Genomic DNA, 72,089 nt, shown 5'->3' with positions numbered 1-72,089 from the left:
TTATACCTGTTCTAGTACTTGCATTTTTATATTTTTTACCCATTTGTGTTTATCATTTATAAATGTGATCACATGTACTGCCTTGTTACATAATCTTGCTACAGCTGACTTATGACGAATGACGTTACCTATCCTCATTTGCAGCAATAGGTCAAAAGCAAAAAGTATTATGCCTCAGCAATTAATTATCGATCCCAACGCAATGCATTGCTACCAAAAAAATGTATTACCAGTCCCACATAATGTCACTAGTTTATGATAATTCTGAATAATACTGATCAACTCTGAATAGCATGTCACTCGAGTAATGACCTCTTAATGAGACTATATTCAAAATAATGCTTTGTCACTAGCTAATAACTGCCACTGTTTATTGTAATGCCTGTGATTACTAATGATTTGACTGTAATTAACTGATTTTTAATAATGACTTTGTAATGATCTGAATAATACTGAATGATGAACTATGTTTTATTCTATTCAATACTTGATGGCCACTGAGTGCCAATAATTAATGTCAATCAACGAAATTGTTATTAATTATGCCATTAATTAACTCTTGTTTTCAATGTTCATACTTTGTAATTGGAAATAAATGTGACTGTTTCATAATGCTTTGTAATTAGGAAAAGACTAATGATTCTTAATAGATTGGAATGACACATAATTAATTAACTATGGTACTGTTTAATAATGCTTTGTAATTAATTAAGGCTACAAATGATTAATTAATTAACTGTAATTAGACAAATGATTAATTAACGACAAATGAGTAATTAACTGTAATTATACAAATGATTAATTAACTGTAATTAGACAAATGATTAATTAATGACAAATGATTAATTAACTGTAATTAGGAAAAGGTTAATGATTCTTAATTATACTCTGTAACTGAAAAGAATGCGATTATTTCATAATATTTTGTAACCAGGAAAAGAAGGCTACTGATTCTATGTAAAACAATTAATGAACATTTTTCTGTAATACTACATACTTGGTACAGAAATGTTCAATAACTGGGCTATGAATGCCACGAACTATCAATGAAGACTGTAATTGTCAATATTATGTGACTTGATGTCCTTCACCTCATAAGCTGACTACCCTGAATTACTGCAATGTCCATTTGTCCTGTTTATCCCAGTGATCATGGAGCACTATATTTGGTTTTGCACTAATTCTACGTTGGTGTGCCTTGTAAGAGTGTGGTGTTGACACGACATGCTGTCCACCACCATGAGCGATGAAGACATTATTATGGTCCCACTGTTTGGTGTACCTAATGTACTGCCAAAATGAAAACATGGAACATTACTACGACAGTTCAGTGTCTTGGCTACACTGATAAATTCTGATGGGAAAAGAACTTCAAGTTGTGTCACTTGGTGTTGTACTACTGTGGAAAGATATGGACTTTCAGAGCAGCTGTGTGCAATCTAAAGTGCTACAACCATGATGCAATCCTTCCCTTTCCTATCCTGATTCTTGTCACATAAAAAAAAAAAAAAAAATTTTTTTTTGGTAACATCATTTATGTTCATAGGTTATACATTTTTCGATTCGCTAAACTCCAGTGTGAGTACACTTATGTCACTGGTCGACATGATGTTTGCCATTATGTTTATTTGTTGTGAAAATACTAAAGACATTTTTCAGTGCATGTGCACTTTGGACATGAATTTTTTTTTTGCCATTATGTTTATTTGTTGTGAAAATGCTAAAGACATTTTTCAGTGCATGTACACTTGTCAACATAATATTTTTTGCCAGTCTGTTTATTTGTTCTGAATATGCTAAAGAATCTTTTCAGTGCCTGTGCACTTTGTTATCTGTCAAATAATTTGTATATACTTTTCTGATTTGCTACTATGTTTTGTACTCACATTTTGTCTTTGTCTGATATATTTTGTACTTAGTGCGTGTGCACAACATTTACTTTATGTACTACATCTAATTATTCTTGCCAGTCTGTTTATTTGTTCTGCATATGCTAAAGAATTTTTTCAGTGCCTGTGCACTTTATCTGTCAAAAAGTTTGTATATACTTTTCTGATTTGCTACTATGTTTTGTACTCACATTTTGTCTTTGTCTGATATATTTTGTACTTAGTGCGTGTGCACAACATTTACTTTATGTACTACATCTAATTATTCTTGCCAGTCTGTTTATTTGTTCTGCATATGCTAAAGAATTTTTTCAGTGCCTGTGCACTTTATCTGTCAAAAGTTTGTATATACTTTTTTCTGATTTGCTACTATGTTTAGTATTCACATTTTGTCCTTGTCTGATATATTTTGTACTTAGTGCGTGTGCACAACATTTAAATATTCTGTAAGTTGTAGGATTTTGTTCATTAAAGAAAAATTTTGCCGCGCTTGGCAAGTCCAAATGACTCACCATCGCTGCCAAATTTTTGCCCCCCGAGTGGAGGGTTATGAAACACGTATGTAACGCAGCAGCGATGGCGAGGCATTGTAGCATCTGTGACCAGAGAGTATGCGCTTGACCGCGCGAGTGTTGCGAGCGGTTCTCAGTCAGTAGTAGTCTTTGCGAGTTAGTTGTCGCTATGCAGAGTAGCAGTCAGTCAGTCGTTGCGAGTCTGTCAGTTCAGTCGTTGCGAGTCTGTAGCTCTGTCTAGTTGAGAGCAGTACTCAGTCTGTAGTCGTCATGCAGAGCGGTCGGTCAGTAGTAGCAGCCCAGTGCGGTTGTGTGATGTAGGCGGTCGGCAACAATGGTCAAGATGAGGAATAAGGTAGTCAGTCGTTGCGAGTCTGTCAGTTCAGTCGTTGCGAGTCTGTAGCTCTGTCTAGTTGAGTGCAGTACTCAGTCTGTAGTCGTCATGCACAGCGGTCGGTCAGTAGTAGCAGCCCAGTGCGGTTGTGTGATGTAGGCGGTCGGCAACAATGGTCAAGATGAGGAATAAGGTAGTCAGTCGTTGCGAGTCTGTCAGTTCAGTCGTTGCGAGTCTGTAGCTCTGTCTAGTTGAGTGCAGTACTCAGTCTGTAGTCGTCATGCACAGCGGTCGGTCAGTAGTAGCAGCCCAGTGCGGTTGTGTGATGTAGGCGGTCGGCAACAATGGTCAAGATGAGGAATAAGGAATAAGGTATACTGTTAATTAATATAATCATTAGATAATGAAAAATTTTATTTATTGTAATTATTCTCCAACAAGTCTCCCAATAATAATTTTTTATTTCAAAAGCATTTTCTCAAAAATTTAATTTTTTATTGAACTCAAGATTTCGTTGCACTTCCCATTTCATTCCACTTCTTTTGAAGAAAAATTCCACTAAAATCACAAAAAAAGAGAATATTATTATTTGCAATGCAGTTCCTCCAAGCGGTGCGCAACAACAAGAGCAGATATGTGACATCCATTCATTCTGAGGTAAGACTTTAATTCTGATTGTTTTACACAGGGCCAAAAACCGATATTTCGGTTTAATTGAATTTTCTTGTCACTGAATGGACTTTAATTTTTTGAAGGATTTATAATTGAGTCAGATTGCGAATTTCACATTTGTTGCCATTGTCAGTACATACGCATAGAGCCATGTCCATCAGCATTTCTAATTAGTATCGTTATTTTCTTTTAAAATTTTTGTGGGGAGGTTACGCTTGGCTCCCATTTCTATTAAGTATTGCTATATATTTTCTTATAAAAAAAAATGCGGTGGGGAGGTTACAATCTGTATGGTGACTTTTGACGTAATAATCAACCCATTTCATTCCGCTATTAGTTTGTGGATGGAGCAGCCTTGTCCTTAACTTCCAGGAACGAAATAACTGACAGAACTGTTTGACCAGGTCTGACACAGATCTTATACCCTGGTCCATAAGAAAGGTAAGTGCCATCCAAAATTTAAGGATTCAGTTGTTAACTAAAGCCAGAGCAACTGTACTAGCCTGCTGATCAGGGACTGCCACCATTGACAATAAACTTGAAACAATGATCTGTAATTGTCAGAACATATTTATTTCCAGCAGGTGCCCTATTAAATGGTCCTGAGATATCAAGCTCAATCATTTGCAAAGGAATTTTTTGATGACTAAGATCAGTTCTTTGCATACAAGGCGCACATATTGGTCGGTACCTTGTTCTTTTGTTCTTGACCAGCACCTTTCTGCTACTCAGCTGTCTCTCACTTGCCATCCTCCATGACCTTACAACACATGATTATGCATGTATCACAGCATTTCGTCCTTAAGTACTTCCAGTACCACTATGCACTTCTGCATTTCCTTGTTCTGCAGAATAAGCCCACAAGCGTCACACACTGTGGTTATGACCTGAATATCTGATGGCCTTTGTCAGCCATCTGTGCTCTCTGCCATTGTGTTACACTTTTTCCTAGCGGGTACAGCACTACAACTTTCCTATTCAAAGTATCTGGATTTGCTTTCCTCGCACTCAGTTTATGATCATCTCATAACTAAACTATTTGAGTTTCATTGCTCATCTCATTAATGTAAACAATGGGTCTTTCAGACCCAACAGCTATTTTAATGACAGATGGTCTGTAACAACCTTAAACTTCTGTCCATATAAATAACAACAAAAGTATGGTATTTTGTATATCACTGCCAACATTTCCTGTTTCTGCTGTGGAGAAATTACACTTCGCTTTGTTGAGTTGCCTTGACCCGTATGCTACTGGATGTTCCTGCCCATTGATATTATGGTTCAAAATACTATCAACTGTCCCATTTCAGTGTCACTTGATAGGATAAATTCCTTCTAAAAACCATGAAAGACTAGTACTAGGACATACACTGATGCTGCCTTCAGTGCTTCAAATCCCGTATGACATTCTACTACCCACTGGAATTTCATGCCCTTCCTGAAGAATCGATTGAAAGCTTCTACAATCTCTGCAAAATTCTATACGAGTTGGTGATTATACTTGCATAAACACAGCAACGACCTAGTTGTTTTGTGGTCTGTCGTTCTGTGAAGTTCCAGATCACCTCCGTTGGGTGAGGATTGATTTGAACACCTTTCCTGCTAATCATATGCCCAAGGCAGTTTACATGCATTTGTAGAACACGGCACTTGTACATGAAAAGCATCAGATGTGCAGATCATAGCCTGCTGAATACGTCTTTCAAGTGTTTCACATGCTCTCGCATATCCTCTAAAAATACGGCGATATTGCCCAATATACCACGCAAGTCCTTGGCTTCAAACCACGTAAGACACCCATATAATGAGCTCTGGAACATGGCTGGTCCGTTTTTCATGTATCCTCTTATACTGATAAAGTCTCCATAGTACTGTGGAAGCGGTATTTAGTCTATCGTCCAGGACTACCTCTAGCTTATGATATCCACTTTTGGTTCCATTGCTGTAAAGTACTGGCACTGTCCTAGATTGTCTAACGTTTATGCAACATCAGGGATGGCATATACAACGGTTATCCTATTCACATTCAGATAGTGGTAACTGCAACGGAAGTTGTGCTTGTTACTATCATGTAGTGACTTTTTGGCACGATGACAACATTTCTATCCAGTGGGGTATCGTTATACTCCGTTACACATTCCACTCACTGCTGATCTATAAACTCCTTCATTATGGGTTGGAGATGGCTCGTTACATGATGAGGCTTTCTATAAAGTGGCTCATTGTTGCCTGTAGTTATATGATGCTGGGTAGCCGGTGTTGCTAGTAAAGAGCCCTCCATGTTAAATAAAGCCATTGTAAATGAGCCACATGGGCAGTAATCTCGTCTGACCAATCACTCATTGCGATAATATCCTCAACATTGTCAATGAGCGCAAATACGTCCTCTGTTGACTTTCCAGAAAACACTGTTATTAACATAACTGGACATGGATCAAGGAGAGGGTGCACACACTACTATCTTGGCTTCTTCAGAGCCTGACAGCAATTGCTGCACCACATTGAAAAGCTTCTAGCCGCTAGGGCTGGGAATTCAACACTGAAGATATCTGTGTCTGTTCCATCAATGCAGCAACAGTCTCACCAATAGCAGCCAGATGTGTGCCTAGCATTTTGTACAATTTACCACTGCCATTTACAACAAGAAGAAAAGCACAGGGAAACTGCACCTCCAACATATAAACAATAATTACACACTTCCTTTTGGTGTATCATTACTCTACTGTCCTAATCCAAATGTCCAAATCGTCTATAAATACTACATGTGAGTGGTACAGTCTTGATATATGGTAATTCATGCCATGCAAGGTTACAAAACTTACACCGAACTGGTGTTAAATAAATTACCCTAACATTCCCTTTAAATAATGACCAATATGCAGGTTCTTTCAGTTTAACAAATGATACCTTGAGGGTGCTACTGATGTCTCAGACAGAAACACATATGCACTCAAAAGGCCAACAACAAAGAAAAAGTTCACTCACCGCACCACATTCTGCTGCTACTGCTTGACGATGGCTGATACTGTAATGTAGCTACATTGCCACATAAATCCTGAGGTGACGGCCAATTCTGACGTCAATGTTGCGACCTGACCACTACCTGGTACCAACATTGCGGCCTGGGTAGCTGGGATCGCCTTGTGAACAGGAAGCTGAGCATGAAGTTTTGGTGAAAGGTCCATTTTATTCCTGGAGACGTAAGTGACAGATTGATATCTGCAATAACATTTCACTATCGTGTTCAATTTACTGAGTTGTAAGTGTTTTCAGAGTGGCAGTCGGCAGCCGGGCATAAGCACACAATCTGCGAGAAATTGCTGGTGCTTTGTCAGCAAGATGTGAAGCCGCCCCACAGGCCAGTCCTACAGCTGTGCTGGCGGCAGCTTAGGGATGAAGAGTCATCACCCGCAGAACGTTTCGCCCTACAGTATGGCTCTCAAAGACAACCCATCATGTGCTGAGGTGTAGGTTGTCAACTGTAGTCCAAGATGCCTGTTGTGGTGAAGCCTAGGTCCTGGTCACTCGCAATGGAAAGACCAAGACTTCTGCAGGTGCTCACGAGTCGCCAGCAGACTGCGTGAACTTGCTAAGCTTGGTCGGTGTGGAGATGGCAGCTTGCAGCCCATCTGCAATGATCCAGTGGGCAGCTTGTCGTGGTTTCGCTGAAACTCAGTGGACTGTCATTCTCTCTGGTTCCAGTGGCATGGACAAAATGGCAGCACAACTGAATTTGTCTTTGAGCCTGCACCTATGATGCGGTGGCGCTGAGTGTATGGCTGAATTTGCCCTGTTTTATCGATCCCCTCAACGCTTCTTGCCCCGCTGTGGTAATTCAATAATTATTTTGGGTCGCCAAGCAGGGGTCTTTCGGTCTACGTTTGACTTCGCAGTGGCGCCTTGGCTTTGAAATTATGTGGTGTTACTTTACAGTTTCTTGTTATATAGCATTGGAGCTTTAGCGTCTCTGTCTTCCCGCTCCTACTTTGTGTGGCAATACTAGCGTCATGTCCTGACGTCTGTTAGATAGTTGACATTCTGATTAGCACATTGACCCAGAGCTAGCCCATTTTGCTCTTAGTTCGTACAATAAAATTATACTGCTGCACAACAGTATTACTGCGTGGCCACTAGCAGCTCTAATTAAACCCATGTACAGAATATTTTCTGTTGGGAAAAATGTGTTTGCTTTACATGGTCCTCTAGTATCAAGTGGGTAGTTTTGCACTTCCACGTAGTTATGCATTCTTTGTATAGTATACCGTAAGTTTTCTGGCTATTTCTCAAATACATCTCTTACAATTCTATAGATTAATTGGTATATACGTGATGTGTGAATTTCAGTGAATTCTTCTGTACCAAACTGCCAGTCTTTTAAGCTATAGCAATACATTATATTCTCACTATACATCCTACTTTATATCTCTATTGTTCTGGTATGCTGGGTGTATCTTGTTTGTACTTTCATTTTTACTTTTTTATCTTGTGTCTGATGTGTACTGTCATCGAGTGTACACAGTTGTCACCTTTTGCGTGTGATTGTGTATTGATATTCCGATTTTCCTTTTTGGTCTTCATGTTGGGAACATGTAGGACAGCATCTTCCTTCATATGAAGTTCATGTTGAACTCAAAACAACTGTTTCCTTATCATCTTCAAAATTTTCACTTTCTGTTGTTTCTGTATCCTTGTCTCTTGGCTGTGTGTTCTTAAGTTCTCTTTCAAGAACTGTATAGGGTCATTCCATGCCAAGTGGTCTAAACCTTCCCACCATCATGTCTCCAATTTTCTTCAAATTTTATCTGTAGCACTAGTCAAGTGCTAAATTAAGTTTCTCAAGATTTCAAGCCTCTAGCTGCAATACTTGCTGATCTACACCCCCTTGTCTGAAGGGTAGTAAGTTCGCATGCGCGCGACATCAGACAAAATGCCATTTTTGGGGTCTCATAAAATTGAAACCAATTCATAAGAATGGTTAGTAAGATGAGACCCTGTACAGTTTTTTGTGCTGATTCAAACGAAATTAATTATAAGATTACTGATGCAAAATCCGGTCAAACAAGTCGACTCAAAGTGTACCCCTAATTCTGTCGTGACTTAATGCGACAAATTTTGACCAATATTCAGACTGCAATAATTTCCTTGCAGATAAAGATATGGACTTGAACTTTTTACCAAGTCTTATCTTTGTGCTGGACATAATACAGCTGGATTTCCAACTACCCAGGCTTTATAGTCGCCTTGCAAAATCTCTTCAAATTTGGCAGTGTCAGCGCAAATGGCTTTATTTACCAAAGTTCAAAGCCCATTACTACAAAATAGTCAGCCTGGATTTAATTGTGAATAGTATCATCTGAAAGAGAAACTCTTGCTCTACGAGATGGATATATTTTTCTTTTGCAACGCTTCCATTAAGTGCTTATTTACTCAGGTCAAAGTATCTTATATTTTGTGTGCGCAGTGCCCTGCGTTGGTCCATGATGGCTGAGCCATTACTGGTTATCACAATAAAACCAGCATCCCCATCGCCATAGGGGCCACGCCCGATAGCCATGCAGTAACAGCCACGGGTGGGTATCTTTACTGCAGGTTCCCAAGCCTGATTACAGGGTGTCTTTACCACAGGATCCCAAGCCTGATTGTGGGTTTCTTTATGCAGGTTCCCAAGCCTGTCTTCCTCAGTTACTTCATCATTCTGGAAGCATCGTTGATTTGCAAGAGAATGCTTTCAGGAAAACTGTATTGCCGACCAGATGATGTCACTGATGGAGCTGGAATAACACCAATGATAAGTTGTTCTGGAATCCAGCAAGTATCACGTCTTAAGGGCCAATAAAATGAACTTGCAGGACCATGAGGATGCATAAAGCTTATGAAAGCATCTTTCTGTTCGACTGAGATTTCAACGATGTTTCCAATCCACCATTTCTTTTCATAAATGCAAGCAACATACTGCCCAGGCTGAAGATCCATGACTTGAACTACTACTTCAGCAGCACTAATTTTGGCCAAAAAAGATGTCGCATCATTAGAAACTCTACTGACCTTAATTGTCGTCATATCAATGGGCAAAAAATGGTGGTTTTCTCTTGTGCCAGCTAGAGTGTGCCCTTGCAGGAATCTTTCTTCTTGAGAAGCTTTTTCTTCTTCAACTTCCTCTTTGCTGATGAAAAAGAATTTGATTCCATTGATATTATCATTGCAGAAGTTGAAAAGATCTTTGGGTGTTAGAATCTGGTTTTCATATGGACGTTGCAAACTTGCTCTTGCTGCCAACCGTTTTGTTGTGCCTCCAATGCCATCACAAGGCGACTTTCCATGGCTTGTTCCAAAGAAATTCCATTCTGCTGTTATTTCAAAATCTTCTTTGTGATAGCATAAGTTGAGAAAATTCTTGAAATTCTTATATTGTGCAGCTGAACCATCACTGAAGTAGTGGATGTGGCTTATTTTGGAAAATTGCATCTTCAGGTAATTGATTACTTTTCCAATGTAAACATGGACAGTAATCGTATCGTGTCGAAGGCAGTCACTAATAACACAAAGATTCACACATTGCACCTCTTCGTTTTCACAGTAGTAGACTACAAATGGATGAACTGTTGCTTGACTGTTTTCCCAGTGAAAGCCTTGCACTGCATCTTGAACAATAAATGAATAGTTTTCAGCAAAATCCATTAGTATTATGAATTCGCCTTCTTTCAAATCAGTTTTGAGAGCTTTCAGGTGCTGGCTTTGATGCTTGGCAATGTAGTGATGACAAGACAGGTTCCAAATTTTTGCTGCAATATCTTCAACATACTCTTCTGTTGAAAGCTGCTTTGTTTCTAAAGTATCCCTGTCGGTATGAATCCATTGTTTGTACTCAATCAGTTCTTCAGGGTCATTATCTTCAAAATATGTTGCAATAACTGCTTCTACACCTTCTGGACCAGGGCAGTTTTCACAACGATGAAGCATACAATCCTTGTTTTCCAAGCTGCAAACAGCTTTGCTAAGAATTTCCTTGTAGTCTTCATTGATTGATGCACCAGTGAGCATAAGCTTGACATTTTGGTGTATTGTACAGACACAAACTGAGTGCATTCCAGCAGAGCCAACTGTAACACACCATTTTGGTCTAAGCTCGCAAAACTTTGAGAAGCCAATTTCTGGTCCATTTTGCTTCTGATAAGACACGTACATTTCCTTCAAATTGCAAAGCAACAACCGCTTTTGCTTGTACACCTTTGTTCCTGAAATTCTCACAGGCACACAGTCTTTCTTCCCTGGACAAAGTCTGCTGAATTCGTCATCTTGAAAAAAGTCATGTACTTTCTGAACAACTTCATCTGAAAGCTTCCTTCCTTGCCGATTTGCTGGAAAAGCTAGAACACCTTGCTCATTCTTCAGTTTTCTCGCTTGCTTTACCATTCTTTCTGATACATTAAATGCTGTTGTCGTATCTTTAATTGTCCAGCTTCTTGGAACCAAGGTCAATATTTGAACTTTTGTCCTACGATTTGACACTTTACATTTTTCTTTCAACTCTTCTATAAGATTATCAAGATCTGCACAATTATTGCATGGGCGACTTTTACTTGAACTTGGCTGTTCATCGTAATTGATTCCTACAGCAGCAGCAATTTGATTCCCAATTAAACTTTGTGCATCCAAGATCTTTCTTTTTGCATAGCTTTGCTTATCTCTTTTACTTAGTTGTCTTCTTTTCAATGGTGAAGCACCAATAAATGATAAACTTTTGTTGATGGCTGGTTCAGTTTCATCCGTTGTGAAATCTTGTTCAGATTGGGTTGATAGTGATGATGAATCTTCTAGCTTTTGGTTCAGTGCCGACATGCAGCGAGGGCAAAGCTTCTGACCAGGTTTTATATCAATCACTTCTTTTTTCTTTAACAGGCAAAGTTTGGCAGCTGTTTCATTATCAAGCAGTCTAAGTCCAGCTTTTACATTGTGATTCCTCTTCTTGAATGGATTGCAACATTTCTTTTGCATCGCTTGATATTCATGTAGGAAGAGGGCTTCATGGTGGAAGCAAATGATGGAATTTTCGTCAAGTTTGGCTTCTGAACGCGAAACAAGCAATTTCTGGTCACATTCTGTGAAATCACTAAACGCTTTGAATCCAGTCTTCTTAGCATAGAAGATAACATGGCACTTCGATGCAGCAGCATCTTTTCCAATTGAACAGGGGGCCAACGATTCTTCTTCTTCATTAACTTCTGACATCTCTCACTGGCCAATCACTGAATAAAACACGAATGAAATATCCAATTATATCAGTAATTCTAAGCGACTATTAAGATTCAAATTCCTAGAAATGAAGAAAAATTAGTGCATCGCGCATACAAAATATAACAACTTTGATGTGAGTTAATGAGTACTTAATGGTCGCGTTGCAAAAAAAACAAATGTCAGTCTTGTAGAGCAAGAGTTTCTCTTTTAGGTGATACTATTCACAAGCAGATTCAGGCCAACTATTTTTTAGTAATTGGCTTGAAACTTTGGTAAATTTTACCGTTTGTGCTGACACTGCCTAATTTGAAGAGATACTGCAGGGCGACCATATGGCCTGGATCATTGCAAATCCGGCTGCATTATGTCTAGCACAAGCATGAAGCTTGGCCAAAAGTTCAAGTCCATATCTTCAACTGCAAGGAAATCATTGCAGTCTTAATATTGGTCAAAATTTGTCGCGTTGTGTCACGACAAATTTTGAAGTATACTTTGAGTCGAGTTATTTGACCGGGGTTTGCATGAGTAATGTTATACATAATTTCGTTGGAATCAGCAAAAAAAACTGTACAGGGTCGCATCTTACTAACCATTCTTATGAATTAGTTTCGATTTTATTAGACTCCAAATATGACATTTTTTTTATGTTGCATGCACACGGACTAAGTACACTTCAGACAAGGGGGTCTAGATCAGCAGCTATTGCAGCTAGAGGCCTGAAATCTTGGGAAACTTACTTCAACACTTGACTAAAGCTACAGTTAAAATTTGACGAAAATTGGAGACCATGATGGTGGGAACTTTTTTCAGTTTTAGACCACTTGGTGTGGAATGACCCTATAGTTATGTATGCACACATGTAATATTTGCTTTCAACAGAAAATGTTAGTACACTCACTTACGTCGAATAGCAATATTTTTCCTTTTTTTAGAATGATTCATTAAGTAATGTTGAGGGAGAAGTGCTAGCGTTTGTTTGCCGAGGTCGTATGGGACAAATGTCTTCAAGATAGTTTTTGATCTGATATCAATTTCCTTTATGTATTTGTGTCGACAAGTTATGACTTACAACGCTTCTGCGATTTTCTTCGTTACAGATAAGCTATACATGGATCTCACAGTAGATTTCACGAGACATATGTTTGTGAATCGTTTAGTTGTGCTCACTAGTTTTAACGACTATGGTTTATTGGCGTTGGGTTCAATTTCATAAGGCTACAGCATATACCACATTTCAAATTTAATTGTAAATATTAGTAGCATGGCACTCAATATTTCGTATTTTTACTACTAAATGTGTTTTTTTAGTGTTAATAGTTACTTCTAGTATGTATGTTTATGCAATTAAATCCTATATATTGCCATAGTTTTGTATTGTTTCAAGCTGAATTTTCATAATTAGTTGCTGATACAATGTTTTGTTTTTATTTACTCTTACAACATTAAATAAAGTGTTTGTGATAATGAAGTGGAACAATCGCAAAGAGAACTTCAGTACACGGACTCTCATGATTTTATGCCAGATACAATATATTTATGCACTGACGTTTTCTCTATGTAGAAGGTATTCCATGAAATTTTGGGCTTACAAATAATACGTACTTCATGTCACAGAGAAGTCGTTATCATCAAACTCCATCCCTAAAACCTCATGGAATAATGATACAACGTATCTCAAAAATAAGTGCTTGCAATTTGTTTCAATGATAAAAAAATTCTCGGAAAGGTATTTCGTATTAGGTGAATCATCAAAACAAAATTCGCGCCAGGCATTTTTACCTCACCAAAGCAGTGTTAGTGAAACGTCTTCGCTAGTGAACGAGTTATCATTAGTAGCTTATTGTTTGCATCAGGTGTGTGACATCATAGCCAAGTCGCAAGATCTTGGTGGCATTTACTTGGTCCAAGCTGTGCACATGTCCTAGTGTTTCTAATAGGACTGGGGTCAATTCAGAAGCAATGGAGTGGCGCATCGTCTTGTTGAAGGCCAGGTTGCTTGTGGGTGCTGTAGAAATCTAAACGAATGCGTTTGAGACGGCTGTAGACCCCTGTATTGTTCGCTGGCGAGAAGCAACAATGGACGAACTGAGAGCAACAATTCATTCAATGTAAACAAACTCCACCACTTGCTTGTGCTTCTTCGTTGCGCTGTTGGCAAGTGGACTGCATCTACATCTACATCTACGTGATTACTCTGCTATTCACAATAAAGTGCCTGGCAGAGGGTTCAATGAACAACCTTTTGCTGTCTCTCTACCGTTCCACCCTCGAGTGGCACGCGGGAAAAACGAGCTCTTAAATTTTTCTGTGTGAGCCCTGATTTCTCTTTTTTCATCGTGATGATCATTTCTCCCTATGTAGGTGGGTGCCAACAGAATGTTTTCGCAATCGGAGGAGAAAACTGGTGACTGAAATTTCATGAGAAGATCTCGTCACAACGAAAATCGCCTTTGTTTTAATGATTGCCACTCCAATTCACATATCATGTCTGTGACACTATTTCCCCTATTTCGCGATAATAGAAAACGAGCTGCCCTTAGTTGTACTTTTTCGATGTCATCCGTCAGTCCCAACTGATGCGGATCCCAAACCACACAGCAATACTCCAGAATAGGGCGGACAAGCGTAGTGTAAGCAGTCTCTTTGGTATCCTCACGTGATTTCCAAAGTACTAGAATTATGTCATCGGTGTATACAAAATGTACTGTAACTTTTCAGTACAGGAGAACTTTCGTATACTCCGAGTTTCTAATGGTCGTAACTCCTGTGCTCTGTACACCACTGGCCATTAAAATGGCGACACCATGAAGATGGCATGAAAGCAACGTCAAACTGGCATGAAGTATAGTACACGCTTGGATAAGCACGTGATTAGCATTTCTGCACAACCACATGAAGTACTTAGAAGTATTGTAATCTATGATCAGTATGTGAGAAAAAGTTGCGCATCAGGTTCCTCACTCAGAAATCACATTTGAATGTTGTTTGTAAGAAGATCATGTTACGCTTTGTGTAGTACAACGCGTTGGGATTCGACAGCAGCAGGTTCTTGGTCTATCGAGATTGCAGTTCATCGTTCAGCGATATTGCTGCTCACGTTTACTGGAATACTACAACGTCCATACGACTAGAGAATCGGTGGGTTCAAGAGGGATATACTCAAGCTGTGCAGAACCTCAGCTACCCCACTCAACCAGCAACCTAGAGGAAAGACGTTTTGTTCACTCAGCTGTCTAGAGTCATACAGTCGTCGTTGAGTCAGTAAATGGGCCTGTTTGCAGGAAGACAAGTATCTACACAGACAGTGTGAAGAGTCTGGCACTACAACGACTGCCAGCTGATGAACCTTGTTGTGGCTTCCACTGAAGTGGCTCAAGAGCGAAGTGTGCCGACAGCAGTATGCCTAACGACAACACTGACCACCACCGTGGCACTACGTCATCATTGCAGGAGAGTGCCGGCTCTGCATAATGAACTACTTACCCGTGTGTGGCTACTCCAAGGAAAATACCAGTTACTAGATTGCACACATAACTCTCATAAAATCCGTCACCAGTCGTGATAGTATGGGCTATCATTTGGTGCGCAACCTCTAGTTTGCATAGTCGACAGTTTGGACAGCAGGCGCTGCATTTTTGATGTATTAAGGCCAGTGGCTGTGCCCTATCTTCGAGGTATGCATGATTTTATCTCCCAGCAATATTACACAAGACCATATGTTTCTCGTGCTGTCCCTAACTACCTCAGTCAAGAGGGTGTTCGAGTTTTGCAGCGGCCAGCACGTTTTCCAGATCTCACCCGTTGCACATATCGTATCAAGGGTTGCTGTGGGATTAGTGCGCCACTGCTCTCCTGCCGCCATGATGGACGAACTCTGACACAGAGCTTGAATCGACAGGAATGACGTGGCTGTATCAGTCAGCAAGTACAGTTCAACTGGATGACTGCTGGGTGAGCGCCATTGTTACTGCCTGGGCTGGCAGATCTGTGTACTAAATTTAGCAGAACGTGTACCATCAAATTAGCTACGAATTAAATGCCATATTCTTCCCACTGTACTGTATATCCACAATAAAGTAGTTGCTGTTCTCCTTGCTGTTGCAGTTTTAACGTCCATTTGTGTACCTGTGTTTGGCGACAACTACTGTAACTCCAACCAAGGAAGTGGTACTGGAAGATATGGATGCTCGCTGGTTGTGTTGTCCGGCAAGAAATTGGCGAATGTTTCCCGGAACTGTGGTCATTTATTGTCTGACACAATCAAAATGGCTCTGAGCACTATGGGACTTAACATCTGTGGTCATCAGTCCCCTAGAACTTAGAACTACTTAAACCTAACTAACCTAAGGACATCACACACATCCATGCCCGAGGCAGGATTCGAACCTGCGACCGTAACAGTCGCGCGGTTCCGGAATGGGCACCTAGAACCGCGAGACCACCGCGGCCGGCCTGACACAATCGACTGTAGCGGAAGGCGGTCGTCTAACCGTTTTTTGTCGATGTCAGTTTGGTGGCAGAGAGTCCTCTGATCAAGATGCTCACAATCTCGGAGTGTCCCACGTGTCAGGCACCAACGAGATGTCAGCAATCGAACGCACTGAGATTGCAAATTCTTTCCATTCTGGGCTCCATTGTCACACTGAAAGCCAGTAGAAGGTTCGATGACTTTCCTGTCACGTCGTACATCACACTGTTCCGTTCACAGTTTTTATGGCAGCACGCTCATTCTCCAACACATCAATGAACTATAAAGGGACTGCTAATGTATAACGATTATACATCTCATGCTGGCAAGTTGTACGAGGGTTGCCCAGAAAGCAATGCACCGCATTTTTTTTTCTCACTCGAAAGAAATGCTACGAATGCGAAACGTTACACACGTATTATTTGAAGTATCTTGAGTGAGCGCCCCGAGTTCCCGTAACTTCCGACAGATAGCGTAGCTGCAGGACAGTCTCAAAATGGCGTCTGTAGGTGATGTACGTTACAAGCAACGTGACGTCATTGAATTTCTCACTGCAGAGAAAGAAACTGTGGGGAATATTCACAAACGCTTGCGCAAAGTCTATGGACCATCTGCTGTCGTCAGAAATATAGTCAGTTGCTGGGCATGGAGTGTGAGGTCACCATAAGGCGGTTCGGCGGAGCTCCACGATTTGCAGCGGTCGCGGAGACCATCCATGGCTGTCACATCTGACACACCTGACCTAGCCCCCTCGGACTTCCCCTTGTTTGGGCCATTGAAGGATGTCGTTCATGGAAGACATTTTGAAGACGATGAGGAAGTGATTCACACAGTGAAATACTGGCTCTGCCACCAAGACGAGGATTGGTACCGACAGAGCATACACACCCTTGTTTTGCACTGAAGGAAGGCCTTAGAACAGGATGAAGATTACTTGGAAAAATAGGATACGTAAATAAAACACCGTTCTTTCCTATGTGTAATTCTCATTATGTTCAATAAAGAATTGTTAAACAAAAAAAAGATGTGGTTCATTACTTTCTGGGTAACCCTCGTATGTCGTTTGGACACGTTACGGAGATGAAAGATTAGCAAATCTTTTTTCGTGTATTAACACACCTTTACTGCCCTTGTTCTACGCCTCATACTGGCGTTCCTCCAGAAGAACAGCCCACTCTACTCAGACTATCTGATTAAAAGCATCTGGACAGCCCCATGTAATGTGGAATTGGTTGGCTCTGAGCACTATGGGACTCAACTGCTGAGGTCATTAGTCCCCTAGAACTTAGAACTAGTTAAACCTAACTAACATAAGGACATCACAAACATCCATGCCCGAGGCAGGATTCGAACCTGCGACCGTAGCGATCTTGCGGTTCCAGACTGCAGCGCCTTGAACCGCACGGCCACTTCGGCCGGCAATGTGGAATTGATCACTACATTTTAAGAGAGACAGAACCGCCAGTATAAAATGAGGGTGGTGTGTGTGTGTGTGTGTGTGTGTGTGTGCATTTTTTTTTTTTGTCAAAAGAGAACGAGTAACAGCAGAATGGGACAGTTCGGAGATCTCAGTGACTTCGAAAGTGGACTAGTCATTGGATGCCAAATGAGTAACAGAATCCGTCAGGGACATAGTAACCTTTCTAAAGACGACAAAATCAGTCGATGCAGGTGTGACCGTGAAGTGGAAATGCGAGGAATAACCACAGCTAGGCCAAGGCCGGGTAGACCTCATCTGCTGACGGAGATGGCCGTCGAGTATTGCACACGGCGGTTGTAAAAAATCAGATGAAATCATTCGTGAGTTGTAAAGTGCTACCAGCAGTCCAGCAAACGCAATGAGTGTGTGTAGGAAGCTAAAAGGAAAAGGGTACAATTGTAGAGCAGCTCATCATTAGCCACATATTTCCGTAGTCAGTGCTAAGTGAAACTTGAGGTGGTCTAAAGAGCGACGCCACTGGAAAGTGGATAACTGGAAATGAGTGATATGCAGTGACGAATCACGCGGCAATCCGATGGATGCTATGGATTTGACGAATAGCTGGAGGACGTTACCTGTAGTACCAAACCCACACACCCAATTGAAAGTGTCCTCAGTAGAGTTAAAGCCGTCATAAAGGCTAAGACTGGACACATTTCACATTAATAACCACTAATCGGGGTCAGCATACTTCTGATCAGATAGTGTATTTCTCACACATCACCAATATTTTTCATTTTTGGCATTTTTACTAAATCGTTGTTTCCCGTAGATGCATATAGATGTATGATGTATCGATAGTGGTTTAGCTGCGCTCAGTAGGAAAATGTAATAGTTGCATGCAAAACTTTTTTAAGCTTTATCATCTGTTCACACTCCGCACGTGCTGGACTTAAAACCTGAGTTTTAGTCGTCAGTTGTAGCACATTAGGTCGCGTTCATGAGGAATGGCCGCGTCCATATGTGTTTCATGGCATAACATCAGGCTAATTATTGAAACTTCGTAGCAGATTAAAACTGTGTGCCGGACCGCGACTCGAACTCGGGATCTCTGCCTTTCGCGAGCAAGTGCTCTACCATTTGAGCTACCCAAGCATGACTCACGCCCACCCTCCGGCACACAGTTTTAATCTGCCAGGAAGTTTCACATCAGCGCACACTCCGCTGCAGGGTGAAAATCTTATTCACGCTAATTATTGTTTCATACAGGATGTTCGAAACTGGATTCATTGAACATGTCAGGAAGCAGTTCGGCGCTAGCGGCCGTGCGAAGCGGAGGTCCGATACTTCCACCTGTGCGGCGCGTGCGAGTGTTTGTTTACTTGTGGACTTCCTCTGCGCGCGGGCTAGTAACAACGATCATGGCGAACAAGTACAGGAAAACTACATTACGGTTCGATTTCTGCAAAGACTACCAACAACCAAAGGCTTTAGCAGTGGAACGATTCATTCGAGAGGACGTCAAGATACCGCCAAACGATATTGTCGGAATTCACCTGTCCATCGTTAGTCCCACGGTGTATGTTAAGATGGTAAACGACGCGGCGTGTGAGAGAATTCTACAGGCGACAAAAGCAGGTCTCCAATTTTGCCATAGTGACGGGAATGTCGGCACGGTAACTGTAGAACATGCTGGTCTGGGTGTACGGACAATACGTGTGTTTGAGCTGCCATTTGAGCTCCCGGCTGACGAAGTTATCGAGGCTTTCAAGCCATACGGCACGGTCCATGGTCACACAGCAGAACGCTGGACGCAATTCGCCACGTACCCTGTTCTTAACGGAGTGCGACAGATCACTATTGATCTTCAGAAACATGTACCGTCCTATCTGACAATTGGTGGTTGTCGGGCGGTGGTGATTTACGATGGTCAACCACGTACATGTTCTGGCTGTGGCCAGGAGGGACACCTCAGGTCGAACTGTATGCAACGGCGGATTACTCAACTGCCTTCAGGTGTGCGGGAGCCGTCGCCAGCGATGACAGTACTACCGATCACCTATGCCAAGGTCCTCACTGCGTCCGCTGATGACCGAAAGGGCACAGCCCCGGTGCAAGATCAAGATGGCACTCTCCGAAACCTTGTAGCAGACGTCGGGATGACAGAGGATGCTGCTCCATCGAGCTTACAATCTACGGCGTCAACATCAGATGAGACCGAACTCCCACCAAGCACGCTGATAGTAAACGTAGCAGTTCCAGCCACTACGGATGCTGTTGCGTCTGGAACGCACTCTAAGACGACAGCATCAGTTTCGACCGAACTCCCGCCGAGTACAACAATGGGACTCGAAACACTTCCTGTTCCTACGGATGCTTTTCTGTCGGGCAGCCGTGATTCCTTACAATCTGAGGACACGGAAGGAAGATCACGCAAACAACGTTCCCCGAAAAGGAGGAAACGGCGTCGTCGCACGACATCTCCTAGGGATGACTCCCCTTGCCCCGACGACGACGTGCTTGTGGACCAAGACGACACAACAGCCTCTACGAAACAGGATGAGGCAATGGAAACTGTTCGATCAGACCCGCAGCGGTCTGTCACATTGCCGGTACCGGGACGTGGTGATGCTGAAGAGGAAGCACAACCAGTTGGCGCTCCAGACGCAGATGATGTGGCAATGGACACGAATATATCACTGCCTGCAAAGATGTGGTATGACGATATTGAGGAGGCGCCGGACGTCATACAGAGGCAGCCGGCACTCACGAAGACAGCCTAATCATTGCTGAAGGTGAAGGGAGAGGGGCGAGAGAACGTCTTCTAACTCAGCCCCCAGCGCCGATGCAGGGAGATGTTTTTGCGCGTCGACAGAGTGGGATTCAACGCCATGCGAACCGTATTGCGACATTAAATATAAATGACGTGCGTTCACCGGCCAAAATACACCTACTGAAGGAAACGATTTGGGCATCTGATGTGGATATTGCTTTGCTGCAGGAAGTCCACATAGCTGCACTCCCATACATCGCAGGCTACCAATCCTATTTGTCACATGGAGATCACAATGGGAGTGGGGTGGCAGTTTACGTGCGAGATGGCTTCCCAGTGGAAAACGTGTGTTACCTTCCGTCGGCCAGGGGAATGGCTTTCACGACGTTTGGGACACGCATCATCAATCTTTATGCACCGTCGGGAAACAATCGGCGGCGGGAAAGGGCACGATTTTATGCAGAAGACATTGCCCTACTTTTCCATGGACGTTATGAATGTGTAATAATTGGTGGAGCTTTCAACTGTGTTCTCAGCCAGAAAGACCAATGGCCGCAAGCAAACATCAGCCAGGAGTTGCGAATCGTTGTCAACAACCTTGTACTTAGTGACACGTGGGAATTACGACATGGAGATGCACGGGGATACACCTATGTGACAAGTCATTCGGCGAGCAGGTTAGATCGCATTTATATCTCGCGGGCTCATGCAAATGATGTCCAGGACGCGGAACGCTGGCCATTGGCATTTTCAGATCACAGCGCTTGCATCTGTACGGTGCTTCTTCCCCGTAGAGAGGTGTGGAACAGTAAGGCCCCGTGGAAATTAAACATTCAACATCTACATGATCCTGAATGCCGTCACCGGATCCTTGAGACATGGACGATGTGCGAGCAAAGGGTTGGAAGGTACGCGACGAAGCTTGATTGGTGGCTGACTTGTGCTAAACCGGCGCTTCGCCGTACGTTCATCTCATATAGCAGGGAGATGGCAGAATGGCGCCGCCGTACGACCGACTTTTATTTTGCAGCACTGCGCGACCTGGACGATGGTCCACCGGGACAGGACGTCTGGATCGAACGCAAAAGGATAAAAGCTAAACTAGTGGGTTTAGCTCGGAAACATCTTCAGGGAACCATGGTGCGCGCCAGATGTCACGATATGATAATGCACGAGATTCCTTCCATGCACCACGTCGTGAATGAACGAAAACACCGACGACGCGTTTTGGTACGGGAATTAATTACCCGCGAAGATCGAAGAGTGACGCGTCAAGCGGATATTGTCTCTGCATTCGTCGACCATTACCAACACATCTATCGGGAAGAAGCAGCCCCTGCCGGTGACCTCGAACGTATAGCCACGTACGTCTCCCGTACACTGACGGTGGAAACCGCGGGAACCTTACTGGAAGCCATTAGCTGTGAGGAAGTACATGATGCGATCGCAAAGGGTGCGTTGAATCGGTCCCCAGGCATTGATGGACTTCCTGCTGAATTTTATCGCGAATTTCGCAACGAAATGGCACCGCGATGGACGGAAATGTACAACGAGATGTTAAATTCCGATGCGCCTCTTCCACCGGCTTTTATGGAAGGCCTCTTGGTGCCAGTACATAAACCGAAGCCAGGAATTACGGTCACACATTATCGCCCCATCACCCTGCTTAATGCCGACTATAAGATCTTTGCACGGTTGCTAGCGTCCCGTTGTATGTTAATTCGTAGCGTTCTCTCTCCAGAACAGACGACACCGGGTGGATCGGTGAATGTGCAAACAGCTACTGCCGAATGCCGTGATGTGATAGCGCTAGCGGAGGAGTGCCGGCTTAAAGCGGCGATGGTGGCGGTTGATTTTGACAGTGCTTTTGATAAGGTGCGCCACAACTATCTGTACGCTGTACTGGAACAAATGGGATTTCCAGACCGTTTTACTGGTCTCATTAGAAGGATTTATGGGGGCGCACAATCCTTGGTACAGGTTAATGGGCGTATAGCAGAGCCCATTCAAATTCGACGATCCATTCGCCAGGGCTGCCCTCTTTCGATGCTGCTGTTCGCGATAGCGTTGGAACCATTAATTGGGAGACTAACAAATTCTCTTTCTGGGATGGAACTGCGGGGCTACACCTTCAAATGTCGTGCCTATGCGGACGACCTCCTGCTGCTCGTTCGTTCTGAGGAAGAGGTGAAGACGGTCCTTGAACTGTTGTTGGACCACAGTGTGACGGCAGGTAGTGCAGTGAACATGAACAAATCGGCAACAATGCCGGTTGGAAGGGGCCTTACGCCGGAAGAAATCAGTCCGTTTCCTTATGTGCAACGATTCCGCTATCTCGGCATAGACTTTACCTCATCTGTAAAACATACTGCAGCAGTTAACTACCGACGTATTTTACAGACAACACGTACCATGGTCCGACAACATCTCCTACGGCGCCTTGATCCTTTGCAGCGAGTCGAATATCTGAACACTTATGTGGTTTCTCGAATGGTGCATATTTCGCAGATCCTGCCCCTACCACTCACGCTCGGACGTCGACTTCAATCAGCACTAGGCTATTTTGTGATGATTGGGTGGCCCTCAAGGTGCGATGCGCAACGCTCACGCTCCCTACGGACAAGGGGGGACTCGGACTTACAAATGTTCACTGCCGAGCGACGGCGCTCCTTCTAGCAACGATGTACAAGCAGTGGCGTAGCGGGCGTGATTCCCTTACATCCCGCCTACTGGATCTCCTAGTTCCAGCGTCCCTCACACCTCCGGTGGCGGTGGGCAACATTACGTCACATTTTGCGCATGTATCAACATTTATCGTGGAACTTAGTTATATCAGAGACGTACTTCCGCGCACGAGACCACCATGCGCGAAGGATTTTTATATTTGGCTGCTGCGACGGATAAGTCGTAATGTCATTGAACTCAAACACCCCAAGTTGCATTGGCCGAAGATTTGGAGACATGTGCACCAAAAATTCCTTCCTACCTTCGTTCGGGCACTGTGGTTCTCTGTCACCTGTGGCAAGTTCAACACCAACCAACGACTCCATGCAGTTGGACTAGTGGACACTCCACTATGCCCGAAATGTCGCCAAGTGGATGACGACCATCACCGCTTAACTTGTATCGCGGTGGAGGAGGTATGGCTCCTAGGAAGACAGATGGTGGCTTGCTACCTCCGTGTGACCCCGCAACATATTACACCTGCTTCCTTCTTACATCCGGAGAGTGACTACTTTCCGGCGACTAAATCACACTCGATCATCTGGGTCAAAGGTTGGACAATCGCTTACCTGTATGGGGATGCTGCCAAGTCGCGACTCGACTTTTGGTATTTCTTGCAGCAAGCCCACAATGAGGTTCATAGATGATCTCACTATCGGAAAACCTTTGCCAATTATCTTCAGGCAGTCTTCCTCGACCCCCCACGCAGTTGGGAGGTGCCGGGTGCAGTCTGTGTGCACAATTGACAGCTGATAATGAACCTCACGTTTCTCTCCCCGCTCCATATATAATGCACAAACTATACCATGACATGATCTACATGTTCCTTTTAACAGAGTGATCTTTATGAAAAATAAATAAATAAATACGTAAAAATAACATCCTTGTATCCCTGTTCCTTTACATTTGTGATTTGTTTTACAATGATTTTTTATTTTTTTTTTGTAAAAAAAATATCAAACAAGATACAAAAAAAAAAAAAAAGTGGTAGAGCACTTGCCCACGAAAGGCAAAGGTCCCGAGTTCGAGTCTCGGTCCGGCAAACCGTTTTAATCTGCCAAGAAGTTTCATATCAGCGCACACTCCGCTGCAGGGTGAAAATCTTATTCAGGCTAATTATTGTTTCATACAGGATGTTCGAAACTGGATTCATTGAACATGTCAGGAATTTTTGGCTGGGTTGAAGTTTTAGTGTGACGCAATTGCTCGAAAGTCATGGCATGCAGGCATTTTTCAGACGTCATGTATTTGCGATTGTTGTTGTTCGTGTGGCAAACGAGATAATAAATAAAAGTTTATTGCTTGCATTTGACTGTTCTAATTTAAAGTCCTATCCTGACTAAAAATTTTGATGTACTAGTAAAAGCAATATAATTATATTGGGCATAAAAAAACTTGTGACCCACAGTTTAGGACAGGATAAAGTGGAATTGTAATAGGAGAAGAGATAAGGATTAATGTGACACTAGCTTCTCAGGTGCGTTGTTGTACCGTTGACGGGAGTTCGGCACCTTAACACGCTGCGACATGACGTGACATGCATTGGAGTGGACACGTGGACGCAAGAATGCTGAAGCTCTTCTTTCTCGAATATCTCTTCTGTCTTATGAAGGGTCCACACGTAATAGATCTCTTCGATTTTATTTTACTTGCAGCATTTCAAAGTCAGTCCCCGGACAGTAATTACCTAAAGCAACACGACGCAGTTCTCAAACACTCTCGAAAAAATCGATGTTGGAAATTGTCAGATATCAGACTGCTGTTAACTAAAAAAGATTTCGAGCTAGTTAGCATTGTTTCTAGTAGCTGAAGTGTACGTCAAGTAATCGTAAAGTCGTCAGTTCGAATCTCTTTGTAGCAATTTGTTTACATTTACTTACATTATGTATTAGTTAACAAATACAAACATAAATTAGCAAGTACTGAATCATATTTTTTGATAAAAATAATCTCTCTATTTTTAATTACCAATCGTATGAACACGTGTGCATTTGCAGTAAATTAAAATTTGCTTCAAAAACACGTAACGCCAAATAGAAAGTAAAATCCATCTTATTTCTAGAGATTGAACAGTATTATTAGTGTTCATAACTTTCCATATCAAGTTTCAATCAAATTGTAATATTTTCATGCGGTTAGTAATTAGAAATAGAAAGGTGTACTTTGTAGAACTAAAAAGGAAATTAAAAATGTTTCTATCAACGAAATTCGAACGAAAGACTGGCTTTTACGCTACGCATTCAGTTACTGGCAACAGTAAGTTATAATGTCTTATAGTTAACAAAGGTAGAAAATATAATTTTCAATGGCGACTTTTCCTTTTTTTATTAGGGCTGCGTAGGAAATTTTCCAGGCTCTGACCTTCGAATTCCACAAGTACGAAGAAACTCGGAGGGGGCCTGTCATATGGTCCCTTAGGTGGCACAGACGACTTGGCTATATGACAACAAAACATTAACACAATACACGATGAACGTAGTGTCATGGCTGGGAGACAATTAGTTGTGACTCCCAGTGAGTCAGCATAGCTACGCAGAAATGTGTTGAGTATGTTCTGCAGCTACCCTTCTTGCCGTTTCCGTACATGTCCAAAGTCACTGGGTACTACGTTAACACAAGTATGTCCACACGGTTCGTAGCACCAAAGAAGCTCGTTAGAACATGCTCTCCATTCCTTGTCCTGCAAGACTTTTCTCCAGTGGGGGTGTTCCACAGTCAGTGATTGAGTCACACACGGAATGATAAACGCTTCTCGTTATATGAATAATTGTGGAAAGTACCTTAAGATAGTGGGAGCTGTGTCATGGAATGATTCTTTGTTGTTTCGCCAGTTCTGTTGCAGGAGTGGTCTGCCTTTTTACGAGATCATGCACTGTGTTGACTGCGTTTCGCCGCACATCGCGCACATTTTCGGACTGATGTGATGTGTGATCCTTTACTGGTATATATCTACTGATTCGTTTCAGGTACACCGATTTATATTATCATCATTGTGGGAAATGCGATGTGTTTCTCCACATCTTTCTCGCTAAGTTTAACACTTTGCTTCAGCCAATTCATTGCAGAGTTTAGTTTTGACAGAGATAGTCGAAAGATCATGTAGTGGTGACCTTGAAGAAACCATATCCGTATTTATATGTGTTACGGTAGTCAGCATTTAAGTTTGTCTGATCTTTTTTCTTTGCGTCGTCTTTTTTGTGCTTTGCGTGTGTTCATCTTGTTTTCCTAATTGCATCACCAAAATTCTGGTAACAATCTCGTTGCAGTAGAGAACAAGAATAGAAATTCTATTTGCAACTATTTGACTTCTAATTCTGCCCCTTAAAGCGATGGTATGTCTGTCGTTTAAGACACTTGAGTTAAAATTTCAGCTGATTGCCGCGAATGATTATATACTGTGTTCGCATACACTGTCTGAAAAAAATGCACCATCCTCAAGGGCAAGGTCATTTTATTGATAAGTGCTGTATCAGATAGTTCAACATTGTAGGATTATATATTAAGAAATTCAAAACAAATGAAACACTCTCAATAGGGGGTTCACAGTAGGGGGTACCCAAACAATCGCAACAATACACAGTGTACCCAACTTGGCGGCAATGCTGGAGTGTATTCTCGCACGCAAATGGTCATAAAAGTGCCGATTGGCGTCCTGCCATGGATTGCCCCGAGCATCTTGCATCTTTTGTTATAATTCGCCAGTGGTTCTTGCAGGTCCTGGTGAACGAATCTGGTGATCTTACTGCCGTGGCAGTTGCATACCACGAATAACACGTTTAGTTGCAGCAGGAATTTGTTGAAGTGCATTCTCCTTCTGAAAAAGCACATCACCTTCGTATCGAAGAAAGAGCAGTAACATGGGGATGACAGCCCGTGCAGTGTAGAGGTCACTGGTTACTTTACCCAGCAAAGGCACCAAATGTGATGGTGAGTTGTAACTGTAGGTCCCCCATACCATGAAGTCTGTGGTGGTACCTGCGCCTGGAGTAGGCCGCTCATCAGGTGTACTGTGACACAGCATGTGCTACACGTGCCCGGATTTCTTCCCTGGATGGCCCTCGGTCGGTCACCGTTGCTCGCACAATGCGTTATCTTGACGTGCTCCTGTACTACATGGACGTCCAGAACCTGGTCTAGGGGGTGTGGGAATGTTCCGCAGACCAGTGCTAAAAGCAGCGACACACACTGTGACCAATATGTGTAGCAGTCAGTCGATACGTCCATCCAGCTTCGCACAGGCCCACAATGCGACTCCGTTGAAGAGGCTGAAGCTGCTCAACTGGAGTACGTACTTTTTAGCGGGGAATGGTTGTATCCTAGAATGAATATTCACCTCTGAATGTTCACCTCTGAACTCAGTTCAGTTACTGCCCGAAGAGTGAAAAAATAGGGTGCACATACGGCGCTCCTCAGCGCCATTTGATCGCCGATGAATGTGACAAATGAATCATGAACACCATAACCCCTCCTATGAACATGAACATCACTGAACAAAGTCCTTGAATGTGTTACATTTTTTTTCTAACAGTATATTCTGTGTTTGCATTTATTAACACTACTTGTGACAAAAGTATAGCGTGGTAGTGTAATTCAGAATGTGATTATCAGTAATCGACAGACGGCAGAATAACAACGATTTTATTTCTCCTCAGTGATACATTCTAATTTACTTTTAAAGCACTTGTACAAATGGAGAATGCCTTCATCAAGAAGAGAGACAGAAGTAACGTACGTTACGCTATGTAGTCGAATTTTAGACGTATGACGTACAAGGCAGGCGAGTGTGGAAACGTTTGTCAAACACAGCCGCCTCTGTTTTTCGGGCGGCACACAAGGCCTCGGTTCCACGGCCATTATTAGGAGAAGTAGGACGACTGAGGTGATCCTTTGTTCTGCACACCCCTGGTTTCCGGTACTCTCACTGCTGCTCTGGTGTGACAAGTGGAACGGAAATGAGCTAGATTTCGCTGAATGCAATGCCATTCGCGGTTACCGCTCACTTTAGGTGCCCTTCAGAGAGAAGAGTTTTGTATGTGAAGGAAATGCACTTGCGGCCCAGTAGCCTTCAGTCCGTAATGAGGTTATCATAGTCAGTTGGCAAAGTGATTGTTTTAAGATTTCGTGGGTCACGTTCACCAGTCTGATTACGGTGTTCAACGCAACTTGTTTCCGACGAAGCAATACATCAATCTCATAAGTGACTGTGCGGCTACGTACTTGCCATTCATATGAGCGATTTGTATTTATTCCAAACAACTCCGGGTTTTTGAACAAACGAACACCCATGTATAAAACTGCTTCAAACGTCTCATTACTTTACAAATTGGTTTAATATTTTACGTTAAGCATGTAAGCGAGAGAAAGTTTAGGACGAGTTTAAAAGAATGTTTAAAATGAAACACTGGATGAATACAGTCCGGGAAATTTGGGCTCCATTTAAGCAAAAGCAAGTTTTTCACGTATCTCGATGTTTATGATGTCTTATCTCCTGAACTGCGTGTCTTACAATGACACGGTTTTGCAGGTACGTTCAGTGATGTACGTGGATACTGTCTGGAAAGTGTGGTGCGAATAGAATCAACAGTGAAGAGGTAATAAATTAGAGTAGTGCCTCATGCTGAAGTCGTACTGGGAGCCATTTTAAGCGGAAGCTTGTCTCTCTCGTATCTAAATGTCTATGAGGGTCATTTCTCTTGAAATGTGTTTCATACAATGGTACAGTTCTGCAGCTACATTCAATGGTATGTATTGACACTGTCTGCAAACTGCGTTGCGAGTAGAGTCGGTAGTAAAGCAGTGATAAATTAAAACCTCATGTCCGATGCTGAAGTTTTATTGCGTGAACAGCGAAAATGAAACAAACGATAAACTTCTTTTTTTGCTTTCATCGTTTTGTGGTGGGTAGGGGGAGGTGGTGATCGCGAGAAAAATTTCCCTAGAGTTTTGAAATTGTGTCCGAAGCTCTCATTCTCAAACACTGGACGAATCAAGTCCGGGTACCTGCGCGCTGTCAGTTAAGCTGCCTCACGTCAAACACACAGTTTCTAACTGTAATACTTGTAGTATTGTGTCAAACATTTCACATAAAACTATGGCTCTTAATTAGTAGATTATGCCAGCACTTTAAATTTTTAAAGTCGGTCAATAATTACACGAAATATTGAAAATCAAACCTTCGTTGCCCGTGGAAACCGTTAGACAGGCAACCTGCTACTGCTTCAGGGTTACGAGATAGTTGCTGAAATATAGATTTCGCTTAAACCGTTTTAATTTCTCGTGTCCCTTACACGGGCACACACAAAGGTATGCACCCCAAAAGTTGGAGCAGTAACCAATCGAAAATAATTTACTCTTGTTTTCAAAATTGGTCAATATGTTTACTAGGTAGGTGGTCGAATATGTTTATTATTTTCCGTGCCAGGTTCAGGTTAAGTCACGATTAGGGCAAGTAATTTTTATTTACGTTGTTGTATATGTATTTAAATCATTTATTATGTTAAAGTGTATTAGGCCGGAACATCAACATCTATATCATAAACCGCAAGTCAGCTAATGGTGTGTGGCGGAGGATATTTCTGGTGCCACTAACTGATTCCCCCTACCCTTTTCCACTCGCGAATAGCTAGTGGGAATAATGGTTGTCGGTCTGTGCATTGGCTATAATTTCTCGAATTTTCTCGACGTGGTCTTTACGCGAGATGTATATGGGAGGAAGTACTATGTTGTCCGACTTTTCCGCCGCGCGGGATTAGCCGAGCGGTCTGGGGCGCTGCAGGCATGGACTGTGCGGCTGGTCCCGGCGGAGGTTCGAGTCCTCCCTCGGGCATGGCTGAGTGTGTTTGTCCTTAGGATATTTTAGGTTAAGTAGTGTGTAAGCTTCGGGACTGATGACCTTAGCGGTTAAGTCCCATAAGATTTCACACACATTTGCATTTTCCGACTCTTCCCGAAAAATTCTGTGTCAAAACTTCAATAATAAACCTCTTCATGATGCACAACGACTGTCTTGTGCTGCCTGCCACTGGGGTTTGTTGGGTATTTCTGTAACGCTCTCGTATCGGCTAAACGATCACGTGACGAAACTCGCCGCACTTCGTTGTACCTTCCCTATCTCTTCTATCAGTCCTATATTGACAAACTATACTGAAGAGTCGGTCGAACAAGCACCTTATAAGCCACTTCACTCATGGATGAGTTACATTTCCTCAAAATTCTTCCTATGCATCTCATTCTGGTATCTGCTTTTCCTACTATTTGTTTTATGTGATCATTCCACTTAACGTCGCACTGGCTCTAGCTAGAAGCTAGGTTTACAGGGCAGTCGCATCCCAAATAAGCTTAAAGTCGACAGGAAGAGAGGTACTCCTAACAGGGAAGTGCTCCAGCTTCAAATGCTAAAAACCGAATCAAAATGGTTTTAGAAGAAGGAGATGTGTGATCGTTTTACCAACGATCAAACTCATCTGTGCATTTGCGCCCAATTGATGTCTGAATGTTAACCAATCTCCAGACAACAGAGGCTGAAGAAACAATACAGACAGACAACTTCGGCCAGCAGATGGACAAGACACATAAATGAGATATTATTCCGGAAAAGGCTAAATATTTGCTTGAAACAATATGCACAATCCAGTCACATTAATGTGACCACTGCCTGAGTTCGACGTCAGTGTGAAGCATGTCGAGATGGCCGGTGGGGGGGGAGAGGGGCGAAAACTGTGCTGCCGTTGTCGAGGACGTTCAAAAGGGCATGATCATTGACCTTTCGGGCCGAGGGTGGAACCATTTCCGAAACGACTAAGTTAGTAAACAGTTTGTGTGCCACCATGGATAAAATATACCGTCCACGACAAAACACCGCCATCCAAAACAGGCGATGAGGCAGCTGTGGTGCATCAAGGACAATAGCTGACAGGGGTGAATAACTACTGCGGAGATGTGTGCTGGCCAACAGACAAGCAACTGTTGAACAGCTGATCACCCAGATGAACCATGGGGTTACCAACGATCAATCAGTGAACTATGAAATTCATGGTGAAAACCTTCAGCTGTCTTTTATTTTGCACAGTGCTACTAGTTTCGGGCATAGACCTGTTGCTATCTGCTAATCACTGTCCAAAATAAATGACAGCTGAAGGTTTCCACGATGAATTTCAAAGTTCAGTGAACGTTGCTGGTTACGGGTTTCCACAGCAGACGCCTGGTCCATGCACCCATGCGGATTGTTCATCGGCAACAAAGGCTGGTATTTGCACGCCAGTACCACAAGTGGACTCCCTGAGTGGCGACTGGTGGCATTTTTAGATGGATCACGTTTTATGCACCATCGGACAGATGGCCGTCGGCGTACACGGCGTGAAATGTTTGAAAGCAAACATCCTGCAACCAGAAGGGTGTTTTATGATCTGGAGAATGTTTTCTTGGTCATTCTGAAAGGCACAATGGATCGACACAAGTATGCATCTATCCTTAGGGACCATGTCCACTCCTACATGCAGTTCGTTTTTCCTCAGCTATGCAACGTGTCACACAGCTTGCAGTGTACGTGCGTGGTTCGAAGAGCACCAGGATGAGTTTACCACACTCCCCTGGCCACCCAACTTCCAGATTTAAACCCAATCAAGGATCTGTGGGAACATCCTTTCCGGGTCGTGCTCGCCATTGATCATCAGCTGCGAAACCAAGTGCAGCGTTATTGTCTGGGGAATGTTTTAGTCGCATCCCTTGAATGATTTCGTTATTCTGGAAGGTACAATGAATCGACACAAGTAAGTATATAACCTGGCGGACCATGTCCACCCCTACATACTGTTCGTTTTTCCTCGGCAATGCGATATGTCACACAGCTCGCGCAGCAGTCGGTATGACTCGAAATCCCTGTCGATACCTCTCAGAACCTAATTGACTTTCTTCCTGCTCTGTTTGTGTTTCAAAAGGTGGTAATACAGGTTTTTGACAGGTGGTTACATTAATGTGACTAGACAGTGTATGTACGTTATTCTCTGATTCATCATGGAAGTGCAGAAGTGATGTTTCAGTAAAATGACTAAAATATAGCGGAATGGCAAAGTATGCACATTTGATAAGGGCAACGTGTGGACATGCTACAGCAATTTCGGTGTGCCAGCACTGTGACAGATTATGCAGAAATTTGCCAAGAAAATTGCTGAGTTGGTGATTGACATGTCATTGAGTTAGCGCTTTATAATAATTGTACTTTTTCATCTTAAGTTCAACCCTGGTCCACACAAACACACACTTGGCAATTGCTTATCGTCTATGATATACACTGCACATCAGCTAGGTATTGTTATGTCACTGCAAATAGGCCTTGCTTAAGTGTTACGTATTTTATTGTTGTTCAAGCTTGAAAGCCATACGGTGGTGCGTAAAAGCTAACATCGTGGTAAATGCTTAACCAGAATAGTTCTTGTTTCATGTCCACTGAGCAGTCGCCTTCTTTGTTTCGCCAGTCGTGCCTATGTGGCCTCGTCGTTCGTATTTGTTGTGTAAGTGGATTAAATTGCTTCTAGTTCCGCAGCGGAAAGCAGCGACAGACGGATTTAGACTAATGCTTTCGAGAATTTTTTGAGGGAAAATTCGTCTCTAGGGATAAGAGTGTTTGCAGAAATAATACCCCAAATTAGAGAAGTATTAGATTTCGTTGTCGTTGTGTGATCAGTCCTAAGACTGTTCACTACAACTTTTCAAGCTAGATGATACTGCGCAAACCTCTTCATCTCTGCGTAGCTACTGCAAGCTACAACATTTCGAACTTGCTTACCATAGGTAAGCCTTAGTCCCCATCTAGGGTTCTTAAGTTCCACTCTTCCATTACCAAACAGGCGATTCCTTGATGCCGAAAACGAGTCCCACCAACCGATCCTTTCTTCTAATTAAATAACACCATTAATTTCTTTTCTCTCAAATACGATACAGTGACTCCTTTAGTTCGCTGATTTATTAATCTAATCTTAAGCAGTCTTCTGTAACACCATATTTAAAAAAACCTGTTATTCTCTTCTTGTCCACATTTCACCTTCAGAAAATACTTCCTAACATTAATATTTATATTCCACTAGCTAAGTAACCGGCATTACCCACGTAAAGTTCTGATAGTCCATCTCCTCCTCCTCCCTCTCTCTTTCCATCTCCTCCTCTTTCCTTTCTGTGTCCATCTCCTCATCTCCCTCCTGTCTGTCCTTGTCACCCTCTCCTAACTCTCTCCTTTCTTCCCTCCCCTCTGCCCTTTTCTCCCTTCCCTCTCTCTGCGTCTTTCCCCTCTCTCTCTCCTTTCTCCCACCTCCTCTCTCTTCCATCTCCTCTTCGCCAATTACTCTACCCATTTCTTCCCGTTGTCCTCCCTTTCTCTGTCTCCTCCTTTTTTCTTTCTCTGTCAATGTCCTTTTCTCCCTTCTCTTTGTTCTTTTCCACCTCCCCTCTCTTTGTTTCTCCCCTCACCCTATCTTTCTTCATTTCCTCCATCCCCCTCTCTGTCTGTACATCTCCTTCTCCTCATTTCTCTCTTCTCGTTATCAGCCTCCCCCTAATAGGAGGCTAGTGGTTCTAACCACCATAATATTTAATCTCAGATTGTAACTAATATATGTACCAAAAATGGTTCAAATGGCTCTGAGCACTATGCGACTTAACATCTGAGGTCATCAGTCGCCTAGAACTTAGAACTAATTAAACCTAACTAACCTAAGGACATCACACACATCCATGCCCGAGGCAGGATTCGAACCTGCGACCGTAGCGGTCACACGGTTCCAGACTGAAGCGCCTTTAACCGCACGGTCACACCGGCCGGCTAACTAATATATGTACCAAATTTGGTTGAAATCAAATGGCTCTGAGCTCTATGGGACTCAACTTCTGAGGTCATCAGTCCCCTAGAACTTAGAACTACTTAAACCTAACTAACCTACGTACATCACACACATCCATGCCCGAGGCAGGATTCGAACCTGCGACCGTAGTGGTCGCGCGGTTCCAGACTGCAGCGCCTAGAACCGCTCGGCCACCTCGGCCGGCGGTTGAAATCAGTCCATGGGTTTAGGATGCGTTTTTTCCCAGTGGCTTTGCCCTCGTACGCACATGTCAAATATATATGACATATATTTAACACATTTCTTAGGAATTTGTACACATTTTCCACCTGTATCGCTAGCGAATTACGCCCTAGAGTTTCATTTTCACGCAGCTCCGTGATTATGACGCCGTGTCTTCTTAACTGTGTGGTATACAACGATATAATTTTGCAGGTACGTTCCGCGGCGTATGTGGATACTGTCTGCGAAACTTTTTAGGAATAGAGCAAGTAGTAAAGAAATATAAATTAAAACCTCTTGCTCCATGCTGCAGTTTTACTGCGGGAGTAGCGAAAATGTAGTAAGCGATATACTGTTTTTCCTTTCATCATTTTATGGAGGTTGTCAGCGAAAGGAAGTTTTGTGTAGGTTTGTCAAGTCGCTAAGTGTTCTCATTCTCAAATACCAAATGAATAAGGTACGGGTATTCGTGTGTCATGGACTGCACTGCATTTCCACGCCCCTACCCACCCCTTTGATAGGTTATCCTTACCCCACAGTGATTCTTTCTAGACAGTAAGTAATATGTGTGCGACGTTTGGTTGAAATGAGTCCAGTGATTTAGGAGGAGATGTGGAATATACACGCATACGTACATATCTACATACGTACATTCATTTCTATGGACGTTAAAATGTTCGTCTTTTTCAGAAGCGCTTGTGTTATCAATGTAAGTCTGCATTTTATATCCTCTCTACCTGCGCCGCCGTCAGTTATTTATCTGTTCAAACAGTGAAATTGCTCCACTACTTTTAAGTTCTCATTTCCTAGTCTGATACTCTCAGCATCGCCTGATTTAAGAAAAGACTAGTAAATTGTCACTCCTGACTTTATTGCTTCAATGGCTTCAGGATTTGGTTCTACACTGAAATCTCAATATACTCTTACAAACACTACACAGCTAAAACATGCTATTCCCCCTTGTTTATCGAGGTTTTACAGCCAACACAGAGAAACATCATTTCCTTGTGCATAATGTTAATGAACGAAAATGAAGTAAATAACGTAACTCTCGTTACGTGGAGTATTAAAATAGTAGTCATATACGTTGCAGGATTTCATTTGAGAGCAACAGAATCATGATAATGTAAGGTTTTTGAAAAACATGCACTTCGTCTGCTTTTGCTTCTCTTCTAAGAATAAAAATATTTGCTATTTCCATAGAAAGTGAAACTGACTAACACATCAACGGAGATATTTCACAGAGAAACAGCATATCATAGCAGTTCTCTTGTGCCCGTAACAGGGAAGTAGCGAGTCGAGTTCCAGGAATGACATTAATGTCGCGAGTCAGGCGGAAAGTAATGAGCACGGGGCCTTTGTGTCGCGAGGAAACAGCGTCAGATGAAAGAGTTGCTGGAACGGCTGGTACTTTTATCGGCGTATTCAGCGGTTAATAGCTCGCTTTGCAACGGCATGCGACACGAACGGTTGCGGGAGCTCCTACTGCCGCAAGGCAATTCTCTGCGGCATTCCTTCTTTACCTGGACAACACTTGCCCCTTTTCAGGTACTGCTAGCATTTAGATCACTCATGTAAACTTAAGGACTTAAATGAGCTGGGAAAGGCATGTGTTTGAAAGTTCTAAAACAAATAAGTACATCAGCAGCTAAAACAAAGAGATTTCAGCAGTGCCAATCATTCACACCTTAGAGAAAGATTGACAATATCCCTTGGAGTAACACAGTGTAAATAATGAAGCCAGTTCGGGAAAAAAGACACAGTACTCAGACAGTTATGTGAGTGTAATTTATAGACAAAGACAACGCTCTAAAACTAGAAGAGTGGCGCTTAGAATTTAAACGTGTAACTGACAAATATACTGAGGTGGAAAAGTGAAAGGCCCGCATCTCGTGGTCGTGCGGTAGCGTTCTCGCTTCCCACGCCCGGGTTCCCGGGTTCGATTCCCGGCGGGGTCAGGGATTTTCTCTGCCTCGTGATGGCTGGGTGTTGTGTGCTGTCCTTAGGTTAGTTAGGTTTAAGTAGTTCTAGGGGACTGATGACCATAGCTGTTAAGTCCCATAGTGCTCAGAGCCATTTGAACCATTTTTGAAAAGTGAAGGACGAAAATAACTTCCGTATGGTGTCTCAGCCAAAAAACACAGCTCGATTAAACTGGTACTGTACATAGAAAGAACTGCTGCTGTATAGAAGAGAAGGAAACTGAAATAAGTGCGTAATGAGAAATGATACTTCTATTCAAAGACAATAACTGCGCTACAGTCACTGCGATTCACGATGGTTCCCCGGACTTTACAAAAGGCGGGACATAGTTTCAATAGGGTGTGAATTACTAATTTGTGTGTTTATTTTTTGTTAGCACTTTCAAAATTCCACTCATATCTTTAATGTGTCAAAACATTTGTATTGCACATACTTATACTGTTGAATTAGCTTTGTAAAATTCTAAGTTAACAAAGTTACTACAAAATGTGGCCTGACACGATGTACGCGACAGGGCAGTAAGTCTGTCCTGAAATTTAGCAACCGGTTTGAGCTGATGACTGTTTCCCTTACCGGAACTTAATACTTCGGGCATTATTATAATTAACCTTCTAGCTCAAATTTCTTAACTAAGAATTTCATAATTTTTCAATTTCAGCCACGATTTTGGAATTCTGACCCCAATTTGCCCCACACTGCTCGGCAAGGCATTCAAAAAGTCGGCCTGGCGAACGCCCTGCCCTCGGTCGTCACGATCAGTAAAGGAGTCTGTCACACCTTCAGCAAGGAATTAAGATTAGAATTTAAGGTCAATGCAGATCACTGGTTCCCAACCTTTCTGACACTATTACCCCTTACCGCAATCAGATATTAACTAGTACCCTCTCACGCTACCTCCACCATCAACGTTAGCAACTAATTAATCTTTAGAATGGAAAAGAATTTTCTTTGAACACTTATATTTCTAAAATGACGAAATATAAATGATATTTAATTTTTGCAGATGTTTAATTAAACTGCAAACTAAGGGATCAATGATGCAATTGGTACTACTTGTTTCTAATAACCTTTTTTTATATAGAATGATAAAGCAAAATCTCAGTGCTCCTTAGAAAAGTAAGCTAACTATACACCCTGTGGGCAGATACCTGTAATAAAATACGCTTCCTCTGCAACACTCTCCTCCCAAACAACGCCTTGCTTCGATCATGCCTTGCATCCCTATTTAAGAGAAGCGAAGTTAAAATGACAAATGCACTATACGTATTGTTTGTAAATGGCTTGATTGCTGGACTACTTACTTTTGAGCTGATTCACAGGCTAAAGTCAATATTTGAAAAAAAATTGTTGTTGATAATTTATGTAATCATTATTGCAGTTTTGTGAGGTAGTGATAATATTAATGATTTTTAAAACTAATCAAGTTTCGTGGCCTTTATCCCCCATAAAAATTCAATTTACCTCTCAAGGGATAATTACCCTCAAGTTGGGAACCACTGCTGTAGATGAAGCACTTGTTAAGAATGGGCAAAGGTGTGGATGAAAGCTGGCTGTGGCCTTTTTTTTTAAGGAACCATAATTGCATTCGCGTGAATTGATTTGGAGAAACTCGTAACAGATCTAAAGCCAAACGACCGGACAGGACTACTTGCCTGCTGCTACCAAATACGGACCCTCTTGTAACGCTCCCACACTCTGATCCGTTGATCACTTAACGGTATGATCACGCGCTGAAGAGTTTCGAGAACAAATCAGTCAGTACCGAAATGGGGAATATGAACAGCTCACTGACAAGGACGACATTATATCCACAACTACAAAAATTGTTACCTTTAGTGCTGAAAACAGTCACAGTGTTTTAGAGAGAAAAATATGATTTGTTGGCCATTATCACAACCAGTCACAAATACTTTTAAAAAGCTATATTTTATGCCATTACCCCTTTTCAGATGGATGTCTTTTCTAATTACAGTAACGTATCGTCAGTAGCATGCCGCCGCCTCCTGCACTGTTCAAGATTATAAGCGTGTTTAGCGTGACTTTATTTGTAGTGTAGATAGCGAAACACGCTATAGCGAATACATTTACGTTGTTAACGTATTGCATCTTCCATGCATGTTCTTTGCTTAACATAAGGCAGCTGAGATTCTTGGTTAATGGGAAATATTATCTTTCCATAGTGAGTATGTAACGGTCTTGCCGCAGTGGTAAAATCAGTTTCAGTCAGATCACAGATATTAAGCGCTGTCTGGCTTGGCTAATATTTTGGGGAGAGGGGGGGGGGGGTGACCGTCCGTGTATGCCGAGCGCTGTTGGCAAGTGGGGTGCACTTAGCCCTTGTGGGGTCAATTGAGGAGCTATGGAGCTATTTGAATGAGAAATAGCGGCTCCGGTCACAAAAACTGACAGGAGAGTGGTGTGCTGACCACATGTCCCTCCACATCGACATCCAGTGATGCCTACCTGCCAGGGATGACTCGGCCGTCGGTCGGTACTGTTCAGCCTTCAAGGCTAGTTCGGATGGAGTTCAGTAACGTTGCGCAATAAGGCGTCAAGGGGACCAAAAATGGACGTCGTGAACCAAGACAGAGAGGGATGAGTGGCCCCAGCAACAAGCAAGAAGCCGGTCACTGATGGAGAGGTAGCGAGGGAGTTTCAAATAGCCTGTTTCTAAACTAACTATGGAGTGTTTATAATACTAATTTAACATCTTCAAAGAGGGGGCGAGTAGAGACCAATCTAAAATTTTAAATACGGAATGTAATTTTTTTTCTGGACCACGTCCCTGTGCTGACTGCTGCTACCATGCAGCAGTTTTCCTCAGTCGCAGCTGGAGTGCTGTTTCTTATTCATGTTTTACTGCTCCTGTTAACACACATCGTTAAAACAAATATCGCAGTAGACTAAGCTGGGTCCTCTGTATCGAATGCGCACCTGAAAATCCACTTTCTTCTAGTGTCGCAGCTGTGAACATAACTGTTGTTCGCACTATAATGACAACGATGTTCTCTGCGGTGTACGGGAGCGATCTAAACAAATAAAATAGAAAAAAAGGTGAATTCTCGGAACATTCGACGATTTCTTGGCAAGTACCATGAGTGCACGCCATTGGTCATTACTAAGGAATAGGCGGGCTCCTTGCTCCTTCCTTATCGAGAGAGAACAGTTCCGGTATGAGTATTATGTTTTGTAACATGTCCTTTCCTGGTTGTGCCTACGTGTTCATCCTGCAGCTATTGTGTACACTAGAACTGCTTTCCAGCATCCGGAGGAAGGAGACTTTCCCTGGCCTGGAGATGGAGACACAGTCTTTCCCTAATCCCACCACATGGGTTGCGGTAGAGGTATTGGACATTGTAGACATTCCAGCGCTCCAGTAAAAAAAAAAAATAAATAAATAAATAAAAAAAATTAAAATAAAATAAAATAAATTATGTGCTAGATCATTTTGAAAGGTATATTCGGATTCTACACACAAAACACATCCTAACTGAAGTATCACCCCCCAACTGCAAAATGGCTGCTGAGTAGGGTCTAGTGTTAGCGGTGGAAGTTGCTGTGAGCTAGCTGGAGGGAATGTACGTAGCATTAGCGGTATTCTTATTCCAGTCTAAGGGTCGGAACTCAAAATATTATCGAAAGTAGTTAGGTACCTACAGGGATTTAATTGCTGAATTTCGCTTAGTGACTGTCTCGCGGGCCAAAGCGAAATTTACTTAATCAGCTTTTTGTGTAATTTCCTGCCACAATAAAACTGTGTGCCGAACCGAGACTCGAACTCGGGACCTTCGCCTTTCGCGGGCAAATGCTCTACCAACTAAGCTACCCAAGCACGACTCACACGCCCTCCTCACAGTTTTAATTCTTTAATTCTGCCAGTACCTCGTCTCCTACCTTCCAAGGTTAACAGAAGCTCTCCTGCAAACCTTGCAGAACTAGCACTCCTGGAACAAAGGATATTGCGGAGACATGATGGATGTTTGCAGAATGAGATTTTCACTCTGCAGGCAAAGATCCCGAGTTCGAGTCTCGATCCGGCATACAGTTTTAATCTGCCAGGAAGTTGTGTATCAGTGTACACTCCGCTGCTGAGTGAAAATCTCATTCTAGCCTTGTGTGCTTTCAGGCACATATCTACAGCCCTGGGTCACACAGAGTTGACCCCCGCGCCCTGCCTCCGCCACTGCAGTACCGCAGACCGCCACTAGATGAAAGAAAACAAAATGGCGCTGCCCATTGATAAACTGGAGAAAGGGGTTGGGGAGGAGGTGGGGGGGGGGGGGGCGGCTTCTATCCCATGCATGGGATGTACTTGCTAACTCTTTCAGTACTAACTGTACAACTTTACTGATCAGTCACTCGTATTACACTCAACAGCGTCTCTGTATCTCAGGGCCTGTTACAGTGGTGTGCTGAACTTAAGGACGAAAGTAACTTTGCCAGGATGTGTCACTACTTGGTGAAACTTTGACCATACCTGGAAAGAACCGCCACATTATAGCACAGAAGATAACTCAAAGAAATAAGCAATGAGATGAACAGAAATGACAATTTCATTCAAAGAGAATAAAGTCACCACTTTCGCGATGCTCCCTAGTTCATTACAAAAGGCAGGACATGTTTCGTAAAAGGATGTGTGATCGCCGCGGACGGAATTGCATGCAGACAGGAGTTCATCCAAGCTGGACGTACGATGGTGGTTTGGTAAGTTCTCAAAATCACCACGAGAGGTCAGCACTAGCACACCGAGTTGTTCACGTGATATTCATTGGACTTTTACCAGTAAACAAGTGCCACGTCAGTGTTTTTGGAAGAGAGCTGTGGCGGTGACGTGGCTCTGTTGTTGTTCCCGCGTGGTGTTTTGCGAAGATGGAAAAAAAATCGAGATTCGAGCAGTGATTAAGTACTTCGTAAAGAAAGGTATGAAAGCAAAGGACATTCTTTCCGATTTCCAGAATACACTGGGGGACTCTGCTCCTTCATGTTCAACTGCTGCCAAGTGGACAAATGAATTTAAATTTCGTCGGGACAGCTTAGATTATGATCCACGCAGTGCTCGGTCAAGATGTGTCACTAGTCTAGAAATCATTGCAAAAGTGCACAACATGGTCATGGAGGATCGGCGATTGAAAGTGTGTGAAATTACACTTGCCAGCTGTCATCTGAAAGGGTATATCACATTTTAACTGAAGAATTAGAAATGAAAAAATTATCTGCAAGATGGGTGCCGCGACTCTTGACGCTGGATTAAAAACACATGAGGACGGACATATTGGAACAATGTTTGGCCCGCTTTAGGAGAAACGAACAAGTTTTTTTGCCCCGGTTTGTGACCACAGATGAAACTTTGGTGCACTACTATACCCCAGAGACAAAACAGCAGTCAAAGCAGTGGAAACATGCTGATTCTCCGCCACTACAGAATGCAAAGACAATTCCTTCAGTGGGAAAGGTCATGGCATCAGTGTATCTGGATGCAAAGGGGTTTCAGTTTGTAGATTATCTCCCTACTGGGCAAACAATTACTGTTGAATAGTATGCTAACCTCCTGGACAAATTGGAACAAAAGATACACGAATAAAGGCCAGTTTTAGCAAACGAGAAAGTCATCTTCCATCCCGACAATGCGCGCCCGCAATCATGTGCCATCGCCGTTGCTAAATTACAAAAAGTAAGGTATGAATTGTTGCCACACCCGCCTTATTCACGTGATATGGCTCCATCAGACTCCCATCTTTTCCCAAAGTTGAAAATTTTTCTTGTTAGACGAAGATTCACTTCAAATGAAGAATTGATAGCCGGAGTTGACAACTATTTTGCAGGCCTGGAGGAAACTCATTTTAGAGATGGGATCAAGGCACTGAAACATCATTAGACCAATTGTATTAACCTACAAGGAGACTGCATTGTAAAATGAAAAACCTTTCAGTGATGTAAGTGTTTTTTTTCTGTTTCGTTCTGAGAACTTTTCAAACCACCCTCCTATCTTCAGACAGCGAGATGTAGGAACAAGTAATGCACCCAGGATCATCGTCTAACATGATCGTTTTGATGGTCCAGAAGTTATGTTGTGCAGAGGTGTAATGTTGCATGGGTGAACTAACCTCCAAATATTTGAGCGTGGTAAACACATCGGAAATTTATCATAACACTACACTCGTTCCCCGTGCACATCTTTTCAAGGACGCATTCGGCCCTGGCTTAATTTTTATGGATGACAATTTGCAATAACACCGAAACACAGAGGTGGCATGAAAGGATAGATGGCGAATGGTCTGGCCTACCCCTTCAGTAGTAAGTAGGTAGGTTGAGGGCACTCTTAGATAATTTAATGACATTTTCCATTTTATTATAAATGGCTAAGTTGAGCACACTAGCCACTTACTAACTCTTTTTTTATAAATGGATCAACCAACACACTCACAAAAATAAAAAAAGACATTTCAAAAACTTTCAACCAGAATTCTATGCTGTGAATCATACGCCACATTCTTTTTACTGTACATTAGTACTTACATAAGTGTATCTTTTGCAATTTTTTCACTAAAATTTGCATACAACTTCACTGTTGTTTTCTGAGTAGCTAACACATTCATTCTTCTTGACATATTTATTACATAGATAGGATAGTTTTGAAAAAAATTGAATGGATGATATTAGTTTCTCTGTGAAAATGCTCAGTATGCTTTACAAATATTCCATCAGCGAGATTAAAATTTATATTTACTAACTCAAATGCAATAATTTTAGGAACATCTTTAGAAACAGCCTTTTCTTTAGCCTCAACCATTTGACTACTAAATCCAAGCGCACTTCCAATACTATCTTTTATATGCATATACAACTTAACATTACTCTATTTAAAATTTCATTCTCTTTAATTTGAATATTAGAATTTTTCGAATGAATTAATTTTTACAAGTTTTTCAAACTATACTGACCTACAGGACTTTCTATTGTCTCTCCATTGCAGTAAAGTTTATTATTTTTTATGTAATATTTGGAGTTAAAAAAGTTGAATAAATACCGACTAGTGAAACATTAGTATAGCTATCTCGTATACATATAGTTAATCTTTTTATGAGAACAGATGACTTACCATTTACTATTATAATTTTTTATTAATAAATGAGCAAAACTGGTTGGGAAGCAAAAATAAGACCTCCAGAAAAGAAGTCGAAAAACAAACATCACAAGATTTTACAAAATTCTCTTCGATGTGCAATAATTGGGTCAAGTGGATGTGGAAAGACTACATTAATGATTGACAATTATATTCTAGCACCTAGCTGGTTAAACTGGAATAACATTAATAATTGCTATGTTTATTAAAAACGTTTAGATCAACCAAAATATCAAGAATTTATAAAAAGATGTAAAAAAATTGAAGATAAAATTAATGAAAAAGCTGTTAGTTTTATTGAAAATAACGAAAAAATCATTCCATTAGATGAATGTGAAAAATATTCAGTTGTTATCTTCGATGACTTAATTATTGAGAACCAAGATATCATTAGAGAATATTTTACTAGAGGTAGGCATAATGAAATAAAGTGTTTTTACATAGCTCAAACCTACTTGAAGATACCATAGCAACTAGTAAGAGATAACCTAAATTTTTAAAATATCTTTAGACAAGATGACACAAATTTAAATCATATTTACCATGAGTTTGTTGGAGGAGACTTAAAGTTTGATGATTTTAAACAAATGTGTAGCAAATGTTGGAATGACTAGTTTGGATTTTTCACAATAGACATGACTAGAAAACTAAATGACGGTAAGTTCAGAAATAAAATACAACATTCCATAACAACATAAATGAAACAATATTTTAATTAATGTTTTTATTCTTAATAAATGTTTGCAAATACGACCCAGAAATCGTTAAAAAAGCCAGACAGAACAGGAAAGTACAAGAACAGTTAAAAGAAGAGTTAAAAATGGAAAAAACAACCAAGAACAGAGTATGGAAAATTTAAAAAGAAGAGCAACCAGTTATTGATGCCATTGAACAAGTCAAACAAGGAATTGAAGGATTAGGTGACAACGTTTAGAAAGCTATTGAAGAAAATATAAAATTTGAAAAACAAATGGTTCTTTATTATTTTGTTGAATTTAACGATATTCCAACAATTAAACATTATGAAAGCGATAAAAGAGATTATTCGTTAAGTGAGGTGGAAATAATAAATTTGCTATAGATTTACGATGAAGAACAGAAAAAATAAAGGATACTGCTATTACCAAAATAAATATAAGTTAAATAATGGTAAAATATGTAAATTATAGTGATGATAGTACTTTTGGATTCAGGACTGTTGGTACCTTTAAATATATAGTAAGATTACCAATAACAATTGAATGAAATAAATTAAAAATTACTGACAAGACATATGAAGGAACTGATGGATTAATGAGTATTTTAACTGAAAAACAGGTTACTATGGATGATATGGGTGAAAAGTTTGATGGCGTAGATTTATCAAATCATGCAGATATATTATTAAAATTCAGGAGCATTGTATTCTGATAATAATCCGAATAAAATAAGGTCAAGTAGAAGTAATAAATTTAAACATGATAAAACCAATTGTTGATGACTATTTCCCAAACTTAAGAAGACCAACTATTAATTTTAGTTTACCTAAGGAAAAAAGGTGAAGGTTTAGTTAAAAAATATACAGAAAAACCAGTTGAGTATGTTTGGATGGATGATGTTCAGCAACTAATCGATAGATTAGCTGTAATCCATGGCGAAGAACTAGTGGGGAATAAAAAATTTACACAATGAAAGAGTTAGTATAATGCAGACGGTGATGAACAAATTTAGCGATTTCATTATCAACAACGCAAAAGGAATCCCATACTCGATTAGATTTTTGAAGAATGTTCCACACATGTTCTGGGAAAGTGATAAATATGGAAAAGGATTAGTCAATTTGCTTTTAAATTTACCATTGTCAGAGAAGCATCTAATGGGATATAATTACTGTGGTCCGTACACTAATCTTGAAGAAAGACTAGCACATGGTGATCCAGGAATTAAACAACTAGACGAGGCTTCTGAAAGACATGATATTGCTTATTGCGATCATAAAGATTTAGAATCTAGACACTGAGCTGATAAAGAACTTCAGTTAGCTGCAAAAGGAAGAATGTATGCAAGTGATGCTTCATTAGGAGAAAAAGCTGCAACAACATTAGTTAGAGAAATAATGTATGGTAAACGAAAATTAGGAATGGCAATGGATGAGGAGTATAAAACTTTTGTCTTATAAAATTTTTAAGCTCTACAAATGAAAACTTTACGATCGATTATACTTTGCTAACTAGTGGCAAAACCTAGCCAAAATCAATTAAATTAAAGCTGAATAATGAAGAATTAAATGCAATTGAACCATTTTTGACCGAACCACAAAAACGCAAAAAAGAGAAAACTCGAGGAAATTTACTTGTTACATTAGCTATTCCTGTTGTGAAAAAGATTATTGAATATCTATCAAAAAAGATAATGATGATGATGATGATCATCATCATCAAAAAAGAAAGAAGGTGCCATATTAACAAAACAAGAAGGTGGCTGATCTGCAGCAGTCGCAAATGCAGTAATAAAAAAAGAAGAAAGATGATAATGAAAGACATAATCAACCAATGGAGAAGAGAGCTGGGGGTGATCTGAAGAAATCAAGAAAGATTTTGAAGAGCTGATCGAAAAATTTAACAGTCCTTTATCTAATTTCGACATAGAAATACGTGCTAAACAGTTGAAAATTAAACACTCTTGTGGTGTATACATGATTGATGAATTACCGAGTCATCCAAGAGAATATGAATGTGGAATAGTTAACTTAGATGCATGTGATCATCCTGGTACTCATTTGATTTGTTATTATAAGAATAACAACATAAAACTGTTTTTAATTCGTTTGGTGATAATATACCGAAACAGCTAGTTAACTATTTTGGAAAAACTGATCTGTACTACAATAGCGAGAGAATACAAAATTTCGTTGAAGTAATATGTGGTAATTTGTGCCTATATGTTTTAAAACATCATTATTTAATGATATTTTGTATTTAATAAATGGTCATTTTTGGAAATAAGATAGGTCAAACATAAGGGCTTAGCGTGCCTGGCTTCGATCTAGAAAAATTCCAAAGTGAAATTGATTCAAAAATAGAAAATATGATTAAACAATTTCAATCATCAATAGACCCAAAGATAGCCAATATAATTAAACAATTTAAGAAAGAATTTAACGCTATTTTTAAAGTAACTAAATGTTATGTCGGCTTTAAAGGTAGACGACTTACGAATGTAAATGACCCAATTGATGTATAGGATGCACTGAACAAACATTATTTCGATAATGAGTTATCAAATGGTGTTACAAAGTCTGAATGCACAAGTATTCAGACACAATTGAGTAACTATGTCACTACAGAAGACTTTGATGAGCGAATAAAGCAGAATAATGAAGATGTTTCATCAAGTTTTAAACAAAATTTAACAAGCATTCTGACACTATTCAATAATTACTTTAACAAAAAAGAGGTAGAAATAATTTTTACAGATTACGTGAAGTATAGAATCCCATACTTGAAAGGGTTAAGTAATCTTAAAGATAAAGAATATGATAGACAAATAATTCAATTTACTTTTATGACTGGAGGCGAGCAAAAATGCACAATTTCGAATATGACTTTAGGCTCAAAAGAATTATTGTTGTTGGTAAGAATATAAATAGAGCCTTGAAATTTAATGACTTTGACATCACTGTAAGCGGGGGTGATAAGTTATATGAAGTGAACAATGGCAATCAATCAATCATGGTACACAAATCAAATTCTTTCCATCTGTATGTTTTCATGATGATGATGTAGAAGATATAATCTCTACATTCATAAATCAATTAACTGATGAAAGTATGAATTATTTATATGATCTCAATGGATATGAAATTTGTATTGTCTATAAACGCTTTAAAATTCAGCAGCCCTAAAATTCGGAAGCTGACTTTCTCCAAGAAATTGGCAGGCATTAAATTTCTACTCCCTGGTAAATTGACATTAGCAAAAACTGGGACTGGTGGTCTCACTTCATTTTCGATAATTCTTACATTAATTCAATTTGATGAAGATTCATTATATTATTAATCAAGTCTTTTTATGTATAATTATCCAGAGTATTGGAATAATTTCAATGTCGAACCATTCTCAAGTTTTCTCTTATTTGTTGATATAAAGTTATTAAATTTGGCACATAGTCAATTCTTATAATTTTTTTGCTGTTTTGGTGCATATTTCTGATTATATCCATTTGCCTTTGTAAATTTTTTAATTGTGCTCAGATGATATAGTATTCATAATTAAAATTCTATAATCTTAAAACAACAAAAGCTGCTCTTATATTTTGGTTGTTTATTTGAGGAGTAACATGGAGTAATTGTGCATCTATTTCTCTGTTTCTTGTGTTTATTACATCAAAAGCCGTATGAACTGTTTCTCTCAAATTTTCGATATGTTTTTTATCTAATTCACTTATTTCTCTTAAATATTTTATTTGGTATTTATAAGCATCATCTCTTTTCTAATCTTATATTAATCATGTTAGTGAATTGCTGGTAAAACCTCATGTGTAACCCATTTTCTGAATGCTTTTGCTTCTTATTTGTTTGATTTGAATATTAAGCAATATAATCCTGATTCGTTAAAAAATATAGTTTTTATATCAACATTTTTGACGCCATGTGTTATGGCATCTGTAAAATCTTTAAAATTTGTTTTATCTTCATCATCCAAATGTTTTTTAATTGCCTCCCTAGATATTTTACAGTCTAATATTTCAGCAACATGTTTAAAGTTAAACCATGGTTCATTATTTTCATCAATAATTATTAAAATATTTTTGTTGTTATAAGTGAGCTTATTATTCTTTAGATCAAAAAGCACCTCCATTTACATACAATAAAAAAAATTGTAAATTAAAATTTTACAGCAGGAACTGTCAAAATTTCGTCATAATTTTACAGTCTAATATTTCAGCAACATGTTTAAAGTTAAACCATGGTTCATTATTTTCATCAATAATTATTAAAATATTTTTGTTGTTATGAGTGAGCTTATTATTCTTTAGATTCTTTAGATTCATCAAAAATATCACTGGATTGTTCACATAATTTCTCAACAAAGTAAGATAGACTGTCAAAATGCATATTGTATATTTATTTTCTTTTTTCTACTCTGTGTACACCAAAATAAATGTTAAAGATTTGCTCTATTAATTTGTAATCAGTGCATTTATATTTGCTGACATAAAGTATTTTATCATGTTTAGATCTTCCAGTATTATAGCTTGATATTCTTCTTGAAAGATGATTTCAGATAAAACACCACCAACTTCAAAATAATTTTTCTTAGCATACTGCTTTGATGTGGCAATGTTTATAATTTGTTCTTTATTCATATCCACTACATCAGATATTACACCTTTTAATTGCAGACATTCTTTTTCCTTTTCTTTTAATTCTATCACTTGCTGTTCGATAATTTTTTGAGATTGAATGACTTTATATTCTTTTACATAGTCAGCATAATCAGGAAATATTTATTCAAAAGCAATATAGTTATCTTTAATTTCATTAGCTACTTTAGTTATCACACTCATTACAAGTTTTTTAAAGTTTCTAACCGACAGTAAAATCCACGTTTTTGGACTAAATTATGAGGAGCAAGTGTTTTTGATTCATTTTGAATGTATTCATACTACAGTGTTAATGGGTCATCAGTTTATATTTCTTTGTATTCAAGATTATAATTTTTCAAGGATTTAAGAAAATCTCCTTTTATCCATTTAGTATTTTCAAGGTAGATGCTCAGCAACCCTGCAATACCATAATGAACAAAGCATAAAATATTGGTTGTTATCAAAACATCTCTTTTATTAAACAAAGGGATCCAAATGTCATTGAAACATTAACCTTGGTTTAATTTATACTTCCTTTCTTGAATGAATCCGAAAATGGTCAGCACAGATGCCTTTGAACTAGCGAAAACTATCATTTATATAGAATGAAAAAACATTAGTCCTTTACCACCTCGAACTCCATGGATTGAACAGTCATGGTTCAGCAGAAATGTTTCCTTAAGTGTGTCATTGTAGATGCTTTTCGTGAAATGTATATTGTACTAAAAACTCATAAATGAAATAAAAAACACACAGCAGAAATACTAATGATAGAAAGAAAATTAAGAGTGAAAATACTTTATCTATACAGTTATCAAGCCAACAGCAACATGACAAAGGATTCATTTATTAAGGAATAATTTTTATTACTGATGAAAATTTTGTCTCTGTGAATGGAAGTGTACAAGAAGCGTAAAAAATACGAAGTGGAGAAGTCAACTGATAACTTTTATTCACATAAATATACAAAGGATAAGCATTCAAATAGTTGTAAAGAAGTCATAAAATGCTTACAAGATATGCATATAATAATAAAAAAGAACGTTTTGAACAGTTTATATCTAATTATAAGAGTCCTTTGGAAATGTTTAAGTACATGAAAGAATTTCTTTGTTTTTACAAACAACAACAACAAGCATTAAATAGAGAACAACATTGTAAAAAATGTATTGGAAGTTAAGAAATTGAAAGATCTTGGATGTTTTTACTTATGTCATACATCTAGGGAGAAGCTTACAAGTAGATGCAAGATTTTTCAACTAGAAAATAGGCAAAAAGTAAAAAAAGTGTATAAGTGTGGAAAAGAAGTAGTTAAAAGCGATCTCAAAAAACATTTACTGACAAATAGACGCATCAAAATAAACGAAAATGAAAATTTTCATTTTTTGTGAAGCTAATGTCTTTTATTCCTTAATAAATGGCTGAAGCTTTTAGAGAGTTCACAGGAACTCAATTTCGAGATTATTGAGAGAGGAATAATTTGCAAGGGTATAGGAGATTTAGAAAAGGTGATATAATCAATTTGATCATTTCAAATAATTTGCTACCTCCCATCTCACCAAAAGCTAAAGAAAATTTATCCCCTAATAAAAGAGAATAAATTGGATGCATTGCTGAGAGATTTTACAGTTGCTCAACATTGTGATTATTGCAAGAGGTAGAATTTGCGAGGATACAACGGATTTAGAAAGGATGGTCTTATCAACTTAATCATTTTGAGTGATTTACCAGCTCCTACGAAGACTCTCGAAAATTTGAAAGTAAGTGAACTCAAAACGAGAGCTAAAAATCTTGTCATTAGTGGTTACACCAGATTGAAGAAGTCAGAGTTAATTAATGCCATTGGATTACAAGAGTTTACATATCACCCAGATGTATTCCAAAAGACAAGATCAAGACCAAAATGCATACCCAGTATAAATTATTTCTACAGATTTGATGATGACATTATTGAAAAGCCTCACCCACAGAGAGAGGAAAAAATAGTGAGGCTAGATCAAATTTACCCATTTAGTAGTAAAATATTTGAGCAAGAAAAGGAGGCTGAACCATCTTAAGAAATTAGATCGAGTTTTAATGAAAAATTTAAAATGTGGTCTGTTGACTATAAAATTGTCTTTAACAATGCTAACATTGTCAAACTCAATACTGTCAGTGATATAACAGATAACATAACGAAAGCACTCAATTCTATGGTAGATGTAGCTAAAAAGAGGACTAATTTCAGGAAATGAGATAAGTTGAATATAACAGTCAATACCACAAAAATGTTTTATCCGATTTCTGCAGGTTATAATGCATCGAATAACACATGAGAGTCTGTTCAAGTCTTGTGCAACAAAATTAGAGATATCTTAACATCTGATGAGACTGTTGATATAGCAGATAGCGTGTTTAATATTCAGACATTAGCCATTCCTAGAGGCCAAGGTGGTTGAGGTAAAAAAATAATAAATCTGGCTGAAGACAAAAAGACTAAAAGATGCATCACAAGAATTGAAAATGATGATAATCTGTGCTGTCCTAGAGCAGTAATTGTGGTTTTAACATACCACACAAACAATATTTTGGGAAGAGAACTGATCAGAGGTGAAATTAAGAAAATTAGAAAAGGAGATAAATGCAAATTACAGAAAGAGTTGACTGACATATTATGTAATCAATTGGGTGAATGCAACGAAGATGACATTAAAAATGTTGAAGAATTGTTGGATGTCCAAATAAATGTTCTATGTGCTGAAAATTTCAATTTGGTTGTCTATAGTGGTGTTGAGGAAGAAATTACGATTTATCTGTGTAAAGGTCACAACCATTTTGATGATATTAACAGTATGACAGCTATCCTAGGATCAGTGTATTTCTGTGATAAATGTAATAAGCCATATAACAACAAGAATGCTCACAAATGTCAAACAGAGAGGAAAGTGTGCACATTACATGAAAATCCAGAATATGAAAGTGAAGAAAATAAGATTTACTGTGAGAAATGCAATAGATACTGTTATAATGAAGAATGCTTGAACAATCACCAAAAAGTTTGGGATACAGCTTACAAGTGTGAGGGATGCAAAAAGATTTGTTTGAGGTCTAAAGAACATAAATGTGGCTTTGAACTTTGCAGAAATTGTAAACAGGTAGTGGAAATTGGAAATCATAAATGTTATATGCAACCTGTATTACAAAAAGGTGGCATCTGTGGAAGAAGATTTGGTGAGGATTTTATAGTGCAAGGTTGTCCAAAGTGTAATAAAGAAGGTTGCTATGTTAATGGAGAATTCAAAGTGTGTTGAAATACAATAAGACCATATACTACCATCTACACAGGAACTCAACTGATGTTATTGGAGATCAAACAGTTAGGCATAAAAATTATAGACAGCAGTAACTTTATCGAAGGACCACTCACTAGAGGCGTAAAAATTATAGACAGCAGTAACTTTATCGAAGGACCACTCACTAGCTTTCCAAAAACTTTTGATTTGAAAGAATTGAAGAAAGGCTACTTCCCACATTTATTTTATGAAAAATGCATAGGGCTGATTGCTGATACTGAATATTACTGTGTTGACTCTATGAAGCCAAAAGATAGAGAAACATTTCTCAAATGGCATAGCTCCAGTTTTAAAGAAAATTATGTGTTTAACATGAGGAAAGAAATTAACGAGTACTATAATTCTGATGGAGATATATTGAGAAGAGGCTGTTTGGAACTGAGAAAATAGTTAGCCTAGAGACAGCTCATATTGATCCATTTTGTTATTTAACCACCACTAGAGTTTGCATGGCTATTTACTGCTCTAAATATTTACCGAAAAATACAATCGCTGTGTTGGATAAAGAACAGAAAGAGAATAATAGTAAAGAATCCATAGCTTGATGAAACAGTGACAACATTCAACATGCTCTTAATGGCTGCAAAGTAAGAATAGCTGGTGCAAAATTAGATGGGTTTGATAACAAAACTAATACTGTTTATCGAAACCATGGCTGTTATTGGCTTGGATGTAAAAATGTTTCTAAAGTGAAACGATTAACAATAAAGGTAAGGAGACCATGGATGGCCTTTATCATAAGACTTTGGGAAGAAGTGCAGAAATACGAAATGCTGTATACAATCTGGTAGAGATGTGGGAATGTGATTGGCTGAACTCAGCAGAGTATAAAAGGTTAAGAAATTAATACATTTGCCTGAAATTGTTGAACTGTTGAATCCAAGAGACACTTTTTATGGTGACCAAACAAATGCAATAAAATTAAGAGCTAAAGCAGATGGTGTTAGCTCAAAAATAAAATATATTGACATATGTAGTCTTTATCCTACTGTGCAATTTCATGACTTCTATCCTGAAAAACATCCGAGACAAATATCTAGAGCAAAATATGATTCCAAAAATTGGTATGGTTTAATAAAATGTAGAGTATTGGCTCCTAGAGGATTGTATCACCCAGTTTTGCTTGTACATATGCAAATCAATAAAAACAAAAAAAACTGTTATTTCCTTTGTGTGTCAAATGTGCTCAAGAAAAAATAGATAAGTGCAATCACAGTGATGACAAAAGAAGTTTTATTGGAAGTTAGGTGACAGACGAAGTAAAGTTATCCATGGAAAAAGGATATAAAGTTTTAGAAGTCTATGAAGTATGCGATTTCAGAAACAAAAGCAATAAGTTGTTAAAAAATTATATAAAAGACTTTCTGAAAATAAAACTCGAAACCAGATCACATAATTTCGAGTCTGATGAAGAGTATATCAAAACAGTTAAAGTGAAGTTGGATATTGACTTGGATTGTAACAGAATAAAGAAAAATCCAGGAAAATAAACTGTTGCTAAGATATGTCTTAATTCATTATGGAGAAAATTTTGGCAAGGGCAAAATATGAGTCAAACAGAATATGTAACCAATTTACAACACTTTTATGAGACATGGATGACTGATTAGATAACTTAGATATCAGTTTTATTACAGAGCAGATGGTTCAGATGAGATATAATTTCAAGGATTATTATGTGGAAAATAATGCAGCCACAAATATTTTCATAGATGCATTCACTACATAAAATGCAAGACTCAGATTATATGATATGTTAGATAAATTAGGAGAATCTGTTATCTATTTTGATACTGATTCTGTAGTATCTATTGGTGATGGTGAAAATACTATGGAAACAGGCTGCATGTTAGGCAAATGGACTGATGAACTGGGAAATAACTGGATTGCAGATTGGCCTTCAACTACTATGAGAAAAATGATAAAAAGACAGAGATGAAGGTAAAGGGCTTCACTCTAAATTACAAGAATATTCAAAAGTTGAATGGCAAAGGTTAATAGAGAGTGAAGTGAAATAAAAGACACAGCTAGAGTATAATCGGATAACCAGAGATCTTGAAACTAAAAATCTGGTCAACAAACAGTTTAAGAAGGAATTTTCATTTCAGTATGGTAAAAGATTGGTTCTAGAAAATTTTTATACTGTGGCTTATGGTTATTGAATCTCTTCTAATTAAAAAATATAATTCATACCACAATCTTTATACAAATAGTATAAAGTACTTAGTTGCATTTTGTTTTTTCTGTATCAGCAAACTTTTTGTTATAGAGTGAGAAACTTTTAAAAATTAAGAATAATCTTTCAAATATTTTTGTAATTTTGTAGAGAGATTATGAATAGGCATATTAGAACCCACTATTTGCTTTACAGTCATAGAAAAGAGAGAATCAGAGTTTTCTATTTCATCCCATATTTCTTTATCAGCTTCCTCATAGCTATCAAAGTACTTTATGTATTCTTCTCCATAAATTCTCTTTAATACACTAACACATTCAATATGAATCTGACTTGTCAATTGTTCTATAATTAATGATGGTTTAAATATTCTTTGCAAGTAATACACTCAACTAGTTTTTCTCTTGGATTATTGTTTCTCTCGACAAGGATGTCATTGTTCTACATAAATGGACGCTCTACTGAAGAATTTAAATAAAGCAAGCAATTGTAATTTGTTTAGAAAGATTTGTGAGCTTGAGGTAAATGAGTGGTATTACATTACTGATTGCAAACGTTTAAAAACTAGATACGGAGAGAAAATTTATCTCCAGCTTGATAATATGTTTAAAATTATTTTGTCAGAAAGGTTCAATAAAATAATAACTAACTGGGACTTCCAATTTTTTAAAGATGGTGACATTAAACTAAAATATAAAGGAATGAAAAAGACTAAAAATAATGATAACGAATTTCATGATCAGGAGTTCGTTATGTAGCTTTTTGGGGCTCTTTTTCACTTTTTTTGGGCTGCAGAATTTGACATACGATTCACAGCATAGAATTTTGATTGAAAATTTTTGAAGTGTCTTTTTTTATTTTTGTGGGTGTGTCGGTTTTCACACTCAAATGATCTGTTTATATAAAAATTTGAGTAAGTAAGTGGCTAGTGTGCTCAATCTAGCCATTTATAACAAAATGGAAAATGTCATTAAATTATCTGCGAGTCCGCTCAATCTACTCATTTATTACTCCCTTCCCCCGACTTAAATCCCGTTGAGCACTTGTGGGATGCGTCGGGAAGACATTGCCGCACTGTACAAGCACTAAGGTCCTTCTAGCAGTTGTCAAACCCACTGATATGGCAGGAAAACACCCTATCCGCAAGAATTTCTTACCAACCTTATGGCCAGGATGAGAGATCGTTGCAGAACATGCACTACCGTCCGTTGTGATCACACACCCTAATAAGAACACTGTCCCACCTTTTGTAACGTCAGGGGCCATCAAGAATCGTCATGACTTGAGTGCAATTATTGGGCTTTGAATAAAAGTGCCACTTCTGTTTGCCTCATTGCATGTTTGCATCAGTTACCGTAGCTGTAGTAGTTCTTTTTATGTTTGTTTCAATGTTCGTCGAGCTGTCTTACGTGGCAGTTACACGACATGCGAAAGTTACTTTCGTCCTTAAGTTTTACACTCTGGTATACTTAGCACTTGCAACACGAAGTGCTGTCGGCCAACCATTTTGCAGGCTGAAAACTGCAGCATGAAATTATTTCAACAGGCAGGAGGAGAATACAAGCATTTCAATTGGACGTTTCCTGCTCCCACCAATAGCACTACTCTGTGAGGCGTTGTTTGTTGCAAGGACTCTCAGCTTTCCAATGGATGCTGGAAAACATCTGCTGTCAGTGGTGTGTATCAATCTCTTAAGTCGGCCTTTTAGACTCCGATCACACACTTATAATGACTTAGAGAAGACCGGTGTGTCATCTCTAGTATGAACACAAGCCTCTGTGAGTTCAATGCTGGATCAAAGAAGCAAACCTTTCAGGAGCGGAAATAGATGTGGCAAATCTCTGAACAGTCGATAGGAACTGCACTTCAGTAAACCCAAGCATACCGTCAAACACCACAACCATACTACACGTCAGGTTGGCGTACGGCGGATATCATTCGCACCTACATAGGATGAAAATTCAGATTCTTTCGTACTACGAAGAACTTACAAACGAATTTGTAGGCCTCCACCGTGTTCTTGTGATATGAGGGAAAACCGTATAACAACATCAGGAACTCGCAAAACTACATGTACAACAGAACTATTTCGGTAGCTGTTCTCACAGTATACATTAGTACTGACCGCTTTCTGAGAGAACCAGATATCCGTATACAACGCAAATGCAAAGGTAAGATAAACTGGATACTAGAGATATCCCCAAACAAGCCGCCTGATAATTTCTTGCTCCTTCAGTAATTATTAAGACCCAGTATGAAGTGTTATCACACCTGATCAAATGGATAACGACTGAATATCCATGAAGCCGTTCGCAGATGATGCAGTTGTCTATAAAAGATCGCAACGCCAGAACACTGTAGCGAATTGCTGGAAGACATGTAGAAGGTCGATGATTTCTGCAGGGACCGGCAGTTGACCCTGACAGACGTATTCCTCATAAACGGGCCAAGAAAACTACTTCTGCACAATTACACTACTGGCGAAAAATTGGAAACAGTAATTAGGGTAAAATATCTAGGAATAACCATCCAGAAGATCTGACTGTAATGACTATTTAAAACAAATTGTAGGAAAATCAGATGCCAGGCTCTTCATTGGAACAATATCAAGAGAACGTAATTTATCCACGAAATAATCGGTATACAAAACTTTTCTTCGACCGATTCTCGAATGTTGCTCATCAGTGTGGTGTGATTAACATGCTGGGTTCATAGAAAACATAGCGAGAGAATATCCAACGAAGAGCACCGCGTTTCGTCAAGCGATAGTTTACTCGGCGTGGAGGTGCTCAACAGACGCCAGTGGCAGGCGCTACAAGAGACGCGCTATGCATCAGGGGGTTTACTACCAAAATACCGAGGCCACCAACAACCATTCCTCCCACGCATAATTCCCATATGGAACAAGGAAGGGGGCAGTGTCTGGGGTTGCTGCCTTCTTATAGACGACTGCATTATCTGGGAACGGTTTGATGGAGCTTCCGTCGGTATCCACTTGATCATACGTCGTAAGTGGCTACCGGAGTGAAGCGGGAGATGTAGATGGACAGGTTGAGCAATTAGTGGTAATAAATAGAATTACTATCGAGGAGCACTACTGATGTTGTCGGATGAGAAGCTGTCGGCCGGTGCGATATCCATGCGACTTCGTGTGAACGAGACATTATGACACGATCTATACGGATCTAGACCATACGTGGAAAGAGCTGCCACAGTATAGTACAGAAAATAACGCAAAGGAATACGCAAAGAGACGAAAATAAATGACTGTGTGTGATCTCCATGGAAGCAATGCATGCTGTGCAACGTGCTTTCATGCTGGCTACAAGGTCGGTAACGAGTTCTAATGGTAGGGCGTTCCATTCGTCAACTAGGGCGGTTGACAATTGCTGGATGGTCACTGGTCAAAGTGGACGTGCTTCCAAAGTATTCCACACGTGATCGATTTAAGTCGGAGGAAAGGTCAGGCCGGTCCACTCGCCGAATACCCTCTCGTTTCATGAGCTCCTCCGCCTGTGCTGCTTGGTGCGATCGCGCATTGTCATCTGTAATAAATGAAGTCAGGGCCGAGTGCACCCCTGAAAAGACTCACTTGTGGAGGAGTACAGTGTACCGATAACGTTGACCGGTGACTCTATCGTGTTCACGGATTTGGGATCAGTACGCTCATACAACATTGTGCCTCCCCACATCATAATACCTGGAAGATCAAAACAATCATGAGCCACAATGTTTCTGGAAGCATAATGTGTTCCATCGATCGCCATATGAGGGTAGTTCCAGAATCACTACTCAGTCTGAACCTGCAGTCGTCCGAGAACAGCATGGGACCCCAGTCCTCGCTGACCCAGTCCTTGTGCTCCGGCACCGTCGCAAACGATGTTGTTCGGGTGTCAACGGAATGCAGTGTACTGGTCGTCGAGCAAAGAGACCAGCCCCATGCAATCACCTTGACATTGTGGGGTGCGAGACTTTGTACCTTGCAGTGGTATTACACTGAAGATCCAAAGAAACTGGTACACCTGCCTAATATCGTGTAGGGTCCCCACAAGCACGCAGGAGTGCTGCAACAAGACGTTGCACGGACTCGACTAATGTCTGAAGTAGTACTGCAGGGAACTGACACCATGAATTCTATAGGGCTGTCCATAAATCCTAAGAGTACGAGGAGGTGGAGATCTCTTCTGAACAGCACGTTGCAAGGCATCCCAGATATGCTCCATAATGTTTTAGTCTGGGGAGTTTGGTGGCCAGTGAAGGTGTTTGAACTCAGAAAAGTGTCCCTGGAACCACTATGTAGCAATTCTAGACTTGTGGTGGGGTCGCATTTTTCTACTGGAAGTGCTCAAGTCCGTCGGAACGCACAATGGGTATCAACGGGTATAGGTGATGAAACAGGATGGTATCACGGGTCCCATATCACTCCATCTGCACACGCCCCACACGATTATAGAGCCTCCACCAGCTTGAACAGTCCCCTGCTGACATGCAGGATCTATGGATTCATGAGGTTGTTTCCATACCCGTACACATCCATCCACTCGATACAATTTGAAACGAGACTCGTCCGACCAGGCAAATGTTTCCAGTCATCAACAGTCCAGTGTCGGTGTTGATGGGCCCAGGCGAGGCGTAAAGCTTTGTGTCGTGCAGTCATCCAGGTACACGAGTGGTCCTTCGGCTCCGAAAGCCCCTATCGATGATGTTTCATTGAATGGTTCTCACGCTGACAATTGTTGATGGCCCAGCATTGAAATCTGCAGCAATTTGCGGGAGGGTTGCACTTCCGTCACGTTGAACGATTCTCTCCAGTCGTCGTTGCTCCCGCTCTTTTAGGATCTTTTCCGGCAGCAGCGATGTCGGATGCTTTACCGGATTCCTGATATTCACGGTACACTCGTGAAGTGGTCGTACGGGAAAATCACCACTTCATTGCTGCCTCGGAGATGCTGTGTCCCATCGCTTGTGCGCCGACTGACTAAAATCTTGATAACCTGCCATTGTAGCAGCAATAACCGATGTAACAACTGCTCCAGACACTTGTTGTCTTATATAGGCGTTGTCGACAGCAGCGCCGTATTCTGCCTGTTAACATATCTCTGTATTTGAATACGCATACCTATATCAGTTTCTTTGGCGCCTCAGTGTAAATGTACTTTCAATTGCACCCGATTTTTGACGTTGGGCCCTACTTGCCTGTTGCACAATGTAGCGGCCGTCTGCTGGTAAGTTGACCTAGGTCAACAACCTCATTTCCTTTGGGCACAGGTGCCTGTGGTTTGGAACGCTCCCCATGTACGTGAAACAGTGGTGTGAGCAATATCAAACTCGTCACACTTCGTCCGTGTTCCAGTTTCCCGATGACTCTTCCCTGTGTGGAGTCATCTATATGCTGTCTCCAGGCGATGTTGTAATGAATAAGTCCACCACAGAGCACCGTCACTGCTCGGTAATTCAGAAACACACTGTCTTTACCCTTTCCTTCAACTGCCTCTTATTGCGGGACCAACCCTGAACTCACTCCATGTGACGTCCAACTTTCTGTGGACGTCTGGGAAACTTCTGGCAACATACTCCCGCACTTCCAATCATTTCCACGGAATAGCTGAAATGTTGTGTTATCTTAACAATCTGTAAGTAGGCTGTTTAGGTTTTTATGTTGGTTACGCCACATAGCGCTCTGTATGAAAATCACTGACTGTGCTGTGTACAGTCTGTGGCTGGTTGGACTCATTGTTGGAATATTCGCTTGTGTAGTGTTGGGCAGTTGGATGTGAACAGCGCGTAGCGTTGTGCAGTTGGAGGTGAGCCGCCAACACTGGTGGATGTGGTTAGAGAGATGCCAGAGTATTGAGCGGACGAACTGGACGTGTGTCCGCCAGAAAAAGGAAATTTGTAAAGGTGGATGTCATGAATTGACAGATTTATATACGATAACTTTTGAACATTAGTAACCTCTCAAAACTCTGGCATCTCTCTCCCCACATCCACCACTGTTGGCGGCTCACCTCCAACTGCGCAACGCTACGCGCTGTTCACATCCAACTGCCCAACACTACAATAGCGAATATTCCAACAATGCCAACCAGCCACAGGCTGCACACAGCACAGTCAGTTATTTCCATACAGAGCGCCACATGGCGTTATCAACATAAAAACCTAAACAGCCTATTTACACAGTTCCGTCATAACAGATGGCTGCTGGCCATCTCTACAAGGACTACCGTGGGCCTGTACCTTTGGTGGCCTACTAATACCATTATCTCTGCAAGGACTACAGTGGGTTTGCACCTTTGGTGGCCTACCAATACCATAATCTCTACCAGGACTACAGTGGGTCTGCTCTGTGATGACCTACCTACCAATATTCTTCAGAACTTCGTCTGACTCTGCTGTGGGTTTGCTCTGTTGTGGCCCATTACCTGACTGCCTGTCAAGAATCAGCACTGTCTTTCCGTTGGAAGGACTACACTACTTCTTCAAGACTGAATGGAAATCTACTATTTCCGTGTGCATTTTCTTTTACTGCTCAGACTTTGAGAAAAAAACCTGCAATTACTACTGCGATGAATGATCAGTAATGTCTTTATGGACTGTGTGGTGTAACATCCACGTGATACATTTTTGGCTACAGTGCGACGAGAAGAAATTATGCCTCTAACAGTTATAAACATTGTCTATTCGACGTATGAAAAAACAGTGAAAACTTATAAATATTAATTATTTATATAAATTTCTATGATGTAATTGGACATATCGATGTGTATCATACAAAGACAATGATAATTGTAATTTCCTTTTATGATCTGCGTTTGTCTTCCTTTGTTTTTACCTTTTGTTGGTTGGCTTTTGTAAGTTGCGGACGCATATCGAACTGAGGTCTGTTAAGAAATTGTAATTATTTGTTAATTATTACTTGAAAATAGAGTTCATTATTATTATAAACATGAGTGAATAATTATTTGTAACTTTAATTCCTCTCTCAGTAAGCATTATCTGTGTTAAGTATTTCTTTCCGCTGCAACGAGCGCAGCCATTGATGATAGCGATTTGTATCGCGTTTTTGTTTGCGTTTTCCTTAGAAACAAATCAAATGTTTGCTAGATGAAGTCTAAATACTGCACAATACGAAAGTAGAGTTTCTGTAAAGTTTAATAAGCATTTAATATACTTATTTTCTCTAACAATAGAAAGTCTCTATAAACTGTCTGCCGCCATCTTAACAATTGTCTCAGCGGCAAATTCAAATTACGCAACTCTGCAGACATAAATGCCGAACGTAATACAAATGTGTAAAAATAAATGTGCACCGGTGGTCCCGAACTCATTTGAATGAAAATAATTCGAGTCAGATTGGTTCTTTAAAAATAGTGCTCATAGCACGATCGTTATAACAAACTTTTCTAGCTGATGTATGGAGCCGAAATTAATTATGCACGAGTTGCGAAGAATATTGTTTCAGGTAACATACGTCAGTGTTGTGTGCGGCTGATATTCGGTGGTTTCAATGATCATTTTGCTGAAGATAACTGTTTCCATCATAATCCATAATTGTATAGAATCTGTTGTATGAACTGTGATTTAATGACACTTACACAACTTACAGACAACACTTTAACACGACGTTAACTTGGAGTTCTTTAGCAACTTGACCAAATCTTTAACCGGGAGAAAAATTATGTAGTAATTACTCAGTGTAATAAAATAAGATTATCATTTTCATTTACAAATTAGTTAAAAACCAAACTACTGAAGAACACAGCGAACGCCACACTGGCGCCCAACGTGGGGCCACCAATGCACATTTGGAGTACCAAAACCAAACTATTAATCATTGTTTATTTATTTGTTTCATGAGCATTGACATCTTCCTACCGAACTGCTATACGAATCTGTGTCTGCGCCGGTGCGACATTAACTTCATATAAGCAGTGCACTCTACCACTCTCAATCAATACAGGTAGGAACAGATGTTCATGTTCTGTAATTACATAGTAGCACACTACCAACAACCGCTATGTGCAATTTTATATTCAAATCAGTACCTGCAGCCATAAGTAGTATTAATTGAATATTCTGGTGCGAGAATAATATTTTTAAGTGTTATTTGTGTATATGTGTTAGTTATAAGATTATTTTGTGTCAATTGGTGCTTGTCAGTGATTTATATATTTGTTGTGCTACATTGGTGATAGAATGGTTAAACAAAAGAAAAATAAACTGAATGAGCATACTGATGCAGAGAAGTTATCAGAGTCTCAGGTAGAACAATCTACCCATATTTCTGTCAAATTATTAGAAAATTTAATTATGAATGATAATTTAGAGACTGATGTCCCAAGTGATAGTAAAACCGAGGAGTTGCCAAAACAAACTAACACTCCTGCATTCAACCAGTTAGGAATTAATGACAATATTTCTTCTGGGCAAGGGGCAGGAGTTAGCAATGCTCAAGCTATGTCCATATAGGATATGCTAACAGCATTATTTGAAAAGTTTACTATTAAAGAGCAGGAGCGTGAAAAACAACGCGAGCTTAAAGAGCAGGAGTGTGAAAGACAACGTTAGCAGGAAAAGGAAAAACGTAGACAGGAAAAGCTTATAGAAAAACAGCAACAGGAGCTCAGGGACCAAAAAAAGGAAAAGAAATTTATGGAAAATATAAACAATATTTTTCTGGAAAGAGATAAAGAAATTGTCCGTAGGATAAATCAAGTGTTGGTCGATCGTGATAATGCTGTTACTACCCATTTTAAGCAGGAGATCGATGCAGTAAAAACCACTATTGAAACCTTAACAAACACTCCAGTTCAGGTCAATATTCTTCAAACTGAAGTAGATAGACTAGAGAACCAATTCAAAGCCTTGGCTACCGCTGTGGAAACAATGCAGGAGGACATTCCCTCGGAAATCCGAAAGCAAGTCCGAACAGAAGTAGCCAGGGTGCTGAGCTCGGAAAATCAAAACTTTGAAAATCTGACAGTATGCAGTAATGACAACACTGGTACTGACAGGCAAAAGATTGCAGATAATCTGACGGCGAATATTAATGCACCGCAAGGAAGACCAAATTTTGGTAATCAACCGATATTACCAGAGCAATATGTGACACCAAGGAACAATAATAGTGGAATAGAATGTACTTGTAATAAAGTAACCACACCACCTGTGAATGATAGCAATTCCATGCACTTAATTGCTTTGATGCATGAAGAAAGTCTGATAAAGCATAGACAGTTTCCAATATTTAACGAAGAAAGCAAGAAAAACATACATCCAGTAGTTTTCATTCGAAACTTCAAAAGTGTTCTTCCAAAATCATGGTCGGACGAACAGAAAATACAGTTTGTGGTTTCACATATTTCTGGTGATACGTCGCTCTGGGCAGTAAATGCAGCAGAAACTTGCGAGACTTTCCACGACTTTGAGAAGACGTTCCTTGATCAATTCTGGTCAGCGTCTACTCAAGAGCGACTCCGTAAAATTGTTTACAATGCAGAAATGTACAATCCAAAGTCAGGTTCCTTAAGAAAGTACTTCAAAAAATATATTAACATGACCCGGTACTGGGATGAGCCAGTAATCACCAGAGACTTATTGCGAGTGTTAAAAGCTAGATTACCCATACATATTAGAGAAAAATTGTTTAATGTTACAGACACCGATCTGAAAGAATTTCTGTCTGTAATTGATTCTCTGGATCTAGTGCAAGAAGACGCCAGAAAAAATTCTGACGTGTTCAGCAATAATAATAGTCCTAATAGAAAAAATTCATGGAATGGAAATAATGGAAATAGGGGCGAAGGTAGTCCAAAGAAAAATAAAAGTAAAGCTTATAGTAACGGAAAATTCAATAATAATAATAGTAGTAGGAAAGCCCACAACCAAAGTTTTGGTTATCCTAATAATAATAATAGCAGTAATTATCAAAAGGCCGAAGAACACCAACAACCGAATGGTAATCAGAGGCCGTACCACAATGAAAACCCAAACAATAATAACAGCAACCGAAAGAGATGAAATGACAACAGGTCAGACAGTCCATATAAAGACAAGCCTAAAAATATGCGGGGTGACAGTGAATATTGGCGACAGCCAGGCCCTAGTCATTGGCAGCCGCAGCAAAATTCTATCAATTCAGGTCAGGGTGTGAACGATCCTACACTGTGACCAAACTTGAGGCACTTGCCTTTAAAAAATTTAGATACTATGTTTACGGGAAACATGTCAATGTTTTATGTGACCACCAAGCTCTGAGTTTCATGTTAACATGCAAATTACTGCACGGGCGGTTAGCTCGAATGACTCTCGCCTTGCAAGAGTATGACTTTGAAATTAGACATATCCATGGACCAGATAATGTAATTGCCGACGCATTATCTAGGCTACCACGAGGATTACCAGCGTTTGCAGCTCTAGTGGAAAGTTCAACAGAATATTAAATTCTTCTTATAAAGGACAAAGCTAATAGACAAAAGGGTGGAAAAGGGTAAAATAATGTCAAGAAAAGGATCCGATATGGAAGAACATCAGGGACGCATTGTGTCAGCAAGATGATAGTGCTTTCCACCAATATTACCAGTTGAACAATGACGTTTTATTTTACAAATCTGACAATCCTAATAGTAGATGGCGAGTGTGCATTCCATCAGATCTGCTGGATGATTTAATTTGGTTAACGCATCGGGCATGGGGGCACCCCGGCATTATTAAGTGTACTATGAAGATAGGTCAGTATTGTTATTACCCAAATTTAAAAAGAAGAGTTCAAGAACTTATCAGAACCTGTAAAATATGCCAAAATGTCAAACCGAGCAGAGATATTGAACTACACCCTATTATTGCAAAATGTCCATGGCAGATTGCAGCCATCGACATTGCAGGACCCCTACCAACTGCCAGAGGAGGAATGAAACACGTGCTTGCAGTGTATGATTTATTTTCAAAATATGTGAAAATGTACCCACTTAGGGCATCGACTGCCAGTAGTGTTGCAAAAAGATTGACAAACGATTACCTCAAATCTGTAGGGTGCCCATCGATTTTCATAACAGATAATGCCACGTATTTTACTGGAGAGAGGTGGAAGAACCTTACGGATGAATATAACATCAAACATGTTCTAATTTCAAGGTTTTCACCGAGCAGTAACCCGGTCAAAAGAGCTTTCAGGGAACTCAACCGGTTCATTCGAATGTACGCCCACAACAGGCACACTAAGTGGGTGGAATACCTAAATAGTTTCATGGAAACGTATAATAATATACCACATATGACAACTGGTTTCACGCCCAGTGAACTAATGAATGAACAGAAAAACGAAGTGGACGAATGGGTTAATCCAATACCGAAGATCGAAGAGGAGCAATTAACTTATCAGCATAAACTAGATACAGTTCTACAGAATATAAATCGCCAAGCAGAGCTCCGCAATGCGAAGTTTGACAAAAAACTTGCTAAGACACAACAATATTGTATCGATGAGTTAATATTGTTGAGGACGCATCCCAAGGCATCGATAATCAAGAAAAAAATAAAAAATGGCAGTTACTGTATGAAGGACCATATAAAATAGCTAATATCCCACATGAGGGGTGCTATATACTAGAGGATGTCAATACAGGAAAGAGGAAAGGACTGTATAGTCATAAAGACTTAAAAAAAATATTTGCAATAGGAAAACCAATTTAATGTTGGAATATACAAAGGACCAATCAGAAGTGCAAGTGCACTACCCCATAACTGTAAATATAATGTTTATGGTAAAATAATTAGCAGTAATAATGTGATTATCTTATGTATGTATTAGTTTATAAGCTTTTATGTCAGGTATTACACTGTAATGTTCTTGAATTATTTAAACAAGGAGTAGGGAACCCATAACAATGTATTTTTACTCTAAAAGGAATAAATAACTTGATAAACACTTGAGTGTTGTTGCATTAAATGTGAGGAATTTTACCTTCCTATACATAGGATAGAAATGATTAAAATGCTTAAGTAATATATTTGTTCGTGTGTAAGAATGGATACAACAAAAATATTTTCATAAGATCGAGTCATGTAGTCCCACACACGTAGTGAGCGTTGGTGGTGTGTGAGCTGTGTGACTGAGAAAAAAATAAATAAATAAATAAAAAATAAAATAAACTGCTTCACCACTAGTGAAGCGAAATCTGAATGTGTACTGATTTACGTACACGGTTTCATTAAGAAGTCATTTAAAATGCTCTTACGAGCAGCATTCCTGTTAGATGAACCAAACATGGACATCTGTTCCAAAAACGGTAAATAACAATCCCAATAAAAAATAAAAAATATAAATATATGTATCTGTAATAAAAATGGAAATGTACTGTTATCTTGACAGTTCAGTAATGATCTCATGGTCAAGATAATGCAGCAGATTCTGAAAGTTTTATATTGTCTCATGTTCATGTGACAGCGTAAAATTTTAAGTTTTGTTATTCAGTCATGGTACTATGAACTTATGTGCAAGTCTACCAGACCTCATTACTTGAAAAGTGTCATTTGCATATAGATTGTCTGTTAAGTACTGTGGAAAACTACTGACAGCAATCAGAACAGTGAAACGTGTTTCGCAGGAACTAGTGGACGCGTGAAGAACTGTGATTTACATTGTGAATAATGATGAACAGTGATAAAAACTGTGATGACGTAACCTTATGAACGCTCTTGGAGTGTCAAAGTTAGCAGCAACGCTATGAAATTTGAGTACTGTTGACTGTATTACTGATTAATTTGAACTGATGACCTTTAGTAGTTTGATATGAAGCGTCTCCGATTGCCAAGTTTAATGTGACAGACTGTACAGCCAGCCGCGCGGCAAAACAATAATGCAACGTTGGCTACGCAGCACGTCGCGAAAATATTTATATTCCGCCTAAGTAAACGAAGCACACTACGGACACTTGTATGATTAACGGTGCAGTGTTCAAAATGTGCATATTGTGATAAACTTACATGTGAATCACTACATTGTGTTGAACAGTGTCAAAATACAGAACATACTCCAAAAACAGTCGAATTCCATCCGTGTGAATACAAGTGAAATGGACACTAATAAACTTTTCCACAGGATGAGAATAGTAATTATCTTGTCACTGATGCTTATATTTTGAAATTTCATGTACCCATCTTAAACTGAGGGACGTGGGAAAGGAGAAACAAGACTAGCTGCAGCGCGACTTCTAGCCAGCAGCAGATCCAAACCACGATGCAGCCGACGCCGCACTGACTCGGCCGGGGGCGGTCCAGCAGCAGCCACTACCTGTCTGCGGTCCAACGGCTCGACACGAGGGCGGTCTTACGACGTCAGCAACAAATTCTTATGACATTCGATAAATGAGTGACTTTGGAAATTATGATATACCACCATGAAAAAACATTCATTATCTCAGATGCTTACAACAGAGTCATAAATTTGCATTTTCCAGCATATTTTATTACATTTATGTCAAGCCTGACTGCTAAAAGTAGGTGGCTGTATTTTCTTGAAGCCCCTTGGACGGTTTTATTCGCGGTTTTCCGAGTCCAGTCAACCCAAATGGGGGGGGGGGGGAGGAGGATAGGTTAATCTGGGAAGTATCCGCAGCAATTTCCGAGATAATACAGTCACTGAAGTCATTTAAAGTACTCGATTCAACTATAATTTTATCAAGTCTAAAACAACATTGAAACTAAACATTTGCATCTTGAGCGTAGCAAATCTATGTGGATTACGTGGACTCATAAAAAATATACAATAGATAAACTAATTTTTTTCTCAGCCCAAGGGGCATTGTAACATCCACGTGATAAATTTTTGGCTACAGTGCGACGAGAAGAAATTATGCCTCTAACAGTTATAAACATTATCTATTCGATGTATGAAAAAACAGTGAAAACTTACAAATATTAATTATTTATATAATATTCTATGATGTAATTGGACATATCAATGTGTATCATACAAAGACAATGATAATTGTAATTTCCTTTTATGATCTGCGTTTGTCTTCCTTTGTTTTTACCTTTTGATGGTTGGCTTTTGTAAGTTGCGGACGCATATCGATCTGAGGTCTGTTAAGAAATTGTAATTATTTGTTAATTATTACTTGAAAATAGAGTTCATTATTATTATAAACATGAGTGAATAATTATTTGTAACTTTAATTCCTCTCTCAGTAAGCATTATCTGTGTTAAGTATTTCTTTCCGCTGCAACGAGCGCAGCCATTGATGATAGCGATTTGTATCGCGTTTTTGTTTGCGTTTTCCTTAGAAACAAATCAAATGTTTGCTAGATGAAGTCTAAATACTGCACAATACGAAAGTAGAGTTTCTGTAAAGTTTAATAAGCATTTAATATACTTATTTTCTCTAACAATAGAAAGTCTCTATAAACTGTCTGCCGCCATCTTAACAATTGTCTCAGCGGCAAATTCAAATTACGCAACTCTGCAGACATAAATGCCGAACATAATACAAATGTGCAAAAATAAATGTGCACCTGTGGTCCCGAACTCATTTGAATGAAAATAATTCAAATCAGATTGGTTCTTTAAAAATTGTGCTCATAGCACAAACTTTTCTAGCTGATGTATCGAGCCGAAATTAATTATGCACGAGTTGCAAAGCATATTGTTTCAGGTAACATACGTCAGTGTTGTGCGCGGCTGATATTCGGTGGTTTCAATGATCATTTTGCTGAAGATAACTGTTTCCATCATAATCCATAACTGTATAGAATCTGTTGTGTGAACTGTGATTTAGTGACACTTACACAACTTACAGACAACACTTTAACACGACGTTAACTTGGAGTTCTTTAGCAACTTGACCAAATCTTTAGCCAGGAGAAAAATTATGTAGTAACTACTCAGTGTAATATAATAAGATTATCATTTTCATTTAGAAATTGGTTAAATACCAAACCACTGAATAACACAACGAACGCCACAGAGGGCAATTCTTGCTTTTGACAAACAGTATATCAATAAGTGTGTGTATTTGATATATTTATTATCGTTAATAAAAAAAATTAGTAAATTATTATTGAGCACTGCCCAAAACAATTTGTAATTTTTTTGTGGGGAGCATGGGGGCTATGTAAGTAGGCTGTTTAGGTTTTTATGTTGGTAACACCACTTAGCGCTCTGTATGAAAATCACTGACTGTGCTGTGTGCAGTCTGTGGCTGGTTGGACTCATTGTTGGAGTATTCGCTTGCGTAGTGTTGGGCAGTTGGATGCGAACAGCACGTAGCGTTGTGCAGTTGGAGGTGAGCCGCCAGCAGTGGTGGATGTGGTTAGAGAGATGCCAGAGCTCTGAGCAGACGGTCGGGACGTGTGCCCGCCAGGAAAAGGAAATTTGTAAAGATAGATGTCATGAATTGATAGATTTATATATGATGACTTTTGAACATTATTAAGGTAAATACATTGTTCTCTATTAAAATCTTTCATTTGCTAACTATGCCTATCAGTAGTTAGTGCCATCAGTAGCTAGAATTTTTTATTTAGCTGACAGTATTGGCGCTCACTGTATTGCAGAAGTTCGAGTAACGAAGATTTTTGTGAGGTAAGTGATTCATGAAAGGTATAGGTTGTTGTTAGTCAGGGCTATTCTTTTGTAGGGACTATTGGAAGTCAGATTGCGTTGCGCTAAAAATATTGTGTGTTAGTTACTGATGATCAGAATAGGTAAAGACAGAAATGTCTGAGTACGTTCAGTTTTGCTCATCTGTTTGAAAATCAAATAATGTAAGAGTTTTTCCAGCACAGTCATTCATAATTATTCAAAGGGGACGTTTCAAAGATAGTCCTTGAGGCTTGCAGAACAGTGTATATCTCATTGTTAATGGGATACTAACTCACAAACCTGGAATTTCCCGGTATCCATTCTGCCAATTTTCTATTAGAACGGTAACAAAAAATGAACTTTGTTCATAGAATAATACCGAAAAAATTCATTTCTATTTATTCGCGAAAGAACGTTTGAAATTATGAAACAGTCATACAAAGAAATATGCATGATGTACAAATAAGACGCTGAGCATCATAAGGGCCTGACGAACATCGTCATCGATCCTGAGAATGTAGGATGTGTGGATGCTTCTGAAGACAGTTGACAATATGGTGAAGCAGCTTTATCTGTATCTGTTACCCCACACTGTATAATGAATATTCACGAAAAACTGTCTCACCGACTTCTCGGATACTCAGTTCCATAAGGGCCCAAAGCATAAAGCATACAGTTCTTATTATGTCATATCACTGTGTGTTGTACAATGATGTATTTGTGCGGGTACCTTCGGCGACATGTGCAGATACTGTATGCGAAATTTATTGCGAATTTGTAAGGGATTTGTGAAACAAATTTGGTTGAAATCCAGTAGTTTAGAAGTGGGTGTGGAACACACGCACACAAACATATTGTTGTTGTGGTCTTCAGTCCTGAGACTGGTTTGATGCAGCTCTCCATGCTACTCTATTCTGTGCAAGCTTCTTCATCTCCCAATACGTACTGCAGCCTACACCCTTCTGAATCTGTTTAGTGTATTCATCTCTTGGTCTCCCTCTACGATTTTTACCCTCCACGCTGCCCTCCAATGCTAAATTGGTGATCCCTTGGTGCCTCAGAAAATATCCTACCAACCGATCCCTTCTCTTGTCAAGTTGTGCCACAAACTCCTCTACCCCCCAACCTATTCAATACCTCCTCATTAGTTATGTGATATACCCTTCGTATCTTCAGCATTCTTTTGTAGCACCACATTTCAAAAACTTCTATTCTCTTCTTGTCCAAACTATTTATCGTCCACGTCTTACTCCTTACAAATACTTTCAGAAACGACTTTCTGACACTTAAATCTATACTCGATGTTAACAAATGTCTCTTCTTCAGAAACGCTTTCCTTGCCATTGCCAGTCTACATTTTATATCCTCTCTACTTCGACCATCATCAGTTATTTTGCTCCTCAAATATCAAAACTCCTTTACTACTTTACGTGTCTCATTTCCTAATTTAATGCCCTCAGCCTCACTCGACTTAATTCGACTACATTCCATTATCCTCGTTTTGCTTTTGTTGATGTTCATCTTACATCCCCCTTTCAAGACACTGTCCATTCCGTTCAACTGCTCTTCCAAGTCCTCTGCTGTCTCTGACAGAATTACAATGTCATCGGCGAACCTCAAATTTTTTATTTCTTCTCCATGGATTTTAATACCTACTCAGAATTTTTCTTTTGTTTCCTTTACTGCTTACTCAATATACAGATTGAATAACATTGGGGAGAGGCTACAACCCTGTCTCACTCCCTTCCCAAACACTGCTTCCCTATCATGTCCCTCGACTCTTTTAACTGCCATCTGGTTTCTGTACAAATTGTAAATAGCCTTTCGCTCCCTGTAGTTTACCCATGCCACCTTCAGAATTTTAAAGAGAGTATTCCAGTCAACATTGTCAAAAGCTTTCTCCAAGTCTACAAATGATAGAAACGTAGGTTTACCTTTTCGTGATCTAGCTTCTAAAATAAGTCGTAGGGCCAGTATTGCCTCACGTGTTCCCACATTTCTACGGAATCCAAACTGATCTTCCCCAAGGTCGGCTTCTACAAGTTTTTCCATTCGTCTGTAAAGAATTCGCATTAGTATTTAGCAGCCGTGACTTATTAAACTGATAGTTCGGTAATTTTCACATCTGTCAACGCCTGCTTTCTTTGGGATTGGAATTATTATATTCTTCTTGAAGTCTGAGGGTCTCATACATTTTGCTCACCAGATGGTAGAGTTTTGTAAGGACAGGCTCTCCCAAGGCTGTCAGTAGTTCCAATGGAATGTTGTCTACTCCTGGAGCCTTGTTTCGAATTAGGTCTTTCAGTGTTCTATCAAATCCTTCACGCAGTATCATATCTCCCATTTCATCTTCATCTACCTCCTCTTCCCTTTCTAGAACATTGCCCTCAAGTACATCGCCCTTGTATAGTCCCTCTATATACTCCTTCCACCTTTCTGCTTTCCCTTCTTTGCTTAGAACTGGGTTT

Source organism: Schistocerca americana, chromosome 3, assembly GCF_021461395.2.
Source record: "Schistocerca americana isolate TAMUIC-IGC-003095 chromosome 3, iqSchAmer2.1, whole genome shotgun sequence".
NCBI classification, from domain to species: Eukaryota; Metazoa; Arthropoda; class Insecta; order Orthoptera; family Acrididae; genus Schistocerca; species Schistocerca americana.
Note: the sequence above shows the minus strand (reverse complement) of the source record.